General features: G+C 38.1%; 5 protein-coding genes and 1 long non-coding RNA gene across 8 annotated transcripts in view; 3 read left to right on the top strand and 3 right to left on the bottom strand.

Annotated features, from left to right (window-relative positions):
* The window catches only part of clptm1l (CLPTM1 like), a 16,249-nt gene extending 5,285 nt beyond the window's left edge, over positions 1-10,964 (bottom strand). The window contains exons 1-13 of one of the 2 annotated variants that reach the window (XM_083523688.1): positions 10,392-10,964; positions 10,202-10,296; positions 8,557-8,746; positions 8,310-8,458; positions 7,135-7,213; positions 6,934-7,051; positions 5,023-5,117; positions 4,834-4,918; positions 1,099-1,202; positions 875-940; positions 738-788; positions 564-646; positions 396-430 (exon numbers count right to left, since the gene is read on the bottom strand). In XM_083523688.1, coding sequence (XP_083379814.1) covers positions 396-430; positions 564-646; positions 738-788; positions 875-940; positions 1,099-1,202; positions 4,834-4,918; positions 5,023-5,117; positions 6,934-7,051; positions 7,135-7,213; positions 8,310-8,458; positions 8,557-8,746; positions 10,202-10,296; positions 10,392-10,556 — 1,315 coding nt within the window. In that variant the 5' untranslated portion in view covers positions 10,557-10,964. The remainder of the gene's footprint in view (positions 1-395; positions 431-563; positions 647-737; positions 789-874; positions 941-1,098; positions 1,203-4,833; positions 4,919-5,022; positions 5,118-6,933; positions 7,052-7,134; positions 7,214-8,309; positions 8,459-8,556; positions 8,747-10,201; positions 10,297-10,391) is intronic. The other variant, XM_083523689.1, reaches the window with a different exon arrangement.
* A 351-nt stretch (positions 10,965-11,315) lies between these two features.
* Positions 11,316-13,988, top strand: snrpd1 (small nuclear ribonucleoprotein D1 polypeptide). Its single transcript, XM_083524149.1, has 4 exons — positions 11,316-11,475; positions 12,558-12,634; positions 12,743-12,934; positions 13,692-13,988. The coding sequence occupies exons 1-4, from the start codon at positions 11,462-11,464 to the stop codon at positions 13,766-13,768; spliced, it is 360 nt and encodes a 119-aa protein (XP_083380275.1). The 5' UTR covers positions 11,316-11,461; the 3' UTR covers positions 13,769-13,988.
* A 2,894-nt stretch (positions 13,989-16,882) lies between these two features.
* Positions 16,883-34,143, top strand: ggcta (gamma-glutamylcyclotransferase a). Its single transcript, XM_083523852.1, has 4 exons — positions 16,883-17,155; positions 32,707-32,852; positions 33,133-33,265; positions 33,864-34,143. Exons 1-4 carry the CDS (start codon positions 17,045-17,047, stop codon positions 33,987-33,989), a joined length of 516 nt encoding a protein of 171 aa, XP_083379978.1. The 5' UTR covers positions 16,883-17,044; the 3' UTR covers positions 33,990-34,143.
* Positions 34,144-36,983: 2,840 nt separating this feature from the next.
* Positions 36,984-53,619, bottom strand: znrf2a (zinc and ring finger 2a). 2 transcript variants are annotated; one of them, XM_083523844.1, is made up of 6 exons: positions 52,445-53,231; positions 52,321-52,414; positions 42,993-43,091; positions 38,419-38,524; positions 38,239-38,310; positions 36,984-38,131 (listed from the first exon to the last, which is right to left on the bottom strand). In XM_083523844.1, the coding sequence occupies exons 1-5, from the start codon at positions 52,652-52,654 to the stop codon at positions 38,253-38,255; spliced, it is 567 nt and encodes a 188-aa protein (XP_083379970.1). In that variant the 5' UTR covers positions 52,655-53,231; the 3' UTR covers positions 36,984-38,131; positions 38,239-38,252. The 2 variants fall into 2 exon arrangements, with proteins under 2 accessions (XP_083379970.1, XP_083379969.1); XM_083523843.1 differs by having other exon boundaries at positions 52,321-53,619.
* On the top strand, positions 41,517-42,859 carry LOC310716552. The gene is made up of 2 exons (XR_014530607.1): positions 41,517-42,193; positions 42,266-42,859. It is a non-coding gene; the product is annotated as an uncharacterized lncRNA (long non-coding RNA).
* Positions 53,620-61,797: 8,178 nt separating the features above from the next.
* mturn (maturin, neural progenitor differentiation regulator homolog (Xenopus)) overlaps positions 61,798-72,089 on the bottom strand; it is a 12,055-nt gene continuing 1,763 nt past the window's right edge. Inside the window, exons 2-3 of the mRNA XM_083523860.1 lie at positions 65,768-65,890; positions 61,798-62,924 (exon numbers count right to left, since the gene is read on the bottom strand). Coding sequence (XP_083379986.1) covers positions 62,820-62,924; positions 65,768-65,890 — 228 coding nt within the window. The 3' untranslated portion in view covers positions 61,798-62,819. The remainder of the gene's footprint in view (positions 62,925-65,767; positions 65,891-72,089) is intronic.

Genomic DNA, 72,089 nt, shown 5'->3' with positions numbered 1-72,089 from the left:
AGATCCCTTTCTGAAAGATTGCTTTGCTACTTTGTCTTTTTTTTTTTGGACCCACTTGTTTGAGCTTTGCTTTATATACTGAGAAATACAATTTGATTTAAATTGTAGGAAATAAAACCTCACAAATCAACTGTTTCGGGTTTTTCATTAACATCAACTGCATCTCTGAGCCTACGTTAAAAATATCAGTCAAATACTTAAGTACTGTTCAAATTAGGGACTTGAAGATTTTTACTCGTCATATTGGAATTGGTGACTTGTAATGGAGTAAGTTTGGCAGAAAGGTATCTATACTTTTACTCAAGTCTGATTTTCAGCTATTTTTTACTCGTCTATATCGCATGTATTAAAGCTCTTATAAGCATGTAATGAGGTGCAGGATTATTTTAACGTACCATTAACTAAACTGTTGATCAGCCAGGAGTACCAACTGTTAAGAGGACAAAACATTGAGTTAACCGCAAGTGAAAGAACTGATGACTGTTCAGAATACAGAAGAGGCAATCAGTCCTAGCAAACAAACAAACAAAAAAAGAGAAAAAAATTTAATTTGAGCACTATACCTTTTATACTTTACAAATACCAGTGCATAAATGGCTCCACCTAGACACAGTGGATACAGCAGGTAGGACAGATATTTCATCGCCTGTAAAGGACAACAAATAAATACCATGAGCTCTAAAACTTACATAACATCTACATACATCACACCTACATTTCTGAGAAAAGTCTCTCACCAAACTGTCATATTCCTCCGTCCTCCTCTCGGATTCGTCAGATTTGCCGAACTGAAATACATTTTTGAAATCAAAAAATCTGAAAAAGGAGGTTATTTTTTTAACAAACAGGATGCAGGTGTATCAGAGACTCTCACCATGAAAGTTGGAGTAAAGCCCTTCCAGAAAATGTAGATTTTGAATGCTTTTTTCACTTTCCACACCTGTGTAAGAAAACCACAGTGATGTTTCCTGTATTAGAAAAGCTTCATGCCTGATCGTGCATGTGGTTTAGTATCATCAATGCATGTTATTAGGGATAAAACATTTCAGTGCATTCCAGTACATCAGCAACTATCAGATACAAAGGATGCGGTTCTACCTCAATAAGAGATCCTATTCCAGCAGGGATGAGCACCAGCAGACTCGTCTGTTCATCGAGGAGGTAAAGAAAAATCACAAGTGTGCTGAAACACCGCCACAGCACTGAAGAATAAACATACAAACACAGACACACACTAATGTTAGTGCTAATAAAGCTGCATTCACCAAAGCTTAATTAATCAACTTTAGTTAAAAAAGGAAGAAGGTAACTGAGTGGGCAGAAATCAAAAAGTAGTACCTGTGTGGTGGGAAAAATATAATTTTGCCAGGAAAAAGAATATAGTAACTGTGTGAGGGGTGAAGAAAGTGGCTGTGTGGGGGTGTAAAGAAGGAACTAGCTGTGTGAGGGGGTAAAGAAAGTAGCTGTGTGGGGGGTACAGAAAGTAGCTGTGTGGGGGGTAAAGAAAGGAGCTGTGTGAGGGGGTAAAGAAAGGAGCTGTGTGAGGGGGTAAAGAGAGGAGCTGTGTGAGGGGGTAAAGAGAGGAGCTGTGTGAGGGGGTAAAGAAAGGAGCTGTGTGAGGGGGTAAAGAAAGGAGCTGTGTGAGGGGGTAAAGAAAGGAGCTGTGTGAGGGGTACAGAAAGGAGCTGTGTGAGGGGGTAAAGAAAGGAGCTGTGTGGGGGGTACAGAAAGGAGCTGTGTGAGGGGGTACAGAAAGGAGCTGTGTGAGGGGGTAAAGAAAGGAGCTGTGTGAGGGGGTACAGAAAGGAGCTGTGTGAGGGGGTACAGAAAGGAGCTGTGTGAGGGGTACAGAAAGGAGCTGTGTGAGGGGTACAGAAAGGAGCTGTGTGAGGGGTACAGAAAGGAGCTGTGTGAGGGGGTAAAGAAAGGAGCTGTGTGAGGGGTAAAGAAAGGAGCTGTGTGAGGGTTAAAGAAGGAAGTAGCTATGTGAGGGGTAAAGAAGGAAGTAGCTCTGTGAGGGGTAAAGGAAGTAGCTCTGTGAGGGGTAAAGAAAAGAGCTGTGTGAGGGGTAAAGAAAAGAGCTGTGTGAGGTGTAAAGAAAAGAGCTGTGTGAGGGGTAAAGAAAAGAGCTGTGTGAGGGGTAAAGAAAAGAGCTGTGTGAGAGGTAAAGAAAAGAGCTGTGTGAGAGGTAAAGAAAAGAGCTGTGTGAGGGGGTAAAGAAGGAAGTAGCTATGTGAGGGGTAAAGAAGGAAGTAGCTCTGTGAGGGGTAAAGGAAGTAGCTCTGTGAGGGGTAAAGAAAAGAGCTGTGTGAGGGGTAAAGAAAAGAGCTGTGTGAGGTGTAAAGAAAAGAGCTGTGTGAGGGGTAAAGAAAAGAGCTGTGTGAGGGGTAAAGAAAAGAGCTGTGTGACAGGTAAAGAAAGGAGCTGTGTGAGGGGGTAAAGAAAGGAGCTGTGTGGGGGGTAAAAGAGGAGCTGTGTGGGGGTAAACAAAGGAGCTGTGTGGGGGTAAACAAAGGAGCTGTGTGGGGGTAAACAAAGGAGCTGTGTGGGGGTAAACAAAGGAGCTGTGTGGGGGTAAACAAAGGAGCTGTGTGGGGGTAAACAAAGGAGCTGTGTGAGGGGTAAAGAAGGAAGTAGCTGTGTGAGGGGTAAAGAAGGAAGTAGCTGTGTGAGGGGTAAAGAAGGAAGTAGCTGTGTGAGGGGTAAAGAAGGAAGTAGCTGTGTGAGGTGTAAAGAAAGTAGCTGTGTGAGGTGTAAAGAAAGTAGCTGTGTGAGGGGTAAAGAAAAGAGCTGTGTGAGGGTTACAGAAAGTAGCTGTGTGAGGGGGCAAAGAAAGGAGCTGTGTGAGGGGGCAAAGAAAGGAGCTGTGTGAGGGGGTAAAGAAAGGAGCTGTGTGAGGGGGTAAAGAAAGGAGCTGTGTGAGGGGGTAAAGAAAGGAGCTGTGTGAGGGGGTAAAGAAAGGAGCTGTGTGAGGGGGTAAAGAAAGGAGCTGTGTGAGGGGGTAAAGAAAGGAGCTGTGTGAGGGGGTAAAGAAAGGAGCTGTGTGAGGGGGTAAAGAAAGGAGCTGTGTGAGGGGGTAAAGAAAGGAGCTGTGTGAGGGGGTAAAGAAAGGAGCTGTGTGGGGGGGTAAAGAAAGGAGCTGTGTGGGGGGTAAAGAAAGGAGCTGTGTGAGGGGTAAAGAAAGGAGCTGTGTGTGGGTAAAGAAAGGAGCTGTGTAAAGGGTAAAGAAAGGAGCTGTGTAAAGGGTAAAGAAAGGAGCTGTGTAAGAGGTAAAGAAAGGAGCTGTGTAAGAGGTAAAGAAAGGAGCTGTGTAAGAGGTAAAGAAAGGAGCTGTGTGAGGGGTAAACAAAGGAGCTGTGTGAGGGGTAAAGAAAGGAGCTGTGTGAGGGGTAAAGAAAGGAGCTGTGTAAAGGGTAAAGAAAGGAGCTGTGTAAGAGGTAAAGAAAGGAGCTGTGTAAGAGGTAAAGAAAGGAGCTGTGTAAGAGGTAAAGAAAGGAGCTGTGTAAAGGGTAAACAAAGGAGCTGTGTGTGGGTAAACAAAGGAGCTGTGTGTGGGTAAACAAAGGAGCTGTGTAAGAGGTAAAGAAAGGAGCTGTGTAAAGGGTAAAGAAAGCAGCTGTGTGAGAGTACAGAAAGGAGCTGTGTGAGGGTAAAGAAAAGAGCTATGTGGGGGGTACAGAAAGGAGCTGTGTGAGGGGTACAGAAAGGAGCTGTGTGAGGGGTACAGAAAGGAGCTGTGTGAGGGGTACAGAAAGGAGCTGTGTGAGGGGTACAGAAAGGAGCTGGGTGAGGGGTACAGAAAGGAGCTGGGTGAGGGGTACAGAAAGGAGCTGGGTGAGGGGTACAGAAAGGAGCTGGGTGAGGGGTACAGAAAGGAGCTGGGTGAGGGGTACAGAAAGGAGCTGGGTGAGGGGTACAGAAAGGAGCTGGGTGAGGGGTACAGAAAGGAGCTGGGTGAGGGGTACAGAAAGGAGCTGGGTGAGGGGTACAGAAAGGAGCTGTGTGAGGGGGTACAGAAAGGAGCTGTGTGAGGGGGTACAGAAAGGAGCTGGGTGAGGGGTACAGAAAGGAGCTGTGTGAGGGGGTAAAGAAAGGAGCTGGGTGAGGGGTACAGAAAGGAGCTGTGTGAGGGGTACAGAAAGGAGCTGTGTGAGGGGGTACAGAAAGGAGCTGTGTGAGGGGGTACAGAAAGGAGCTGTGTGAGGGGGTACAGAAAGGAGCTGTGTGAGGGGTACAGAAAGGAGCTGTGTGAGGGGTACAGAAAGGAGCTGGGTGAGGGGGTACAGAAAGGAGCTGGGTGAGGGGGTACAGAAAGGAGCTGGGTAAGGGGGTACAGAAAGGAGCTGGGTGAGGGGGTACAGAAAGGAGCTGTGTGAGGGGTACAGAAAGGAGCTGTGTGAGGGGTACAGAAAGGAGCTGTGTGAGGGGTACAGAAAGGAGCTGTGTGAGGGGGTAAAGAAAGGAGCTGTGTGAGGGGTAAAGAAAGGAGCTGTGTGAGGGGGTAAAGAAAGGAGCTGTGTGAGGGGGTACAGAAAGGAGCTGTGTGAGGGGGTACAGAAAGGAGCTGGGTGAGGGGGTACAGAAAGGAGCTGGGTGAGGGGGTACAGAAAGGAGCTGTGTGAGGGGTACAGAAAGGAGCTGTGTGAGGGGTACAGAAAGGAGCTGTGTGAGGGGTACAGAAAGGAGCTGTGTGAGGGGTACAGAAAGGAGCTGTGTGAGGGGTAAAGAAAGGAGCTGTGTGAGGGGTAAAGAAAGGAGCTGTGTGAGGGGGTAAAGAAAGGAGCTGTGTGAGAAAAGGAGGTAAATGTGTGTAGGGGGGTGTAACTGCGTCACCTGCTTTGCTGGACATTCCCACCATGCTCTTCTTCTGTTTCCAAAAGCTGATATCGTTTTTAAACGCCAGGAAGTCAAATAGGAGCTGAGAAGTACATCGACGTTTCAGTACATGACAGGAAAGCAACATCTTTCTTTCCAATGACTTCAAACTGACCCTCAAATCGAAGATGCTATAAATCTACTTACATGAAAAGCAGCGACGAAGAAGGTCAGGGCGAGGAAATAGAGATTGGTGTCTACAAATATGCCCTTGATTTCATCTGCATCCTTTTCAGTGAAGCCTGCAACAGCAAAATAGTCAAATAACTGCAAACCCCCCCCGCCCCCTTTTTTTTTTTATAAAATCCTGCTGACATTATTACATTTGTTATTACAGGAATCTCATCTACCGCGGTTATATAGTTTTAATGATCATTATAACAGTCCGGAGTCTCTGGATGACTGTGTGAGACAGGAATACAGTCTGGATTAAATGCCAGTGCATTAGAGAACCGTGCGCACACACACACACACACACACACACACACACACACACACACACAGGTATCTGTATGTACAGAGGCATCTTAGGTAACATCAATGGTAATCAGGATAGATTTACAAACAGCATTTTTATTTTAAAACGTTCTCCTCTTGTACAGACGTTTTGAAACATTTCTTTGAGAAAACATAGCTTTGAGGAAGGGGTAGCTCAGGGGTCTTCTGACAAGATTTTGGACTTCTTACCAGAAGGTCATGAGTTCCAATCCAGCCACTATCAAGCCGCCACTGCCGGGGGTGATGCATCGATTAGAAAAAAAGTGTGCATCTGATACATTTTTATCGCGATGCATCATTTTTAAAATGTCGGGTAATAAAATGTATTTATATATAATTTTTACCGTATTTTCCGGACTATAAGCTGCTACTTTTTTCCACGTTTTGCACCCCGCAGCTTAAACAATGAATCGGCTAATTTATGGATTTTTCCTGTTTTTTTTTCCGGTTTCACAAGATTCAAGCAAAAAAACTGAACCCCAAAACATTAGACCAATATAATTGCGGAACGGGTTCAGGTGAACCAATGAAACTCTTTATATTAAATCAGATGCGCTCCCACTAAATCGGGCCGCACCACATCATAAATATGGATGATGTTCCTCTGACGTTTGACCTGCTGCTCACTCGGACTGTCTACAGGAAATGTAAATCATTCGTCACGCTAAAAACAACCGGGCATGAAAACACACTTCACCTGTGTTCTGAGCTGCACGGCATCGGGAGATAAGATTCACCGATGGTGATTTTTAAACACACGACGATGACAAGAGAAAAACTCTCAAAAGAGAAATAGTTGTGAAAGGAAGAAGGAAGACAGTGAACAATGACTTTCTTGGTAGGCTACTGTTTAGATACAAGCCGTGTAACAGACACTGTCTTTCATTAAAGCCTGTGTAAAGTTCATTAGTTTCAGTGTAGACACCTGCGGCTCATAGACAGGTGCAGCTTATAGACAGGTGCGGCTTATAGACAGGTGCGGCTTATTTATGTTAAAAAAAAATATTTGTAAAATTCAGTGGGTGCGGCTTATATTTGGGTGCGCTTAATAGTCCGGAAATTACGGTAGTAGATTAGTAGCGCTATACTTAAATTATTTAGAAAGTGGCCAATAATTTGTGACCAATATTTTATATGTAGATTGATGTTTCCCCTCGCTAAAGCACGTCCTGTCCTGTGAGTCACATAGAATACAGATTAACATGGCAGAGGTAGAGCTGCGTCTTTCTGAAAACAGAACGTCTTGTTTTACTGAAATCTCAGAAGGCACTTAAGTAAATTGATGATTTGCTGTCTGTCTGAACTGAAGAACTAAACGTGAACTCTGCACCATGTTGAATAGTATCGCATCATATTTTTTCCATTGACTCGTATTGCATTTTGTTGAATTGAAATCGGTTCGCACTGCATCGTAATAGGGGGCGAATCGCGTCGCGTCGGTAGCTGCTTCACATGGATCTTTAACGTATCGTATTTCTAATACAAAACTAAGCATTGAAAACGACGCTGACCCGATCGTCGTATCACTGCACACAAGTAAGAACGTGTCTGGTTACTCACCGAACTGCTGCAGCGAGTACACGGCATCCTGCATGTGGATCCAGAAGCGTAGCTTTCCCAGAGTGATGGTGTCATATGAAATAGTCAGAGGCAGCTCAGTGGTGCTGCTGTTGATCTCCTGCAAGAAAAAAATGATACACTGTATTGAAAGACACACTGGAAATCTGCAAACACACAAATGAGGATCGGTGGAACACATACCACTAAATCTTTCACTCGGTTACTCAGCTCATCTATAAACAGCAGAGGGAGGTACACAAACTTCTTCCCACTCTGATACCTAAAAAACAAAAAATAAATACAAACAGGAAGTAAAGGAACGTTGAATAAAAGACATCAGATCTTCAGCGGGTCATTTCCTGTTCTCATTTCTTGATTGGTTCATATTTTTTTGGTTTAAGTGGAAAAAGGCAAAACGCACACTAAAAGGTGAATGAGTGGAAGAAAGGTCTGTAGATCCAATTTTCAGCTCTGACAGAAGAACTTCTGAAAGACGGAGAACAGAAGGTTGGTTTTGGAGCAGGGAAGGTTGGAACTTATTTTGGAAAGTGAAAGGAATCCTCAACCAACATGGCAACCATTCCATACTTCACCATTACGCCATGCAATTCCGTTTAGACTGCGGCTCATTGGAAACATCAAGACGATGAGCCGAAGCGTACGTCCGAGCTCTAAGAGTATCTATCATGGAATGACCTGCTCAGTCACTGCACCTAAATCCTATTGAACTACTCTGGGATGAACTCGATCGTAAAGGATTTTAGCTGAATGTTTGGAGAAATGAACTGTCTACATCTTTCTTTTGGATAATAGTAAAAAAAAAAAAAAAAAAAGCAATAAGCCTCACTTATAAAACTGCATATGAACAGTGCAATCTAAATGACGATCTTCATTGGTGAAAAAGTGATAAAATGTTACATGATACTGTCACATTTTAGACACAGAGATAAGTAACCAATCTGGTATGTCTCAACCTACAAGGAGAAGAATTTTTCTATTGTGCTGCATACCATCATTGGGCGTGTTCTCGAATACACCAGAGCACATTCCGCCTTAGCGTTTCTGAAAAAAGGCTGTACATCCGGAGGTTTTATAGACTTTATAGAGTTTGGCTGATGCCAATGGTCCCAATGATAAAGGGCCTGTTTTATGACTCTTATAGTATAAAAACTAAATGATGTGCTGCTAAAAAAGGAAGAAAGATGACAATAAAGCAAGAATGAGACAGAAACAAAACAGAAAGCGAACAAGTCGAATGAAAGCAAGCCACATTTCAGCATCCCTGAAGCAGGCAAGTGCAGGTTGGCAGTGCCGGGGTTTGAATTTAGGACTAAACCAGACCATCTCGTTTTCAAAAGGTACATGAGGAAGCTCACACTCTCATATAGCGGTGCACGTCACTCGGTATGGCCTCTCGGTCAAACAGGAAGTTCTCCTCCACGATGTTCAGCGTGAGACGGGAGCGCCAGTGAGACACGGGCCGGTCCACCTCTCCATCGCCCCCTGTTGTTCTCTGCTCCTGCTGCTGGGTGACAAGAGTCACAATTCGTTTTTTAATTTACGCTGGTGAAACGAAATGAAATGAAAAATATTCCGAACGCATACAAACGTCATCCTTCGTACCCGAGGCAGCTCCTGGCCGGTGATCAGGCTGACCTCCGGAGGTTTGGGCAACATGTACGTGGTGAGCTGCGTAACCAGATGCACTTGGCGTGGGTCCTGCCAGGGTGACGTCCCCGCCTGATGGACAAACACCATGCCGTAGAGCGTCCCATTGTTCCGCGTCTTCTTCGGCAGGGAGACGTTTATTAGCCTGGTAAAAGGAACGAGCGATAAGATTGCAGTTGTGGTGAAAATCCATACATTTGTCATTCGGATGTATGATTACTTTGATTGGTTTTACAGTTTTTGATTGGTTTCACACTACATTACATTTGATGGCATTTATCAGACGCTCTTATCCACTTACATCTTATTTCATTCATACAACTGAGTAGCTACGGGGGTTAAGAGCCTTGCTCAGGGGCATAGGAGTGGCAGCTTGGTGTGGCTGGTATTTGAACTCACAACCTTCAAATCCAAAGTCCAATGCCTTAACCACTAAGCTACCTAAATATACTTGATGGTAAAAAAAAACCTGGATGTAACCAAGAGCTCCACTGGATAATTCCTGGAGTGGTGAACATGTTACAAGCTGCAGAACCCAAACTGATGCAGGGCGGACCTTCTGGTCAGAAAACATCTCATGTGGTCATGGAAAAAAGATGTTCCTCGGGGTCAATTTATTGGCCTGCAAAATAAACAACTAATGAGATAGCTTAACCTTCTAAACACCTGGAAGGATAGTGGTGAAGCATCATCTTTGTGGTCGGAAAAAGTCTTGAACGATGATCATGATTAAAGATTACTTCATTGTAAAGAAAACCACAGTAGACCTCGGATGTTTCTTAGTGAAAATAAGAGCATTTCCACCTGCACAGTGTGAAAAGAACTCGAAGGATTGGGACTAAACAGGTGTATAGTCTTAAGAAAAGCACCAATCAGTGAAGATCATCATAAAAAACAAAAGCTTCAATTTGCTAGAGAGCATAAAGATTAGACTCCGGAGAGAACGTGGAAATTGTCATGTGGTTTAGTGAGACCAGATTTACCCAGTTCCAGAGTAATGGGTGCATCAGGGTAAGAAGAGAAGAGGATGAAATGATGCCTATCATGCCTAATACCTATTGTAAAAAAAAATGGTGGGGGCGGTATTATGATCCGAGGTCGCTTCAGTTGGTCAGGTCTAGCTTCAGGAATGTTATGTGGCCAACATATTGAAATCAGCTGACTACCTGAATGTTCTTCATGTCCAGGTTTTTAAATCAAAGGATATTCCAAGAAACAATGCCAAGATTCACTGGGTTTAAATTGTGAACGAGTGGTCATGAAGCATGAGACAGCATTTTTATACATGGATCGGCCTCCACAGAAGCTAGACTTTAACAAACCCCTTGAGAATGTTTGACCAGAAAGTGTATGTTATAACAACTATAAGATCAATGGAAAAACATTTATAACACCTGGTTTCTCCGAAACATGAGTTCTGCAGAAACGAGGAAACGAAAGCAGAGAGTCACAATTTGGTAACATCGATCACAAGAGGAACATAAATAAAAATTCTATGAGACCTGTTCGGTTCAGCCCATTCACAAATACCTTAAACATGGTGCGCTCATGACCAGGGTGTCTCCTGAATCATCTGGCACTACTTAATAAAAAAATTTACCTCTCAAATTTGGTGTGCACATCAAAATCCTCCTCTCTGTGGATGAGCGTGTGTCCACCTTCAGCGTTGGAGCGGAGAGCCGTGTAGATGCTTATCTGTATGGGCCATATGTGAGAATGGAAACTCCTGAGTATAACTTGATCATGAGAATAATCATCAGACATGGAAGGACATGGTGCGTGATGCTCACCTGCAGGCGAGGTTTCCCTGCAAGGAAAGGACTAATGCAGGTGTCACTCCTGGGATTGTCACATGGTTTGGTGTAGACGATGCCGTACATCACCCAGCACGTGTGCAGCACGTAGACCGTGAAGACCCCCACGATGATGGTGGTCAGAGACGTCTTTTGAAACATGCTGCCTCTTTTACTCGGTCAATATCAGACTGGATGAACAATACTGATCTGTGCACCTACACAAACATCATGATCATGATGATGAGGATGAAGATGACGGGAATACCTCAGCTGTGTTACCCGACATGTCAGCGTTGCTTAGGACACGTAATGATGTCCTACAAGTCCTGAACCTTCAACCTTCTCCCACACATCACCGGTTTAAACCCTCAACATCACCCGAACTCACCTCTGGAGATAAAAAAAAAAAAAACCCACACAGAGCGACAGGATCCGTGTTTCTAGCCGCGCTTTAGAGCAATTCTTGAAGCTTCTTCTCGGTTCAGGTTCAGAAGCAGAACCGCACTTCCGTGTTGAAGTTCTTTCCGTGTTGCCAGATTGTTCTTCACAAATCCCTCCCAAACGACAAATCCCTCTCAAACAAGTTAGATTTTTCGCTCTTCATAGAAAAAGTTTCTCTGATTTAGTGGTTATTAGCTTTTAGGAAGAAAATATTAGGGGACATTTCAAAAGAGAGGTGAATTATTATTATTATTATTATTATTATTGTGAAAAGAATGGTAAATTATTATTGTTATTATTAATATTAAGGTATATTATTCAATTGTTATAATGTTTTGTTAAATTGATTTTTTTGTTAAAGAAATTAACATTTAGATTAACATTTAAACCAATCTCTAAAAATAATTAACTAATAATATTAAAAAAAAAAACATATATATTGTTTTTATGCAGGCGCTCACAAGCCAGGAAACAGGCAATGAGAGAGACGTAACAGAAAGTTGTTCCGGTTTACACCGGAAGTGGTTCACTGTGTTTCTGTAGCTACTGACGAGTTTCTGTCGTTTGTGCGACAGGCTTTTTTTTTTCTTCACGTCGGCGGCGGTTTTTCTTCCACTAAAATCATGAAACTCGTTCGGTGAGTAGATTTCAGAGTTTTACTATAATAATATCCGGAGATAAAACGCGCGATGGGGTGAATGTTTGAGGCGGATGGAGGGCGATTGTAATTAGCGGCTAAGATGCTAAAGGCGCCATTGGGGCTGTGTATTGAAGGCGGGAGGAATGAATGAGAACGAGGGAAATGTTTTATGGAAATGTCCTGTTTTTATTATACTAAAAGTTAAAAGTTGAAGTGAATGCGGGTGTTTTATAAAGCAGAATATTAATATTGTATATTATTCGGAACACTATGGCGGCTTGGCTGCTTTGATCTCATTTAGATGTTGATTGTATTTGAAGGCCTCAAGTGTCTCTGACTCACCACAAGATCAAATCCTGAAAATAGCAGAAATAAACAGGACTGCTGCTTCAAAATAAACCCATTTAAGTGCTCTATTTACCTTCCAACCCACCAATCAGTAACAATTATACCAGTTTAGTGCATGACACAAACGAATATTTAATGGTGTGTGTGTGTGTGTGTGTGTGTGTGGATGGAGAGAGAGAGATGTGTTGAGAGGATTGTACATGTAGATTTTAGTAACAATTGGTACATTTTTCATCTCTGATCTTCAGTGTGACGTTTTTACTCCTGGAGAACCTAATTTGTGTACTCGGGGAAAACATCTCCATTCCAGGATGTTCCTGAAGAACCCTAGTGTCCTGCATGTTTGAGTGTTTCCTTACTTTAATGGCATTTAAAAAGTCTGGTACTGAGGGTGATTAGATGAAGCAGGAGTGTTTGGGATCTTCAGGACCATTAGGACAGGGAAGGAGAACTCCAGGACCATAAGGGCAGAGAGGGAGAAGTTTAGGACCATTAGGAAAGAGAGGGGAACGGTGAACTTCAGGACTTTTGGAACAGGAAGAGAAGGAGAGCTCTTCAAGGTAATCGGGAGATGGAAGGTGAACTTCAGGACCATTAGGACAGTGAAGGAGATCTTCGTGACCATTGGGACAATTAGAGATAAAGAACTTTTGGGCCATAAGGACAGGGAGGGAGAACTCCAAGTCCATGGTTAGGAGACTGATTTTGTTTATTATGTCTCCATTCGGCAGGTTTTTGATGAAATTGAGCCACGAGACGGTGACCATCGAGCTGAAGAACGGTACTCAGGTTCATGGCACAATCACAGGTATCGCACGCGTGAACTTCCTATCGCTTTAACGCCGTAGGGCCGTAAAAATGTCCCATGATCATAAACGCATGTTGAATTTTTGTTTCCCTCCCTTTTGTAAATCAGGTGTGGATGTGAGTATGAACACTCACCTGAAAGCCGTGAAGATGACCCTGAAGAACAGGGAACCCACCCAGCTGGAGTCTCTGAGCATCCGCGGCAACAACATCCGCTACTTCATCCTGCCCGACAGTCTTCCCCTCGACACCCTGCTGGTGGACATCGAGCCCAAAATCAAGTCCAAGAAGAGGGAAGCGGGTAAGTGGGGAGACGGGTCGCCACGGTTACAGTTGAGAGTTTGGTGTCGGATGCGATAGTGATGGAGTAGATTTATAAACAGCATCATTTCTTACAGTGTATTATATATCTGAAAGAGGTCTCAAAAAATATAACGTTCACCCGCGTCCATCAGGAACCATGTGGAGTGTCCTGTATTAGTGATGGGGCCGAGCTACAGGGAGGGACAGAGACATTATAATGTTAAACCATATATAATCATATAATATATAATACATTTTTTATTAAGTGCATCTCTGCTTTGATTAATCTCCTCATGGGGTCTTTGTAAGTGTTCTATAGAAAATAAACCTTTTATGTATTAATTTAAAACTAAGGCTTTGAACAAATATTTAATTTAAAAAAAGTCGTTATAAAATTAGATACTAAACATCATTGTATTTTTTTTATTATTATTATTATCTTAAAGGGCTTGAATGTATTTTTTAGTACAATCAGTCTGTAAACTGTAGGCTCACGTGACCGTGCATTCCAGAGCTCAAACATTCAAATCCGCCTTTGTGAAACGTGTAAAACATTCTCTCTGTGATTAGAAAATAAAAAGTACGAGATTTGGAATAAGAATATAGAATAATTATCAATGGAAATCATTTGCATACGAAGCAGCTTTTACTTTCTGGAAGATAAAAGTATCAAATATTTACTTGTGGATGCAGTCGGTGTTGGATTTAAATGTTCAGCTCATATCCTGTACTAATCCGAACTCTCGCTGTCCCAGTGGCCGGTCGTGGACGAGGCAGAGGTCGAGGACGTGGCAGAGGAAGGGGACGTGGACGAGGCGGGCCGAGGAGATGAATCGTTTGTAATGCTCTGCTTTTTTTTTTTCCAGTGTACAGGATTTTTCTTTTTTCTTTTTTCATTTGGAAATATTGATCCATTTCTTTTGTACATTAAACTCAGTTTTTTTTGGAAACCGTTCTGTTCAGCACTGATTTGACTGAAGCCTCATGGTGATGTGCTTGTGTCTGGGAGAACGTGGCACGGTTTGACATTAAAGGATTATCGTTCGATTTGAGTTTGACCTGAAAAGGAAGAGTTTTGTTTTTGTTTTTTGTGTTTCCGGCCGCTGGGTAAATGAGTGTAGCTGCACTGGGATTATAATAGGAAGAAGTGATATAAAGGTGAGAGTATGTACATAACAAAGGTAAATAAAGAGGTGCTGATTGGAGCTGTAACTGGATACAAAACCTTGTACATACAAATCAATTTTAAAATATCTATAAGTAGGTATGTACACACAAAGGGTCCGATTGTTCAGGGTGTGTGTTTGTGTGTGACTAAAAAAGAGATGAAACATCTGCAGAAACATTGTCTACAAATATGTAGAATAGTGATAAACTTTAAATATATATGTATATAAAGATGTATATATGAAACATGTTAAAGATGGAGGCACATTAATTATACACACACACACACACACACACACACACACACACCTTTGACCCTGACAGTTGAAATCTGATTGGATAGAAAATCCAACCTGAACTTTCACACCTTGAAGAAGTAAAACTGAGAGAAACGCTCTGAAATTATAATAGATTATTAGATTAATAATTTAATACATATTAATGGGCTAAAATACATGAACATGTAAGTCAGTGATTTAAATGAGGCCTTGACGACCCGGTGTGTGTGTGTGTGTGTGTGTGTGTGTGTGTGTGTGTGTGTGTGTGTGTGTGTGTGTGTGTGTGTGTGTGTGTGTGTGTGTGTGTGTGTTGCTCCTGGTGATACTTTGCAGTTTCTTTGAAAAGATTTTAAAACAATTTAATTATTAAATAAACCCTTGAGAAAGAAACGGTTATAAATGGTGAATTTGAATAAAAAGTCATGTATCTGACATTTATTCAAATTCACCATTTATAACTGCTGGGTAAAAGATTACCATGTTATAGAGTTTATTTTAGCAATTAAAACTATATACACTGCTCAAAAAAAGGTAGCACTTAAACACAATGTAACTCCAAGTCAATCTCACTTCTGTGAAATCAAACTGTCCACTTAGGAAGCAACACTGATAATCAATTTCACATGCTGTTGTGCAAATGGAATAGACAACAGGTGGAAATTGTAGGCAATTAGCAAGACACCCCCAATAAAGGAGTGGCTCTGCAGGTGGTGACCACAGACCACTTCTCAGTTCCTATACGGGATGGCACATCAATGCGAGCTGTGGCAAGAAGGTTTGCTGTGTCTTGTCAGTGTAGTGTCCAGAGCATGCAGGCGCTACCAGGAGAGAGGCCAGTACATCAGGAGACGTAACCCAGCAGCAGAACCACTACCTCCGCCTTTGTACAGGGAGCAACAGAAGGTGCACTGCCAGAGCCCTGCAAAATTACCTCCAGCAGGCCACAAATGTGCATGTCTCTTCTCAAATGGTCATCTCCATAAGGGTGGGATGAGGGCCTGATGTCCACAGGTGGGGGTTGTGCTTACAGCCCAACACCGTGCAGGATGTTTGGCATTTGCCAGAGAACACCAAGATTGGCAAATTCGCCACTGGTACCCTGCACTCTTCACAGATGAAAGAACGTTCTGCTGCCTGCAAAATCCTCCAGCATGACCGGTTTGGCAGTGGGTCAGTAATGGTGTGGGGTGGCATTTCTTTGGAGGGCCGCACAGCCCTCCATGTGCTCACCAGAGGTAGCCTGACTGCCATTAGGTACCGAGATGAGATCCTCAGACCCCTTGTGAGACCATATGCCGGTGTGGTTGGCCCTGGGTTCCTCCTAATGCAAGACAATGCTAGACCTCATGTGGCTGGAGTGTGTCAGCAGTTCCTGGAAGACGAAGGCATTGATGCTATGGACTGGTCCGCTCGTTCCCCAGACCTGAATCCAACTGAGCACAACTGGGACATCATGTCTCGCTCCATCCACCAAAGAGACCTCATCAGGAGCATGCCCAGGTGTTGTAGGGAGGTCATACAGGCACATGGAGGCCACACACACTACTGAGACTTGTTTTAAGGACATTACATCAAAGTTGGATCAGCCTGTAGTGTGTTTTTCCCCTTCAATTTTGAGTGTGACTCCAAATGCAGACCTCCATGGGTTAATTAATTTTGATTTTCATTTATAATTTTTGTGATAGTCGAATGTGCTAACAACAAAAATGTAAAGAACAAAGTATTTAATAATAATATTTTATTCATTTAGATCTAGGATGTGTTGTTTAAGTGTCCCCTTTGTTTTTTTGAGCAGTGTATATTTGTAAGTTGGTCAGAGGTTGTTCATTGTGGTTAAATGTTCACTCAAACTTTTTCCTGCCTAAATAAATGTGTAAATGATTTAATGTCCTGAAAACACCTTCTTTTGGGGCAATTTTATACCAACATTTAAAAAAAAGTGGACTGTCATCCTGAAGAGTTTTTACCTTTATTGTGTTTTTTTTTATAAAAGCAGTGTTGCAATTACTCTATGACTTTAATGCTCTATGGACAAAAGTATTGAGACACCTGACCTGTCCAGTTAAACCATAGGCACACAGTTGTCTCTTACTTGAGCTAGGAGACCCAAACCTGTTCCAGCACGACAAAGCCAGCTCCATGAAGATCTGCTTCATCTGGGTGGGATCTCCTGCTACAGAGCTCCTGAACATCTTTGGGATGAATTGTAAAGCAGACTGTGCCCCAGACCTCCTCATCTCACCTACATCATATTGATCCAAACAGCATTTGTGACTTATTTACACTACATTTGTATTTTCCCCTTAGCGATTTATTTAACTCAATTAAATTCATTTCTATTTGTATAGCGCTTTAAACATGATCTCAAAGCGGCTTCACACAGATAATGTGGTAATCAACACCTTCATATTTATTATTGTCCTTTATTTGTCACGTCACGTTAAAAAAAAAAGACTTCTATTTTGACAATTCAAAAGGACGTGAAACCGCTTCCAATACACGTGCGTGTGTGTGTGTGTGTGTGTGTGTGTGTGTGTGTGAGAGAGTGTGCGCGCGCGTGTGTTATAATGCCTGGGAGACACATGACACACTGCAGGGAATATGTACCGCTGTAAGAGCAGCTGTGTTGATGTTGAGCTGTAGATCTGTATGAATCCGGAGTGATGGCAGGAGCTGAGTGTTTCCTCTACTTCGCTTTTGGGAGTAATTTACTGAAAGAGAGATTACAGCTGCAAAATCCATCAGCGACCTTCTACTGCGTCGGGAGACTCGAGGTAATCACTGTATTACACTATATAATCTTTAATATACTATACTAATCTACACTATACAAATCTACACTATACTATACCAATCTACACTATACCAATCTACACTATACCAATCTACACTATACCAATATACACTATACCAATCTACACTATACTATACCAATCTACACTATACCAATCTATACTATACTATACCAATCTACACTATACCAATCTATACTATACTATACCAATCTACACTATACCAATCTACACTATACTATACCAATCTACACTATACCAATCTACACTATACCAATCTACACTATACTATACCAATCTACACTATACCAATCTATACTATACTATACCAATCTACACTATACCAATCTACACTATACTATACCAATCTACACTATACCAATCTACACTATACCAATCTACACTATACTATACCAATCTACACTATACCAATCTACACTATACCAATCTACACTATACTATACCAATCTACACTATACCAATCTACACTATACCAATCTATACTATACTATACCAATCTACACTATACCAATCTATACTATACTATACCAATCTACACTATACCAATCTACACTATACTATACCAATATACACTATACCTATACTATACTATACCAATCTATACTATACCAATTTACACTATACCAATATACACTATACCAATCTACACTATACTATACCAATCTACACTATACCAATCTACACTATACTATACCAATCTACACTATACCAATCTACACTATACCAATCTATACTATACTATACCAATCTACACTATACTATACCAATCTACACTATACCAATCTACACTATACCAATCTACACTATACTATACCAATCTACACTATACCAATCTACACTATACCAATCTACACTATACTATACCAATCTACACTATACCAATCTACACTATACCAATCTACACTATACTATACCAATCTACACTATACCAATCTATACTATACTATACCAATCTACACTATACCAATCTACACTATACTATACCAATCTACACTATACCAATATACACTATACCTATACTATACTATACCAATCTATACTATACCAATCTACACTATACCAATATACACTATACCAATCTACACTATACTATACCAATCTACACTATACCAATCTACACTATACTATACCAATCTACACTATACCAATCTACACTATACCAATCTACACTATACCAATATACACTATACCAATCTATACTATACTATACCAATCTACACTATACCAATCTACACTATACTATACCAATCTACACTATACCAATCTACACTATACCAATCTACACTATACCAATCTACACTATACCAATATACACTATACCAATCTACACTATACTATACCAATCTACACTATACCAATCTATACTATACTATACCAATCTACACTATACCAATCTATACTATACTATACCAATCTACACTATACCAATATACACTATACTATACCAATCTACACTATACCAATATACACTATACCAATCTACACTACACCAATCTATACTATACTATACCAATCTACACTATACCAATCTATACTATACTATACCAATCTACACTATACCAATCTACACTATACTATACCAATCTACACTATACCAATCTATACTATACTATACCAATCTACACTATACCAATCTATACTATACTATACTATACCAATCTACACTATACCAATCTACACTATACTATACCAATCTACACTATACCAATATACACTATACCAATCTACACTATACTATACCAATCTACACTATACCAATCTATACTATACTATACCAATCTACACTATACCAATCTACACTATACTATACCAATCTACACTATACCAATCTACACTATACCAATCTACACTATACTATACCAATCTACACTATACCAATCTACACTATACCAATCTACACTATACTATACCAATCTACACTATACCAATCTACACTATACCAATCTATACTATACTATACCAATCTACACTATACCAATCTATACTATACTATACCAATCTACACTATACCAATCTACACTATACTATACCAATCTACACTATACCAATATACACTATACCTATACTATACTATACCAATCTATACTATACCAATCTACACTATACCAATATACACTATACCAATCTACACTATACTATACCAATCTACACTATACCAATCTACACTATACTATACCAATCTACACTATACCAATCTACACTATACTATACCAATCTACACTATACCAATCTACACTATACCAATCTATACTATACTATACCAATCTACACTATACCAATCTATACTATACTATACTAATCTACACTATACTAATCTATACTATACTATACCAATCTACACTATACCAATCTATACTATACTATACTAATTTACACTATACTAATCTATACTATACTATACCAATCTACACTATACCAATCTACACTATACTATACCAATCTACACTATACCAATCTACACTATACTATACCAATCTACACTATACCAATCTACACTATACTATACCAATCTACACTATACCAATATACACTATACTATACCAATCTACACTATACCAATCTATACTATACTATACTAATCTACACTATACTAATCTATACTATACTATACCAATCTACACTATACCAATCTATACTATACTATACTAATTTACACTATACTAATCTATACTATACTATACCAATCTACACTATACCAATCTATACTATACTATACCAATCTACACTATACCAATCTACACTATACTATACCAATCTACACTATACCAATCTACACTATACTATACCAATCTACACTATACCAATCTACACTATACTATACCAATCTACACTATACCAATATACACTATACCAATCTACACTATACTATACCAATCTACACTATACCACTATACACTATACCAATCTATACTATACTATACCAATCTACACTATACCAATCTATACTATACTATACTAATCTACACTATACTAATCTATACTATACTATACCAATCTACACTATACCAATCTACACTATACCAATCTACACTATACCAATCTATACTATACTATACTAATCTACACTATACTAATCTATACTATACTATACCAATCTACACTATACTATACCAATCTACACTATACCACTATACACTATACCAATCTACACTATACCACTATACACTATACCAATCTATACTATACTATACTAATCTACACTATACTAATCTATACTATACTATACCAATCTACACTATACCAATCTACACTATACTATACCAATCTACACTATACCACTATACACTATACCAATCTATACTATACTATACCAATCTACACTATACCAATCTATACTATACTAATCTACACTATACTAATCTATACTATACTATACCAATCTACACTATACCAATATACACTATACCAATCTACACTATACTATACCAATCTACACTATACCAATCTACACTATACCAATCTACACTATACTATATCAATCTACACTATACCAATCTACACTATACTATACCAATCTACACTATACCAATCTACACTATACCAATCTATACTATACTATACCAATCTACACTATACCAATCTATACTATACTATACTAATCTACACTATACTAATCTATACTATACTATACCAATCTACACTATACCAATCTATACTATACTATACTAATTTACACTATACTAATCTATACTATACTATACCAATCTACACTATACCAATATACACTATACCAATCTACACTATACTATACCAATCTACACTATACCAATATACACTATACCAATCTACACTATACTATACCAATCTACACTATACCACTATACACTATACCAATCTATACTATACTATACCAATCTACACTATACCAATCTATACTATACTATACTAATCTACACTATACTAATCTATACTATACTATACCAATCTACACTATACCAATATACACTATACCAATATACACTATACCAATCTATACTATACTAATCTACACTATACTAATCTATACTATACTATACCAATCTACACTATACCAATCTACACTATACTATACCAATCTACACTATACCACTATACACTATACCAATCTACACTATACTATACCAATCTACACTATACCACTATACACTATACCAATCTATACTATACTATACTAATCTACACTATACTAATCTATACTATACTATACCAATCTACACTATACCAATCTACACTATACTATACCAATCTACACTATACCACTATACACTATACCAATCTATACTATACTATACTAATCTACACTATACTAATCTATACTATACTATACCAATCTACACTATACCAATCTACACTATACCAATCTATACTATACTATACTAATTTACACTATACTAATCTATACTATACTATACTAATCTACACTATACCAATCTACACTATACCAATCTACACTATACCAATCTATACTATACTATACTAATCTACACTATACTAATCTATACTATACTATACCAATCTACACTATACCAATCTACACTATACTATACCAATCTACACTATACCACTATACACTATACCAATCTACACTATACTATACCAATCTACACTATACCACTATACACTATACCAATCTATACTATACTATACTAATCTACACTATACTAATCTATACTATACTATACCAATCTACACTATACCAATCTACACTATACTATACCAATCTACACTATACCACTATACACTATACCAATCTATACTATACTATACCAATCTACACTATACCAATCTATACTATACTATACTAATCTACACTATACTAATCTATACTATACTATACGAATCTACACTCTACCAATCTACACTATACCAATCTACACTATACTATACCAATCTACACTATACCAATCTACACTATACCAATCTACACTATACTATATCAATCTACACTATACCAATCTACACTATACTATACCAATCTACACTATACCAATCTACACTATACCAATCTATACTATACTATACCAATCTACACTATACCAATCTATACTATACTATACTAATCTACACTATACTAATCTATACTATACTATACCAATCTACACTATACCAATCTATACTATACTATACTAATTTACACTATACTAATCTATACTATACTATACCAATCTACACTATACCAATATACACTATACCAATCTACACTATACTATACCAATCTACACTATACCAATATACACTATACCAATCTACACTATACTATACCAATCTACACTATACCACTATACACTATACCAATCTATACTATACTATACCAATCTACACTATACCAATCTATACTATACTATTCTAATCTACACTATACTAATCTATACTATACTATACCAATCTACACTATACCAATATACACTATACCAATCTACACTATACCAATCTATACTATACTAATCTACACTATACTAATCTATACTATACTATACCAATCTACACTATACCAATCTACACTATACTATACCAATCTACACTATACCACTATACACTATACCAATCTACACTATACTATACCAATCTACACTATACCACTATACACTATACCAATCTATACTATACTATACTAATCTACACTATACTAATCTATACTATACTATACCAATCTACACTATACCAATCTACACTATACTATACCAATCTACACTATACCACTATACACTATACCAATCTATACTATACTATACCAATCTACACTATACCAATCTATACTATACTATACTATACTAATCTACACTATACTAATCTATACTATACTATACCAATCTACACTATACCAATATACACTATACCAATCTACACTATACCAATCTACACTATACCAATATACACTATACCAATCTACACTATACCAATATACACTATACCAATCTACACTATACCAATCTATACTATACTATACTAATCTACACTATACTAATCTATACTATACCAATCTACACTATACCAATATACACTATACCAATCTACACTATACCAATCTATACTATACTATACCAATCTACACTATACCAATCTATACTAAACTATACTAATCTACACTATACTAATCTATACTATACTATACCAATCTACACTATACCAATCTATACTATACCAATCTATACTATACCATACCAATCTACACTATACCAATCTATACTATACTATACTAATCTACACTATACTAATCTATACTATACTATACCAATCTACACTATACCAATCTATACTATACTATACTATACTAATCTACACTATACTAATCTACACTATACCAATCTATACTATACTATACTAATCTACACTATACCAATCTACACTATACTAATCTACACTATACCAATCTATACTATACTATACCAATCTATACAATACCAATCTACACTATACCAATCTACACTATACCAATGTATACTATACCAATCTACACTATACCAATCTATACTATACCAATCTATACTATACTATACCAATCTACACTATATTATACTAATCTACACTATACCAATCTATACTATACTAATCTACACTATACCAATCTACACTATATTATACTAATCTACACTATACCAATCTATACTATACTATACCAATCTACACTATACCAATCTATACTATACTTTACCAATCTATACTATACTAATCTACACTATACCAATCTATACCATACTATACCAATCTACACTATACCAATCTATACTATAATATGCCAATCTACACTATACTAATCTATACTATACTATACCAATCTACACTATACCAATCTACACTATACCAATCTACACTATACCAATCTATACTATACTATACCAATCTACAATACCAATCTACACTATACTATACCAATCTACACGATACCAATATACACTATACCAATCTACACTATACCAATCTATACTATACTATACCAATCTATACAATACCAATCTACATTATACCAATCTACACTATACCAATCTACACTATACCAATCTACACTCTACCAATCTACACTCTACCAATCTACACTATACCTATACTATACTATACCAATCTATACTATAGTAATCTACACTAAACCAATCTACACTATACCAATCTATACTATACTATACCACTCTACACTATACCAACACTATACTATACCAATTTATACTATACTAATCTACACTATACCAATCTATACTATACCTATACTATACTATGCCAATCTATACTATACTAATCTACACTAAACCAATCTACACTATACCAATCTATACAATACTATACCAATCTACACTATACCAATCTATACTATACTATACCAATCTACACTATACCAATCTATACTATACTATACCAATCTACACTATACCAATCTATACTATACTATACCAATCTACACTTTACCAATCTACACTATACTATACCAATCTACACTATACCAATCTATACTATACTATACGAATCTACACTATACCAATCTATACTATACTATACTATACCAATCTACACTATACCAATCTACACTATACTATACCAATCTACACTATACCTATACTATACTATACCATTCTATACTATACTAATCTACACTGTACCAATCTATACTATACTAATCTACACTATACCAATCTATACTATACTATACCACTCTACACTATACCAATACTATACTATACTATACCAATTTATACTATACTAATCTACACTATACCAATCTATACTATACCTATACTATACTATACCAATCTATACTAATCTACACTAAACCAATCTACACTATACCAATCTATACTATACTATACCCCTCTACACTATACCAATACTATACTATACTATACCAATTGATACTATACTAATCTACACTATACCAATCTATACTATACCTATACTATACTATACCAATCTATACTATACTAATCTACACTAAACCAATCTACACTATACCAATCTATACTATACTATACTAATCTACACTATACCAATCTATACTATACTATACCAATCTACACTATACCAATCTATACTATACTATACTATACCAATCTACACTATACCAATCTATACTATACTATACGAATCTACACTATACCAATCTATACTATACTATACCAATCTACACTATACCAATCTATACTATACTATACGAATCTACACTATACCAATCTATGCTATACTATACCAATCTAAACTATACCAATCTACACTATACCTATACTATTCTATACCAATCTATACTATACTAATCTACACTGTACCAATCTATACTATACTAATCTACACTATACCAATCTATACTATACTATACCACTCTACACTATATCAATACTATACTATACTATACCAATTTATACTATACTAATCTACACTATACCAATCTATACTATACCTATACTATATTATACCAATCTATACTATACTAATCTACACTAAACCAATCTACACTATACCAATCTACACTATACTATACCAATCTACACTATACCAATCTATACTATACTATACGAATCTACACTATACCAATCTACACTATACCAATCTACACTAAACTATACCAATCTACACTATACTATACTATACTATACCAATCTATACTATACCAATCTATACTATACTATACGAATCTACACTCTACCAATCTACACTATACCAATCTACACTATACTATACCAATCTATACTATATTATACGAATCTACACTCTACCAATCTACACTATACCTATACTATACTATACCAATCTATACTATACTAATCTACACTATACCAATCTATACTATACTATACCAATCTACACTATACCAATCTATACTATACTATATCAATCTACACTATACCAATCTATACTATACTATACGAATCTACACTCTACCAATCTACACTATACCTATACTATACTATACTATACCAATCTATACTATACTAATCTACACTATACCAATCTATACTATACTATACCAATCTACACTATACCAATCTATACTATACTATACCAATCTACACTATACCAATCTATACTATACTATACCAATCTACACTATACCAATCTATACTATACTATACTAATTTACACTATACTAATCTATACTATACTATACCAATCTACACTATACCAATATACACTATACCAATCTACACTATACTATACCAATCTACACTATACCAATATACACTATACCAATCTACACTATACTATACCAATCTACACTATACCACTATACACTATACCAATCTATACTATACTATACCAATCTACACTATACCAATCTATACTATACTATTCTAATCTACACTATACTAATCTATACTATACTATACCAATCTACACTATACCAATATACACTATACCAATCTACACTATACCAATCTATACTATACTAATCTACACTATACTAATCTATACTATACTATACCAATCTACACTATACCAATCTACACTATACTATACCAATCTACACTATACCACTATACACTATACCAATCTACACTATACTATACCAATCTACACTATACCACTATACACTATACCAATCTATACTATACTATACTAATCTACACTATACTAATCTATACTATACTATACCAATCTACACTATACCAATCTACACTATACTATACCAATCTACACTATACCACTATACACTATACCAATCTATACTATACTATACCAATCTACACTATACCAATCTATACTATACTATACTATACTAATCTACACTATACTAATCTATACTATACTATACCAATCTACACTATACCAATATACACTATACCAATCTACACTATACCAATCTACACTATACCAATATACACTATACCAATCTACACTATACCAATATACACTATACCAATCTACACTATACCAATCTATACTATACTATACTAATCTACACTATACTAATCTATACTATACCAATCTACACTATACCAATATACACTATACCAATCTACACTATACCAATCTATACTATACTATACCAATCTACACTATACCAATCTATACTAAACTATACTAATCTACACTATACTAATCTATACTATACTATACCAATCTACACTATACCAATCTATACTATACCAATCTATACTATACCATACCAATCTACACTATACCAATCTATACTATACTATACTAATCTACACTATACTAATCTATACTATACTATACCAATCTACACTATACCAATCTATACTATACTATACTATACTAATCTACACTATACTAATCTACACTATACCAATCTATACTATACTATACTAATCTACACTATACCAATCTACACTATACTAATCTACACTATACCAATCTATACTATACTATACCAATCTATACAATACCAATCTACACTATACCAATCTACACTATACCAATGTATACTATACCAATCTACACTATACCAATCTATACTATACCAATCTATACTATACTATACCAATCTACACTATATTATACTAATCTACACTATACCAATCTATACTATACTAATCTACACTATACCAATCTACACTATATTATACTAATCTACACTATACCAATCTATACTATACTATACCAATCTACACTATACCAATCTATACTATACTTTACCAATCTATACTATACTAATCTACACTATACCAATCTATACCATACTATACCAATCTACACTATACCAATCTATACTATAATATGCCAATCTACACTATACTAATCTATACTATACTATACCAATCTACACTATACCAATCTACACTATACCAATCTACACTATACCAATCTATACTATACTATACCAATCTACAATACCAATCTACACTATACTATACCAATCTACACGATACCAATATACACTATACCAATCTACACTATACCAATCTATACTATACAATACCAATCTACATTATACCAATCTACACTATACCAATCTACACTATACCAATCTACACTCTACCAATCTACACTCTACCAATCTACACTATACCTATACTATACTATACCAATCTATACTATAGTAATCTACACTAAACCAATCTACACTATACCAATCTATACTATACTATACCACTCTACACTATACCAACACTATACTATACCAATTTATACTATACTAATCTACACTATACCAATCTATACTATACCTATACTATACTATGCCAATCTATACTATACTAATCTACACTAAACCAATCTACACTATACCAATCTATACAATACTATACCAATCTACACTATACCAATCTATACTATACTATACCAATCTACACTATACCAATCTATACTATACTATACCAATCTACACTATACCAATCTATACTATACTATACCAATCTACACTTTACCAATCTACACTATACTATACCAATCTACACTATACCAATCTATACTATACTATACGAATCTACACTATACCAATCTATACTATACTATACTATACTATACCAATCTACACTATACCAATCTACACTATACTATACCAATCTACACTATACCTATACTATACTATACCATTCTATACTATACTAATCTACACTGTACCAATCTATACTATACTAATCTACACTATACCAATCTATACTATACTATACCACTCTACACTATACCAATACTATACTATACTATACCAATTTATACTATACTAATCTACACTATACCAATCTATACTATACCTATACTATACTATACCAATCTATACTAATCTACACTAAACCAATCTACACTATACCAATCTATACTATACTATACCCCTCTACACTATACCAATACTATACTATACTATACCAATTGATACTATACTAATCTACACTATACCAATCTATACTATACCTATACTATACTATACCAATCTATACTATACTAATCTACACTAAACCAATCTACACTATACCAATCTATACTATACTATACGAATCTACACTATACCAATCTATACTATACTATACCAATCTACACTATACCAATCTATACTATACTATACTATACCAATCTACACTATACCAATCTATACTATACTATACGAATCTACACTATACCAATCTATACTATACTATACCAATCTACACTATACCAATCTATACTATACTATACGAATCTACACTATACCAATCTATGCTATACTATACCAATCTAAACTATACCAATCTACACTATACCTATACTATTCTATACCAATCTATACTATACTAATCTACACTGTACCAATCTATACTATACTAATCTACACTATACCAATCTATACTATACTATACCACTCTACACTATATCAATACTATACTATACTATACTATACCAATTTATACTATACTAATCTACACTATACCAATCTATACTATACCTATACTATATTATACCAATCTATACTATACTAATCTACACTAAACCAATCTACACTATACCAATCTACACTATACTATACCAATCTACACTATACCAATCTATACTATACTATACGAATCTACACTATACCAATCTACACTATACCAATCTACACTAAACTATACCAATCTACACTATACTATACTATACTATACCAATCTATACTATACCAATCTATACTATACTATACGAATCTACACTCTACCAATCTACACTATACCAATCTACACTATACTATACCAATCTATACTATATTATACGAATCTACACTCTACCAATCTACACTATACCTATACTATACTATACCAATCTATACTATACTAATCTACACTATACCAATCTATACTATACTATACCAATCTACACTATACCAATCTATACTATACTATATCAATCTACACTATACCAATCTATACTATACTATACGAATCTACACTCTACCAATCTACACTATACCTATACTATACTATACCAATCTATACTATACTAATCTACACTATACCAATCTATACTATACTATACCAATCTACACTATACCAATCTATACTATACTATACCAATCTACACTATACCAATCTATACTATACTATACGAATCTACACTATACCAATCTATACTATACTATACCAATCTACACTATACCAATCTATACTATACTATACCAATCTACACTATACCAATCTATGCTATACTATACCAATCTAAACTATACCAATGTACACTATACCTATACTATACCAATCTATACTATACTAATCTACACTGTACCAATCTATACTATACTTATCTACACTATACCAATCTATACTATACTATACCACTCTACACAATATCAATACTATACTATACTATACCAATTTATACTATACTAATCTACACTATACCAATCTATACTATACCTATACTATATTATACCAATCTATACTATACTAATCTACACTAAACCAATCTACACTATACCAATCTACACTATACTATACCAATCTACACTATACCAATCTATACTATACTATACGAATCTACACTATACCAATCTACACTATACCAATCTACACTACACTATACCAATCTACACTATACTATACTATACTATACTATACCAATCTATACTATACCAATCTATACTATACTATACGAATCTACACTCTACCAATCTACACTATACCAATCTACACTATACTATACCAATCTACACTATACCAATCTATACTATATTATACGAATCTACACTCTACCAATCTACACTCTACCAATCTACACTATACCTATACTTTACTATACCAATCTATACTATACTAATCTACACTATACCAATCTATACTATACTATACCAATCTACACTATACCAATCTATACTATACTATACCAATCTACACTATACCAATCTATACTATACTATACGAATCTACACTATACCAATCTATACTATACTATACCAATCTACACTATACCAATCTATACTATACTATACCAATCTACACTATACCAATCTATGCTATACTATACCAATCTAAACTATACCAATGTACACTATACCTATACTATACCAATCTATACTATACTAATCTACACTGTACCAATCTATACTATACTTATCTACACTATACCAATCTATACTATACTATACCACTCTACACTATATCAATACTATACTATACTATACCAATTTATACTATACTAATCTACACTATACCAATCTATACTATACCTATACTATATTATACCAATCTATACTATACTAATCTACACTAAACCAATCTACACTATACCAATCTACACTATACTATACCAATCTACACTATACCAATCTATACTATACTATACGAATCTACACTATACCAATCTACACTATACCAATCTACACTACACTATACCAATCTACACTATACTATACTATACTATACTATACCAATCTATACTATACCAATCTATACTATACTATACGAATCTACACTCTACCAATCTACACTATACCAATCTACACTATACCAAACTACACTACACTATACCAATCTACACTATACTATACTATACTATACTATACCAATCTATACTATACCAATCTATACTATACTATACGAATCTACACTATACCAATCTACACTATACTATACCAATCTACACTATACCAATCTATACTATATTATACGAATCTACACTCTACCAATCTACACTCTACCAATCTACACTATACCTATACTTTACTATACCAATCTATACTATACTAATCTACACTATACCAATCTATACTATACTATACTATTGTCAGGAATCCACCTGCCACGCCCCCTTCAGTGGCTGTCATTGCCCCCGCGTGCTTCCAAGCTCGCAGCGCAAATCATGCACAGCTGAAGCGCGTTACTCACTCACTCCCGGCTCCCATATAAACCGCTCACCCACCCACATTCACTGTCCGTTATTGCACGTTCATGTGGTATGTTTCGTCGCGTAAACGTAATCCCGCCACGTACCTGTTGTAACCGGACTCCTTTTTCTGTTCGGGACTTAGTGGGCCGCGCTTCCGCAGCGCACCATCCGATATTCCCTGCGAACGCAGGTATTTTGTGTTGGCTCTGCCTTTTCTCTGTATCTGTAAATAAACCTCTGTTTTGCTGCTACGTCGGCTTCCGCCTCCCTTCCACGCATAACTATCCAAATCTATACTATACTATACTAAGATACACTATCCAACTCTATACTATACTATACTAATCTACACTATACCAATCTACCCTATACTATTCTTTACTAATCTACACTATACTAATGTATACTATACCAATCAACACAATGCTGTACTAGACTACACTAATCTACACTACTATAGCAATCTATATTATACTAATTTACACTAAACTATACCAATCTACACTATACTGCACTATTCTAAATTAATCTACACTATACTAATGTATACTATACCAATCAACACAATGCTGTGCTATACTACACTATACTATACCAATCTACACTATACTGTACTGTACTATACCAATCTATACTATTCTAATCTACACTATACTATAATAATTTAATTCACTGGAAGTTCCACACACAACAGTCTCTATAGTTTGCACAGTATGGTAAAACACTCCCTTTTCGACACTTTTCAATCTTTTCGTGACAGCACTGTACTATACAGCCTGTATCCTGTCACAAACATTTAATTCAATAAAACCTTATCTTCTCAGGGTTTTGTGCTACGGTTTGGTCTATGGGGAGAAAACATAGTCAGCAGGTGGAACGGTGGAGTGGCCACGATTGAGGAATGTCCAGATGAGGATGTCTGGGGTGTAGTGTGGAGAATGGCAACTGAGGACATCACATCTTTAGATAAGTATGACAAGCTGCTCCAGTTTACACAGTTTTATATCATGCAGGCAAAAAAAGGCAATTTGTTGTTTTCTGTTAGTAATTTTTGTGACATCTGATTGGTTTTCACATTGTTCGTGATTTAACATGCGGTCGTGGATGCTCTTGTCAAACAAGCCCACTGTTCTCATGTTCCTTAATGGTTGCTTGACCATTTTTTTGCAAATAAATTACCCGTTTTAAAGACTTACTGCACTGATTCCTTGCTAAATCTATTAATTTCCGTTTGGTTTTTATTAAACCAGACAGGAAAGTGTAGACAAGGGTGTCTACAGCCCCATGGAGGTGACTGTGCAAACAGAAACCGGGCCGCTTCTCTGTAGAACATATAAGATGAACAACTTCAGACCCTGTTTTCCATCACCACAATACAAAGAGGTAATTTTTTACATCTGTTTTTTTTTATTTTTTATATCATTATCAGAGCTGCCCAAAAACAGAAATAAAAGTACGCAAAGCATGTGTATTGTATGTGTAGTGTCTAAAATGAACAGTTTGTTAAAAAAAATTAATTAATTAATTAATGCATTGTGTCTATTAATGATAGACTACATAAATGCACTCATGTAATAAAGTAAACATCAAAGCAGTTGCTTTTAGTTTGGCTTTGTAATGATTCAAACGGTCTCCTGCACCTTCTAATAGCTCTAGCTAATGTTTTCTCACGTCACTGCCTCTGGCTTAATGAGATATAAAAAAAAAAAAAAAAAATACAAATTCAAACAATAAATTAAGTATTGGCACCCACCATTGACCTAGACAACTTAGAGCATTCTAATGTAAACTAACCCATAATACAGTGCCGTGTAATGCAAATCATGTCTATTAGTCACTGGTTTCGAACCCACAACCTCCAGACAGCTGTCTGCGTTTAGGTCCATGTTAGCAACCATACCATGCTGTACCACTCTGCCCAGTGATACATAATTATAAATCTGATTGCAGTGTAAAAATCTCGCTCTCTGTCCAACTGCAGGTAGTGTGTTTAGGAGCCCAACAGAATGGATTACCTGAAGATTACATAAAGAAGCTCCAGGCTGTGGAGACCAACAACTACACCGGACCTTCAATATTAGATGATATTAAAAAGCATAAGCACTGAGTGTGTGGTGGGAGGAAGGAAACGAAAACGAAAGCTCCCAGCACTAAGAATTTTACTTGATGCAAATTAATTTTCTATAAACTTCATTGGTTTACGCTATGGATCGTTTATAATTAGACAACTTGAATAAACCTTGTTCACAGTTGCTTGAAAACGCCATCTGTCTTTCTGACATGTATGTATGTTCGTCTGTGTATCTGTCTATATAGATGAGATGATGATTATGATGGGACCTTTATTTTTTTTGCACAACCTTTAGGGGCAATTGCAGCAAACAAGCGATTTCTGTAGCTCTGTCCACAGGTAATCTGACCCACACTTTATGAGCTCCATCTGTCTCAGGCTTGGAGGCTGCCTTCCCCAGTTTCAGCTCTTTCTATAGGTACTGGATAGGATTTAGATCTAATTAGAGCTAATTGAAGGCCACTTTATTATAGTCCAAAGCTTTGGTCTTAGTGGTTCCTTTTGGAGGACCTAGTAGCTCTGACTGACCGAATGGCTTAAAAATCTTGAGATTTCATTGGGTCCTGCACAGATTCCAGACTCCGCTTTGCCAGATGCAGCAAAAACATAATAGAGAATCCTCCACGCTTTACAGTAGCTTTCATCTGTGTTTCTTAGAAAGCTTCATTTCTGGTTCTGGAAACGTACTGCTGATGTGCCACACCATAAAAAGCTCCAGTTTTGTCTCCTCTGTCTAAAGGGCATCGTCCAAAAAAGCAGGTTTGTTAATATGCATTTAAGAACATTTTGAAGAAGGGAAATCATTTGAAACCTTGATGGAACCAAGTTATTTCTGGTTGGGGAAACAGAGAAATCCAAAAGGCAAAAACTTTTGTACTTTTACTCAACTGAAACTTTAAATGGACACTTACTGGAGTTATATTTTACAAAGTACATCTCTATTTTAATTAAGTACATGGGTTGTGTGCTTCATCCACTTCTGGCCTGAACCAAGGCTCATACCAGAGACGTGTAACCCACAAAGCAATGAACGCTGTTAAGACTTTTATTTTTGGTGGTCTTTCATTAGAGAGGGAAATTATTCTTTAAAAAAAGATACAGTTACAGAAGCATCATCTTAGCCATGAGTGAGACCTTGCATACTCTCAGAGAGGAACTGGCTACAACAATATGCTGGTTTTATGTGTTTGTGTGTTTGAAATGAGGGGTTTGTTTTTCATTTTACACCACCTGCTATTGGATATAACACAAAATCTGTAAAGACCTGGACGCTGAACACACTCGCATGGAGCCCACTGAGCCACCACATCTTTATCTTACATTTAGGAGTTTAAAATCATGGAAAATCACTTCATGAGCTACCTTTGCTACATCTTTTTCCCTTTGGTGAATCATCTTTTATTTTACATCCCAAACACCTAACGTCATTTAATTGGTGAGGGTCCAGAGACCAAATTGAAACTCGACACACACTTTATAATTCAGGTTAAACATTAGGAACGCACTAAGAAGTGAAAAAGCATTTTTAGGGCTAAGCACACAGACATTGTGAGCCACACATTCATAGACACTCTATTGTTGTACAACTATAAAAGGACAGGTCTAGATCAGGGGTGTCCAATCTTTTTCACAAAGGGCCAGTGTGAGTGCAGGTTTTCATTCCAAACAAGCAAGTTAACACCAGGTTGGAAATCCTGCATTCACACCGGCCCTTTGTGGAAAAGAATAGACAGCCCTGGTATAGATCATAGGGAAATGGACAACAGGCTGTCAAGATAATTGAGCCAAATTTGGTGAAGATTGGACAAGATTTTGTATGAGGACTAACAATAATGTTAAACATAAACATTCACAGCATGTGAATGAATCTTTTGGTGGCACCACCATGAAATCCGTTTCAGGCTTACTCTGAAGATGATGTGTTCCAAATTTGGTGCAGTTTGGACTACAGTAGGAGTGACAAAATAACACAGGAAGGACCAGAGCCACCTTTTTTTTTTTTTGAGGAGGAGGAGGATGAGGTCCTTCAACATCTCAGGACGATGCTTAGGATCGTTATTAAGACTGTTGTGATCAATGCTCTACTTTATGCTGCGGCATGCTGGGAAGCAGGCTAAGAGAGGCAAATACACTATATTGCCAAATGTTTACAGACTTGCATAAGCATTGTATTTGATTATGAAGCATTGCATTCCACATTTAGTCCCAATTTGATATTATAATTCGTTCCACTCTTTTTGAAAGATGTTCCACTAGACTTTGGAGTGTGCTTGTGTACATTTGTGCTCATCAGCCACAAGGGTGTTTTTTAGGCACTGATGTAGGTGAGGTGAGAAGGTCTGGGGTGCAGTGATTCAGTAGGGATGAGATCAGAGAGCAGGCCAATCAAGATCGTCCCCTGATTATTATACCACATCTAAAGTTGACCTGCAGAATTGTGTGCCTCCAACTTTGTGGTAACTGTTTGGAGAAGAATCGCATATGGCAGGAAAGTTCAGGTGTCCCGATACTTTTGTCTATATAGTGTACAAACAGTCTCGACAGACTGATTCACAGGACCAGCGATGTTGTTGGGAAGAAGCTGGACTCTCTGGCGATAGTGTGTAAAAAGAGGAAGTTGTCCAGAGTACATTCCTTCTTGGACTCCTCCCACCCAATACATAAAACGATGATGCACCACAGAGCGCCATCGGAGATCATTTCTACCTGTGGCCATCAAACACTATAACTCCCCCCTCTCAAAATTTGGCCTTACTGTGAGCAACTGCAACCCATTTCGCTGTAGGGTCGATAAAGTACTGATTCTAAATTAGGCCTAAATTTGCCCTGATAGGGGCACTAGAGTATTTGCAGAAATTGGGCCAAAGTTGGTCAGAATGTTCCTTAGACCACAGCTAATCAGTCGACCAAATTTCACAACCTTTCATGAGCTGGTTCTTGTGCAATCAAAGAAAATTAATTAATAAAAGAAAAGTAAAAATGGTGCTTGGCCCCCTAATTAATGAACACACACAGACACAGCAGACGACGTTAACAGTTTCCCAGTGCTTTATTCTTATATTTTGATACAAATTGATAAACCAAATACAGATTGGCAATAATTAAATATTAAAATGTTTTGATGAATATTTATCATTTTTATAAATTGCACTTGTTAGACATATTTTCAATGCAGTCGCAGTGGTATTTCCTTATGAAATGTCATATAACCGAAAACTGATGATAAAATTTATGAAATTCATCATGTGGATTTTTTCTACATATAAGTCTATTATACTATATGAGTGCAATGTATTGGTTTGGTGGCATTACCCCAAAAAAAAAAAAAAAAAAAAAATCACCCCATAACATTTCTACAAATTCTTTTTTTCAGAGAGAAAAAAATAAATAAATGTACAATTGAGTAAGTAAATTTGAGTTGGTTTGTGTAATAAGCCTACCTACTGTACACACCTTATATAAGCATGGGATAGTCTTATGTAAAGTGTCAAATCCACTAATGAACTTGAAATAACGACTCGCCGCGTGAATTTCAAAAAAGCTGTGCCGTCATACTGTGGCGCTGTACACGTCAAGCATCGACAATAAGTGATCGGGTTACAGTCAGCTTTTGGTTCTGTGTTCACCTTTTAACAGTGTGTTCCTGTGAAATTTGGAACCCAAACTCATACAAAAAAAAAGAAAAGAAAAAAAAAATCCAATTTCATTTACGACTATTGCCTGTGAAACATAGCAGCACAATGTAGCAAAAAAAAAAAAGACAAAAAGAACAAATGAACCGTTTCTTTTAAACGGAGAGGTGAAATTTAGTTGCTACTCCAGATGTACAGAAAAATCCTCCCGAAATTCCCCAGCATCCGTGGCCATGAAGCTCGTTCTCCTAAACTGCGTTTCCTACTCAGAAGGAATAAAATGTGTCCGGTGTAGATAAAGTGAAGCTACACCCAGAAGCCCAGATGGTGCAACACAGTGGTGCGTTCTTCACTCTTGCTGTCCTTTGGTGTTAAAAAGGAAATGGGAGGATGGAAAATAATAAATCACATATGGGCAGGATCCCTGAGTCAGTATTAATCGTCTTTTGGCACAGGTGTGAATTTTGAGGTGATGACAGGTCTTCGTGAAATCACTGAATCTCCGGATCACATGCTGTGTGGTCTTCAGTGACGACATATAAGAACCTAAATAAAGAAAGGGAAAATAAGCGATCAAACACAACAACACTATTGTTCTTGTCCAGGACAGAATGAATTCGCTGTAAAAGGAAAGGCATCAGCGTGGACAATACCTGTGAGCAATTGTTTAATCGGTAGGGTGTTCTGGGCACGATCTATTCACCTCAAACCATTCATCAATACACCTGTTTAAAAGAAAAAGAATAAAAGAAAGTAAGACAGATTAGTAACCAGAGCCTTACATAGGCCTTGGATCAGGTTTGTCTTGAAATGTGTGTTTGTATTGTCTATACCCTTTGTGGTAGATACAGAGGCAGGGCAGTCTGCCAATGGTGTCTCCCTGGACCATGTCATCCAAGCATATTGCACACTCCCCTGAGTCCTTCATCAAGACGTCCTCTGAGGTCATGAAAGGGACAGATTTTTTGTGGGTTATTTGGTGTCAGCATTAGTCACAGTGGATGGATACATGGTTACAAAACAAAGTTCCAAATATTACCACCTACACGTTCAAGTCCCTCAACTCTAATGCTTCTTTAATTCAATTAAACTCATTCATTTCATTTTGAATTGTAGAGCGCTTTCAACAATGGAAATCGTCCCACAGCAGCTTTACAGAGGTATAGCGGCAATAAAATAATTGATAAGTTTCTTATATGTATAACATCAACAGACTGTTGATGTTTCATCACAAATCCATCCTCTCGCATGTCCTCTTATTCTTTAACAACCCGACAGTAGAATACAGGACTTTATAACCTTCTCCCTCTGGACTCTAAATCATATGCCACATTTTACTAATTGTGGAAGTGGGAAGTCGGTGCTCTGATTGACGTCATCTTCAGTTCGAAATACTAAATGGTGGAAACACTCAGACACCTCCATCTTATCTAGAGTTGATTCTAAAAAGGTAATTACTGTCCATTATTATAATACATTATAATAATATAATATAATATAATAATATATTACATTTACAATATTATATCAATATAATTTATTATTGATATTTACACATTATAATACTATAATATTATATTAATATAATATATTTATAATTAGAATATTATATAAATAAAAATAATTATAATATATACATTATAATTATAAGGTTAAGTTTCTTTCGGCTTCTCCCGTTAGGGGTCGCCACAGCGGATCCTCCACACGTTTGATTTGGCACATGTTTTTACGCTGGATGCCCTTCCTAACGCAACCCTCCCCAATTTATCCGGGCTTGGGACCGGCACTGAGAGTGGCTGGGGATGGTTCCCTGACCGGGAAACGAACCCGGGTCGCAGCGGTGAGAGTGCTGCATCTTAACCACTAGACCACCAGGTGACCTATACATTATAATTATAATATATTAAAATAAATTATATAACATTTTACATTTTATACAATTTAAACGTTTTCCCCTCTGGGATTAATAAAGTATGCAGATTCCAATGATTCATGTTTGTTCGATTGCTAGCAAGCTAACAGTCCTGAGTGCTGTCTGTTTACCTCCTAAAACCAGAAACCATTTAGTCAATATTATAGCTTTACCACGTCTGCATGTCGATTGACCTAAAACATGTTTATACACAGCGAATGTTATTTAATAGGGGAAAAAAGCTTTGAGGGAACACCTTCCTAAAATTGCAGCTAGCTTCGGGTTTTTTTTTCCCTGCGTCATAAATTTAGAGCTTTATTTGAACACAGCAAGCTCGGTCTCTTTGCACAGGGGACACGAGTGTGTTGAGTGTGTTGAGTGTGTTGAAAAGACTCTGGCTGTGTAATCAGTTACTGCTGTAAACACATTACATCACTACTTCCATGCGCTTAACGGTCTGTAATGCATCCTTACATTGCTAGCTGGCGTTGTAGTGTTTTTATTGCTACTGTACATTTTATACGGTCACCTGGAAACGTAGATCAAACCACAAAGAAGTAAGGTATACATTACAATAACCATAGACTGTAATTACCTTTCAGAGTGAAGCTTTACACTGTTTACTACATGCAACACTCTAGATAAGAGATAGGAAAGGTATAAAAGGTGTACATTTACCCTAGATATAAGGCTGGTACAGTAAAGAAGCTTTCATATTTTTAGACTATATGATGATACTGTGTACATTTCAAAGTCTCCAAGACTCCTACTTGTTTGCGATAACAGTGAGTAAGTGTGTGTCATCTGTGAGCCAGGGGAATTGGAATGGCTCAAGCCATGGTTAGATGATGGTGTGATCGCACCTCTGAAGTAATTGCTGAATATAATAAACATAACAAAAACAGGTGATGTGAAAGTGTTCAAAACAAAGTGTTCTGCAGAGTCATCCCTCCGTGGATCTTCCCACTTCGTCCAGGCCTGCCTCTGGATAGTGTTCTCTTCGACTGAAGGCCACTCTGTGCAGCTTGGGACGGTTTCTCATCAACGCATTGGGTTGTTCCATGAAATTACGGAGTAAGAACAGAAGCTTTGAGGATGGATTTGGACTGTAGTTAATGTCAGTCTCCTACACTGACTCAGGACTACAGTTTGCTTCTGATCACCATCACTGAACACCGCAACATCGTATATCTGCAATAAATGGACATTCGGTGCAACCCAGATTAGGATGGGTTTCCTCTTGATTCTGGTTCCTCTCAAGGTTTCTTCCTTATGCCATCTCGGGGAGTTTTTCCTTGCCACAGTCTTCACCGGCTCACTCATCAGGGACAAACTTACACTTATAAAGAACATATACATTTTTTTTATCACCACATTATCTGTGTAAAGCTGCTATGAGACAATGTCCATTGTTAAAAGCGCTATACAAATAAAAATCAATTGAATTGAACTTATTTGGGGATTAGTTTATCCTAATTAGGTCCACAGTAAAGTCCTGGGAAATCTAGATGCAAAGCAGGATACATACTGGATTGGACTCGCAATTAAATGGCATCATGTACTTTGAGGAACTAATCGTGTTTTATGATTGCAGGAGGAATCTTAAATACCAGGAAACCTGAACACAGGGAGAATGTGTGACACTTCACATCGTGGATCTCAGGACAAAATTGGGGAACCTGGAACTGAGGCAGGAACACGAACTGTGTAGTCACGTCATTTAATTTGAAAAGTGAATGTAGAATATACAAAGATTTTGGCAGTTGGCAACTCAAGAGCTTTTGACTTTTTGAGTGGGAATTAAGGGAGCCAAGTGGATCTTTTAGAGCATCTTTTAGTACTCAAATGCTGGAAATGTGTCAGTTTTACATTGTCATTAACCCAGGATTACACCAGCACACGTAAATCTTTGACTAGTCTTAGGAATCTTAAGGCTCAGCACCAGTCAAGGAATAAAATACATAAGAACATCCAAAGCAACAGAGTTACTTTTACCACCACATAACAGCAATTTATGGCAGAATGTGACCTTCAAATTTAGAGTCCAACACTTTAAACAATGAGATACCACCTCCAGCATATGCTATAGTGTTTTATTCCTCTTACACCACAACAAATTACTGATTGGAAGGTCGGGGGTTCAAGCCCCATTAACATCAAGTTGCCACTGTTTAGCCCTTGAGCAAGGCCCCTAACCTTCTCTGCTCTACGGGTGCTTCATCATGGCCGACCCTGGGCTTTGACCCCAGCTTATATCCAAACTGGGATATGTGAAAAAAGAATTTCACTGTCCTGTAATGTGGATGTGAAAGTTTTTTTCTTAAAAAAGTTTGAAAACTGGTTCTGTTTACAAAAAAGTATTTATTTACATTTACACACGATATACAGCGCTCCCAGTGTTCCTGGCACTTCTAGAACGTGTCCTGGGAGTCTTCATTTCGAAGAGTCTCAAACACCTTCTGTGATTCGTGCCAGATCTCTGCAACGTTGTCAAAACGGCGACCTTTGAGCTGATCTTCATCTTTGGGAAGAGGGCGAAGTCCGCACGAGCCAAATCTGGCGAGTAGGGTGGGTGTTGACAAAAGGTTTCGACATTTTTAGTGGTTGAGCTCGGTGTTCCTAAACTCTTATTGTCTTCCGGGTGACATTCTTCCGAGCTTGAAGCGCTCGTGCCGCCCAAAACATGTCAAACGTACGTCACGTCAAATGTCTCTGTGGCAGATTTGCCCAGTTTCACTTAGAATTTTGCTCAATTTTTACAATCGCAGAGGTTGGAACGCACGTGGTCAGAATAGCACCAGTTATGCACGCTGTTCTTAAAACCTTTTGATCCCACTTTGTAATTACTTTTACATTATGACACATCTTTAAGACAAATCTCTTTTCTTGAAAACTTAAATCTATACTGTTTTTTTCCCCTCTGTCTTAAAGATAATAATAAAAAATGCAGAATCTTTCCAGAACTTGTATCCTATCCTGAGACTTGTCTCATATGTCAAAATGTCCTGACCGTTACATATAATATTATAGCTGACACTGGAGACTCCTTCGCTACAAATCTCATTACAGAAAATGTCACAACATAAGCGTAGTTGTTTGTCTGTGCGTATCCCGTAGTAGATTTGAAATGCAGCCAGCCAATCAGAATCCAGAATTCAAAACCACACGGGTATAAGCGGTAATAATCTACGCCTTCCCTTCAAACGAGAATGTTCTAACCCCAGGAATCATCTCCTGAATGCGATGTGCTGGTCAAAACGTTCTGGTTTTACACCGTGTACAAACAAAACATGCTGAATTCTTGAAACAGGTAATAACATACGACCGAAGCTCTAATCATCACCACATGAAAATTATCTACACACTGAGGGCAAAAAAAGGCCCCACTTCTGAGAAGAGCAGTGTCAGGGCTTCGTGTTAATGTTTAGGAAACGATGATGTGGGCTGCTGAAGCGGAACAGCGTCAAACAATGAATAAGTGGTGGGTGGTCTTACCGTTATAAGTGAGCCTTGGTTTGGTGAGACACATGACGAGGTGAAGGTCAATTTCGTCAGACGCAACAAACTTTGAACACACAGGACAGTTGAATCCAGCTATAACACGAGAAAAAAAAAAGAAAAGTTAAGTGTGAACACTCTTTTGGTAATACATTTAGAAAACACCGTATCGCATGTTTGCATTTACATTGAAGGCATTTGGCAGATGCACTTATCCAGAACGACTTATACCCGAGCAGTTGAGGGTTGAGAGCCTTGTTTAAAGGCACAGCACTGGTAGTATGGTGGTGCTGGGATTTGAACTTAAAACCTTCTGAGTCCAATGCCTTCACCACTGAGCTACCACAGCAATCAGGGAGTATTCATTTGTCTCAATGCAAAACGAATACTGTATAATATGGAAAAATAAATAATAATTCTATGTTCAAATCTGTCTAGACAAAGTCCACTGTCCACTTAATCATATATTTATAACACAAAAAAATCTCAAACTTTACAGTATCAGTTTTACTTTGTATAAAGCAAAAATACAATTTATACAATCTTGTCCATTCAAAACCTACATACACTTAATGGACAAAAGTATTGGGACAGCCGACACTTTTTTCAGCCATATGTGGGTCCGTGCCAAACTGTTACCAGTATAGTAAAGGGTATTATAAGAGAAAATGCAAACTGAATGTGTAATGGGATGTTCAGAAAGAAGTACATACTAATGTTATGGTTAGGTGTCCACAAACCATACAGTTTGTTTATACAGTGTTTTTTACACATGATGCTGCATTTCATGACCATAAAATTACCGATCTAAGCTTGTATTTGGGGATATTTTAAATGAAGGAATATGTTACGAAGACACACATAACTCTGGTGTGATTGTGTGATGCACGGGCTTACAGCATTTAAATGTATGCATATAAAAATGCTACCACCCAGAGATAACAGTGTACACTAAAACCCTATGGTACGAGCAACTACTCTACTTTCCGGACTATAAGCCCCAACTTTTTTCCCACGCTTTGAATGCGGCTTAAACAACGAAGCGGCTTATTTATGGATTTTTCCTGGGTTTTTCCCGGTTTCACAAGATTTAAGCCAAAACACTGAGCCCCATAACATTAGACCAATGAAATTGCGGAACGGGTTCAGGTGAACCAATAAAACTCTTTATATTAAATCAGATGTGCTCCCACTGAATCGGGCCGCACCACATCATAAATATGGATGATGTTCCTCTGACATTTGACCTGCCGCTCACTCGGACTGTCTACAGGAAATGTGAATCATTCATCACGCTGAAAACAACCGGGCATGAAAACACACTTTACCTGTGTTCTGAGCTGCACGGCATCGGGAGAAAAGATTCACCGATGGTGATTTTTAACGACGATGCCAAAAGAAAAACTCTCAAGAGAAATAGTTGTGAAAGGAAGAAGGAAGACAGTGAACAATGACTTTCTTGGTAGGCTACTGTTTAGATACAAGCCGTGTAACAGACACTGTCTTTCAGTAAAGCCGTGTAAAGTTCATTAGTTTCAGTGTAGACACCTGCGGCTTATAGACAGGTGCGGCTTATAGACAAGTGCTGGGCTTATGTTCAAAATAAAAATCTTTGTAAAATTCAGTGGGTGCGGCTTATATTTGGGTGCGTTTAATAGTCCGGAAATTACGGTAATTGTACAAGCAAACGAAGATACGAGCGACCAGCCATGTGGGTTTGCTTGTGCCTTCGAAATTTGCTCGCAAAATAGGCTGGATTTTTGCGAGCAAATTTCGAAGGCACAAGCAAACCCATGCTGCCGGTTCCCCGCTTTCGGCTGAAGGTAGCATCAGTCGCTTAGTTTATATCGTGTAAATCGGTCGCTCTCGTTGTTCAGTGCAGCAAAAACTAAACTTTTTTTAGTGTTATATTTTTATTTCAGTAGAAATCTTCAAAAATGTCTCCCAAGAAAATCAGTGATGGTGCTGGGAAAAAGAAAGTAAATAGAATTACCTTCGAAACCAAGAAGGAAATAGTGAAAAAGTACGAGTGTGTTGCGCGTCTCACACTCGCAATCAACCACTACCACATGGGTAAGTGTTAAATTATGTTTACCGTATGGTAATTTGCGGTGTATTTGTTTGTTAAAATAGGCTACAAATACTTTTTAAGTGCAGAAATAAGCGATCGAATGAGATCTCGGAACGGATTAAATTGCCTTTACATTAATTCTTATGGGGAAAATCAGTTCGAACATACGAGCAAATGGACCTACAAGCAATTTCCAAGAACGAATTATGCTCGTCCAATGGGGTTTTACTATATAGCTGTGTTTAATGCTGTGGAATGTTAACAAGACACGTTTCTCACCCGTTGCTGAGCTATAATCAACACTTCATGCACCATACTCTCTTTATATTCATGAGACAAATTGTCATGTGACTGAGAACTCCCCGTCCTGAAGACTTCCAAGCATAAGGAATGCCAATCATCTCGTTCCTTACATGATAAAAAAACATCTATGAGTAAGATTGTCTCGATTTTTTTAATCCCTTTATTACTTTTAGATGGTGTAGATTACATGCTTGTTGAAGCATTAGCTCAGTGGTTAAGGCTCTGGGTTACTGATTGAAGGTTTAAGCCCCAGAATTGGCAAGCTGCCACTCTTGGGCCCTTGAGTAAGGCCCTTAACCTTATGTGCTCCAGGGATACTTTTTCAGGGCTGATCCTGCACTCTGACTTTAGCTTCCTAACATCACTAGCATATACGAAGACGGAATTTTACTGGGCTGTTATAAAAAAAAAAAAAAGCACCTTCACCTTATTTGCCATAGTTGTCAGTGCTGGTGTTATACAAAATGTATACAATGACTTAAAACCAATTGAATTTGATTGTATATGTAGAGCCTGTCTAATAGACACATTGACAACACAGATTTACAGAAATCTGGATGTAGGGATATAAATAGATCCCTAAAAGACCACACCATGGACAACAAAACCACACAACTACTTTTTCACGTCTCGGTCTCCGTAGTGTTGTGATACGTCATATTCACGTAGCAGCAGTGGGGCTGAGAGAACGTGCTCGAAAAACAGTTTAGCCACGAGAAATCCATCTACATATCAAATATTGGTCACAAATTATTGGTCACTTTTTATAAATAATCAAAGTATAGTTCTACTAATAATTATATATAAATAAATCTGGTTTTACCGATCGCGTCACAAATGCCGACTTGTATCCGTTTGTATCACACCGGAAACTTTGATGCCGATGCACAGATGCGAATCGCTGAATCTTGCCATCGATACTGTACATAAAGCAGGGTCTTCACCTTTAAACAAATATGTGTGAGCTGTCTAGTGAACACTGCTTGATCAAGTTTAAAAAATATCTATAATTTTGCTAATAAAAAACAACTATTCAATAATAATGTTTCGATCATAAAACTTAATGTCAAAGGTATTACATATATAATATAGTTCTATGGATTCTGATACGATAAGCTTTTTAGCTGGAACCTACTGTCATTATGACATTGTTAAATTTTTTTGGTATCGGTTTGCTGGTCCTACTATTTTCTTGTTGGATTCACATTTTACATTCATTGCATTTGGCAGATTTCCTTATAAAACATCATTTATCTTAATCTCATTCATACAACTAAGCAGCTATGGGGTTAATGGCCTTGCCCAAGGGCCCAGAAGTAAGCTGGGTGTGGATGGGATATGAACACACGACCTTCGGATTTCAGGAACGATATTCATCAACATGGAATTTTGCAAAGGTTGACTGAAAGAACATGGCAGAACTGGAATTTGGCATGAAGGCCTGGACCGATGTGGAACTGATTGCTTCAGGGTTAAGTATTACTATCTGTGTGCACCATTAGCAGAAAATGTTATTTGTTTAAAAAAAAACAAAAAAACTTGTGTTGTCTTTTGGCCAATTAAAAACCAATGAGAAATTGAAATCAAACAGAGAGAAGGAGAATACAGCACATGGAGTTGTATAAAATGTTTTAGATTTAGATATGAGAAAAATTTGAAGACTTTTTCTGGTGATATCTCAACATCATCAACATGTGGTGAATAGGTTCAGGTTCATGGAGGCATGGTTTTTCCACCACTGCTTACTTTTCCCATTTCAGGCTCCAAATGCGATTCTGCATTTATTATAGCCACATGCATCAAAATGGAGCACTACCTTCTCTCAGTTCCTCGTAGCACATCCTCTCTGTGCGCTTATAGCGCTAAAGGTTTTTTAATGCCGTGCCTCAAAAGGACACGTCACAAAAGGAGCAGGAGATGTTTAAATGTGTTTCTTTCTTATTATAATTATAAATAAATCAAATGTGCTAACAAGAATGTGTAAAGCAAGCTCAGTGACACAAAAGAAAACATTTAAAAAAACAAAAAATAAAGAAAAACAACATTACAACCAGAAATCCATTAGCAAATAATAAAAATAAAAACAACAGCACAGATGAAAGCATACTTTAGGTTCATGCTTTAATAGGAAACATTGCACAATACCACCATAATTATGCAATAATTCAGTGTCAATACAATCAATTATACAATCAATCTAATACAATCAATATGTGGCCACGGCTAAAGGAACTCAATATTATAGAGAAACGCAGTATAACAGACAGGAATCTCATACAGCAAAAACAGATGTTATTACTAAAGCAAGAAACCCAATAAACACAATTCAACACGTCTCCTTTTCAGTGCAGCCACAACTGCACTGCCCACATACATCATTTCTAGCAGAAGCATCGATATTAACCGTATAAAATTTTCTTGTGTTTTCCCTGAATTTTTTTGCCTTTTTTCAGTGCATTGCATTTTTTGGGGGGGATTTGAAATGAAGGGAAATTGTGAGTTTTTGTGCAAATTCTTCAGGAAAGAAAACGCAAAAAATCATAACAATAAAAAATCTTAACAACTGTGGCGAAGTGTTTGGGCAGACCTGTTTTGGGCAGACCTCACGATGTCCAGTTTTTCTTACAAAGTCCGTTTTGTAAATGTCCTTGTAAGTGTATCTGCGAGCATATCAAATTCTTCTCAGCCAATGTGGAATGAAAAAACAGGTATTTAATCCACACGAATAGATTTGAGCTTGTGCAGTTTGCTACAGATGCAGTTTGCGAGCTCTGATTTATGCGTTCTCTGACCATCCAAACAAAAAACGTAAAAAAAAAAAAATGACAACATGACTGGATGCCTGCTAGGGGGTATTGGAGTGACCAAATTGCAGTATGATTGGTTAGAGCTACAGCTTCAAGCAACATGGAGTTTATAATTAAAAAACAAACAAACAAACAAACAAAACTGATGGTGCTGACTCTGCTGGCCTTATACCTTTTACCCCAGCAACACGTAATGAAATCTAATTGGATAGAAACTCCAAACTAAAAAAACAATCGATGGCCGAGAGAAATGCTATAAAATGAATAAAATAGACTATTGGTAATAATTCAATACATATTCATGGACAAAAAAATATTAAAACATAAATCAATTCTAATAGAGCTTATGGCAGCAGAGAAAAACCTTGTTCGTCCTTTTATTTTATATATATTTTTTATTTATTTTTTTCTTAACGCTATGCCAGGTTTAGGTATAAATATTAAAGTTACAAATATAAAACTAAATGTTTAAATTTTTTTCTAAAACATTACATTTGGATTAACTTGATTAAAACCATTTTTAAAAGTATCAGGTATTACAGTCTAAAATATGTTTTTTGGACATTGGAATTTGATGGACATTTTGGGGAATTTTCTCCTGATAATAAAAAATGTGTTCGTTTTAAGTGTCCTCTCTGGCATCGTGTGTAAATAATTCGATCCCAGAGATTATTACAATAAAAAATGTTGAAGATGAGAAGAAGATTTATATAATGTAATTTGTTTAAGCACTGGTGCCACTTTTAATAATTACTGTAATAGGGTTATATGCTTTTTTGCCTCATGCTAGTCAGCCTCATGCCTCATGCTAGTCAGCCTCATGCCTCATGCTAGTCAGCCTCATGCCTCATGCCTCATGCTAGTCAGCCTCATGCCTCATGCCTCATGCTAGTCAGCCTCATGCCTCATGCCTCATGCTAGTCAGCCTCATGCCTTATGCTAGTCAGCCTCATGCCTTATGCTAGTCAGCCTCATGCCTCATGCTAGTCAGCCTCATGCCTCATGCTAGTCAGCCTCATGCCTCATGCTAGTCAGCCTCATGCCTCATGCTAGCCAGCTACAGTGAATTGTTTAATCACAGCTCTGAGCTGTATCTACTTTCAATAAACAGCTGTGAGCTGAAACATACCTGAATATCATGTTCAGTTCAATCCAATCCCATTGATATATATTTGTAGAGCGCTTTTAACAATGCGCATTGTCCCGAAGCGGCTTTACAGTTAGATTGCATTAAATGACAAACAAATATGAGCAAAATGAGATAACTAGTCAAGACTGTAGTACACACAAATACACATTAGTCAATATATATAGTTATACATTCAATAGTCTCTCATACATTTAGCAGAAAATTGGCATCATTCAATAAAAGAGGCCACACCGACCGGCCTTCTTTAACTACATCAAGCGTCTGGTTAGCAACTCTTTCATGTATCTCACTAACCAAAGAGAGACCGCAATGTGCTCTTTTAGCACAAGCCTCATGCATCTACAGGTCAAACTTCACCAGTACTAAGCTGGCGTGAAGTGAGCAAAGGCACGTCTTTTACACATAAGTAAATTGCCTTTTCTGTTAGACAAATCGGATTTGCATTTGCTATCGTGTTGCTACAGGCAAAAAAAAAAGAGAAGTGTAGCCCTACAGGGTCACTGGTATTGCCATAGCAACTGGTCAAAGAGTATAAATGGTGAAGATAACATACATTTTGCAGCATGCCCCTGCTAATCCAAATGCAAAAAATATCATTGATACCTTGTGTTTTACCCCAATTTTCAAGGTATTTAATGCATATTCTATCTGCAAATGTGCGTGCAGACTTGGGATCAAAACTGAAATATAGATTGTGTTAAGGAAATGAAACTATCACCTACAATGAACACATAATAATGATACTTACTCACTTGCCTAAAAAAAAGTTATAATGCGGCCACTTTGCTGCGACTAAACTGCATTTAAATATATTTGTTACTTGTAAATGCACCAAATCCAAAAATTGTAGATAGAATTTTCCAGATTTCAGATCACCCCAAATCAGATGTTAAATGTGTCACACACTTGTCACACACTTGTTGAGCTTGTTGATTAGCATTAGTTACTAGCCTTCAGAAACTGGTGAGGTACACTGCTCAGGAACCACATCAACGATTTCAGCAGCCCCTGAAAGTGAATGGGTTTAGTATCGAAACAAAGCAAGCTCTAAAAACACACTGTGCATTTCTGCAAAACATGTGACTTAGAGGAAGTCGCTAGTCAGAGTCCCTTTCCTCTGCTGCACTCCTGGGCATGCTCCCCTTTCCAATCTGCATGGCAAGTCAGCTCAGGTGTTATCTCGCTCCTATCTGTTTTTGTTGAAGGTTTTACGGTAACCCCCCCTGCTGCAAATAGCCAGTGGTGAATGTACAGTAAAAACAGAGGGAAGAATCTCCAGCTGCTTCCTGGTTGTTTTGGGGAAAGTGAGCTGTTGCGAATGTAGCGAATGTTAAAGATACCTGCTTTGCACGACTAACAATACGTTCGATAAAAACGTTTTATGTAGGACTGATACATTTTTTTTACATCTTGTTGTAAGAATGTACAAAGTGAGTGATTGTGATATACGTAGCTCTCCAACACTTATGTACATAGATCAGGCATAACAATATGACTAATATTGTGTATATTTTGCTGCTAAAACAGTTCTGACCTGTCAAGCATCAACAGCATCACCTTCTACAGCAGTTTGAACTACAGGAGTTCGTCTTTTGGATCGAACCACACGAGCCAGCCTTCACTCCTCACGTGTATCATTAAGCCTCGGCCGCCCACGACCCTGTCGTTGGTTCACCACTGTTCCTTCCTTGGAGCACTTTTGATAGATACTGACCACTGCAGACCAGGAACTGCAGTTTTGGAGATGCTCTGACCCAGACGTCTAGACGTCACAATTTGGCCCTCGTCAAACTCACTCAAGTCCTTACACTCACCCATTTTTTCTGCTTTTAACATGTTCACTTTGAGGATAAAATGTTCACTTGCTGCCTAATAAATCCCACCCACAGGTGCCATGATGAAGAGATCATCAGTGTTAATTTACTTCACCGCTCGTAATGTTATAATGTTTTAATTTCGAGGTAAATCAGAGGCTATGGGATTAAATTTTATTTAAAAACATAATCCAATTTAGAAATATGCATGAGCTAAATACCAATACCATTTATTACAATTTACTACGATTATTCATATACATAGCAAGAGTGAACAACTGAGTGAACTTTGATCCAGGAAATGCATCTCCATACGTCCATGATGCAGCTGTGCAGCTCCACATCTGGCAATAATACACCTATGCTTTATCCTTGTTTCTACTTGTGACTACTGTTGTAATCATAAACACCATTATAACACAATTAATGTTTTACAGTTAATCAAGAGTAAAGATTTATAATCACAGAAGAAGAAAGGTTACTTTCTGAGTCCAAGAACTCTCAAGGTTTCTTCCTCAACTTGGTTGCATCATTAAGGGTCAAAATCTACATCCTATCTGCTGTTAGTGATATATAAATGCTTCTGATTTGACCTGAAGGAGCGTCAGAGCCTAATAAAGGGTCAGTGGGAGGGTTTTGATCCAGAGCTGTAATGATTTCTAGTTGACTGTGTTCTTCTAGATACACATCTGCTGCTCTAGCTTTCAAGTTCTTCAGACTTCTCACAAAACACACAATACGGCTGCTTTTCCAATTTACCCAAAATAAACTCTATGTAAGTCCTAACTCTCACCAATAAAATTAATTGGAGTGGAGAGCTTTTCAAGATCATATCTGCTAATGTATGTCGTCTTATGGAGCAACTCGATCCTGGAGGAACTGGGTTTTGTTTTCGCTGTGTACTGTACTGTATATGGATCCTTGACTTGCATCCCCTGAGGACCCTAAATACTTCTGCTCACATACACGTTGGTGTCTGTGAGATGTTTGGTGTTGTGATCATCTGATTGCTTGAGTAATATCCTGAACCGAAAATCTTTCAACATCCATACTGAGACAAATCAATACAATGGGATGACCTTTGATATACTGTATCAAAGTGTAATAAGTAACCCTGTGGTGATTGCAGGGTGTTAAGGTGAAGAGGCTGAGCTGTAGGTGCTAGGTCACACGGGCTTACCTCCGAGCAGGTGAGGGGACAGGTGGGCTGGTAATGATCCTATCAGGAGTCTCGGGCCGGACTGACTTCGCTCTCCGTGGGGGTCCTCGTCGCTCCGAGGGCCGCCACCTTGCGCAATGATGCTGGTGGGCTGGAAAAGCGAGTTGGGTCTCGCACTGTCTGCGGGGTACCGCCTGTTGGCACCGACCTGCTGCTGGTTTCCTGTGTAGTACCGAATCGCGGTTGCGGACGCGCTCCCGGAGCCGGCGGCGGTGCTGGTGGGAGAGGGCACATCCGAGCCCGAGTAAGCCCTGAGACGAGCACTGGCCGCCGGACTGCTCTGTTTGGGGCCCATGTGTTTATTTGTTTTGTTTTTTTGGGTAGGACGCACTGTTCGGGGGTCTCCCAAATAAACAAACAAAACAAAACAAACAAAAAACAACGATCTCTAAAGAACCGAGTTGGACAGTCTGATGTGGATGAGATCCGACTTAAACTCCAGATGTGGAACTCATCCAAAACGGCGCTAAACACAAGGTCATGACTTCACACTAGTTGCTCTTCTGTTTCCGAAGTTTTGCGACCGTGTCCAAAGTGTCCTCGGGCCTCTGGACTGTCAGCGCGATGTCATTCCGGATTATCAGAACACACACACACTCACGCGATCACACTTCAAAAGAAACCGGACACGTGTGAAGCGGGAGGTCTGAACGCTACATTGTAACGAATCCGATCAAAACAAACAAACAAACAAAAAAAATCAAATTAAAGCCGACGCGTCCGGTGCGCAAGAAGACGATACGAGTCGAAGGTTATTATGGGGTGTGTGTGTGTGTGTGTGTGTGTGTGTGAAAAGCACGGATTGCCCTCCTCCTTGATGTGCGTCAGGTGACGTCAACGCGGAAGTGCAGCCTCAACAAGAAAAACAAACACAATAACGGGACACGCTGTACAAATATATGTATAAATATAAATAATCCAGGGTTCCTATAAAAGCTAAAAGGACTGTGTATTACTCTAAGGGTTATCATCTGCTCTCCTCTATAACCAAAAACCTACCACTAACAGATGGGAAGTAGTGGCGCAGGGCTTTGCTATAAATCAAAAGGTTGTGAGGTTAAATCCCACCTTCTTCTTTTTTCGGCGTCTCCCATTAGGGGGCGCCACAGCGGATCATCCGTCTACATACCAACCTGTCCTCTACATCTACATCTTCACCCCAACTAGTTGCATGTCTTCCCTCACCACATCCATAAACCTCCTCCTTGGTCTTCCTCTTTTCCTCCTTCCTGGTGGCTCCATCCTCAGCATTCTCCTACTGATATACCCCATGTCCCTCCTCCAAACAATCTCAATCTCGCCTCCCTCACCTTGTCTCCAAAACGTCCTACATGCGCTGTCCCTCTAATAAACTCATCCCACCTACAGCATTTTATTTGGAGATGTGGCAGACATTACATTGAATTCAATTCAGAATTATTTGTAGAACAACAATTAACATTGTCCCAAAGCAGATTTACAGAAATAAAGATGCTAGAAAATGTGAATTTATAAGTGTCTATAAATGTATCCCTAATGACTGTGGCAAGAAAAAAACTCCACGAGACTTCATTTGAAGTCGTATGAACGTGAACGTATGAAAGTGGGGAGATGACAGCATCCAAACACAAAGTTCTCCAAAACAATCGAAATTGTTTTGTTATTCAGTTTTATTATTCAGCCACACACATTGTGCTTATTTTCGGACTGGTGTTTACCGTAATGTAAGATTAGACCTTGTGATTTCCAATGATGCAAATCCTTCCGATTAAAACTTAATGTGAACCGTTGGCTCCAGCCCACAGCTGTTTCTTATAATCAACACCTACATCCAACCGTGGGCATTTAGTATGAATTTTGTGTACCCATGACTGTTGTACCTGTCCATCTATAATAATTCTTCACGAACAAAAAGTCTTCCAATCAGCCAATTCTGATTGTCAAACTTTTATTCAGATATCTCTTTATATCCCTTGACATCCTGATCATTTGCTCTCCACTTCAGCCAGATTTCACATTATAACTAAATAAAAACATTTTTTATCACTCTTGACTCATTACTTCCATTACTTGTGTTTACATTATAAATCTTGACACGTCATGCATCTTCATCACTAATTTGCAGGAGTAATTCTGATCTTATCTCCAATAACAGACATTATTTTGATGCTTGTGCCAAACACATTTTTGGCACCGCTACAGATATTTGTGTTTCCCAAGGATTTGTCCATGGTCTGCTTTCTTTTTATTTATTAATGCCAACCCTACTTATATCACATCACCACAGTCTCTGTTTTGATCGTTATCATTATTTAATGCATAGATTTAATGCATAGATATAAAAAAAATATATACAGTATCTCACAAAAGTGAGTACACCCCTCACATTACAGCCATCATTGTATTATATCTTTTAAAGGGACAACACTAAAGACATGAAAATTAGATATATTTTAGACTAGTCAATGTGCAGCTTGTATAGCAGTCCAGATTTAAAGGCCTCTGATAATAACTTAGATACAGCCATTATTGTCAAAATAGCTGGTATCTTAAGTGAGTACACCCTATGATAACAGCTGTATGTCATAACCATGCAAAGCCACAGGTCCTATTCATCATGTTCATGTTTTTGTCTGCTTGACAGGACTATATTTGTATAGGACAGATATGTGTATCTTCTATTAGAGCAGTTAACATTTCCAGGTTTTTATAGTATTGTCCCTTTAAAAGATATACTAAAATGATTGCTGAAATGTGAGGGGTGTACTCACTTTTGTGAAATACTATACATATTTTTTTTTTTGGTAAATCTCCCATTATATTTTCTCGCTTTCTATATTTTCTAAAAAATTGCTTTTATATATATTTTTTCAACCTCCATCCATATATGTTCATAACCCAGCCATTAGGGGGGCACAAGCCAGTGCACTCTTAGTGCCGGTCCCAAGCCCGGGTAAATGGGGAGGGTTGCGTTAGGAAGGTCATCCAGCGTAAAACATGTGCCAAATCAAATATGTGGATCACAAATGAGAATTTCATACCCGATCGGTCGAGGCCCGGGTTAACAACGACCGCCACAGGTATCATTAGCCGACAGGGTACCGGTGGAAATTGGGCTACTGTTGGCCGAAGGAGGAGAAGGAGAGGAGGAAGACGTCTACAGAGACGGCAGGGAAAGGAGAAGTGTAGGTTCGGGTTGGGACTTTAAATGTTGGTACTATGACGGGTAAAGGGAGAGAGATAGCTGATATGATGGAGAGGAGAAAGGTAGATATGCTGTGTGTTCAGGAGACCAAGTGGAAAGGGAGTAAGGCCAGGAACATTGGAGGTGGATTTAAACTGTTTTATCATGGTGTGGATGGAAAGAGAAATGGTGTAGGGGTGATTCTGAAGGAAGAGTACAGTAGGAGTGTAGTGGAGGTGAAGAGAGTTTCTGATAGGGTGATGATCGTGAAGGTGAAATTTGAAGGGATGATGATAAATGTCATCAGTGCCCATGCTCCACAAGTTGGCTGTGAGATGGAGGAGAAGGAAAGATTCTGGAGGGAATTAGATAAAGTGGTAGATGGTGTACCTAGAAAAGAACGATTGGTGATTGGGGCAGACTTTAATGGGCATGTAGGTGAAGGGAACAGAGGTGATGAGGAGGTGATGGGTAGGTATGGTTTTAAGGAGAGGAATGTGGAAGGGCAGATGGTGGTAGATTTTGCTAAAAGGATGGAAATGGCAGTGGTGAACACGTATTTTAAGAAGAAGGAGGATCATAGGGTGACGTATAAGAGTGGAGGATGGTGCACACAGGTGGATTATCTTCTGTGTGGGAGATGCAACCTGAAGGAGATTGGAGACTGTAAGGTGTTGGCAGGGGACAGTGTAGCTAGACAGCATCGGATGGTGGTCTGTAGGATGGTTTTGGAGGCGAAGAAGAAGAGGAGGAAAGTAAGGGTTGAAAGAAGAATAAGATGGTGGAAACTGAAGGAGGAAGAGTGTAGTGTGAGGTTCAGGGAAGAGGTCAGACAGGGGCTTGGTGGTGGTGAAGAGGTGCCGGATGATTGGGCAACTACTGCAGGAGTGATGAGGGAGGCAGCTAGAAAAGTACTTGGTGTGACATCTGGAAATAGAAAGCAAGACAAGGAGACGTGGTGGTGGAATGAGGAGTGCAGGAGAGCATTAGGGGAAAGAGGTTGGCAAAACAGAAGTGGAATCGACAGAGTGATGAGAAAAGTAGGCAGGAGTACAAAGAGATGCGGCAGCAGGTAAAAAGGGATGTGGCGAAAGCCAAGGAAAAGGCATATGAGGAACTGTATAAGAGGTTGGACACTAAGGAAGGAGAAAAGGATTTATACCGATTGGCCAAGCAGAGGGACCGAGCTGGGAAGGATGTACTGCAAGTTAGAGCAATAAAGGATGGAGAGGGAAATGTGTTGACTAGTGAGGAGAGTGTGTTGAGAAGATGGAGGGAGTATTTTGAGCAGCTGATGAATGAGGAAAATCAGAGAGAGAGAAGGTTGGAGGATGTGGAGTTGGTGAAGCAGGATGTAGATAGGATTAGTAAGGAGGAAGTGAGAGCAGCGATTAAGAGGATGAAGAATGGAAAGTCGGTTGGACCGGATGACATACCGGTAGAAGCGTGGAGATGTTTAGGAGAGATGGCAGTGGAGTTTTTAACCAGATTGTTTAACAGGATTCTGGAAGGGGAGAGGATGCCTGAGGAATGGAAAAGGAGTGTGCTGGTACCGATCTTTAAGCATAAGGGAGATGTGCAGACCTGCAGTAACTACAGGGGAATTAAGTTGATCAGTCACACCATGAAGTTATGGGAAAGAGTAGTGGAAGCCAGGCTGAGAGAAGAGGTGACCATCTGTGAGCAACAGTATGGTTTCATGCCGAGGAAGAGCACCACAGATGCCTTATTTGCTTTGAGGATGTTGATGGAGAAGTATAGAGAAGGTCAGAAGGAGTTGCATTGTGTATTTGTGGATTTAGAGAAAGCGTACGACAGGGTGCCGAGAGAGGAGTTGTGGTATTGTATGAGGAAGTCAGGTGTGTCAGAGAAGTATGTAAGGGTGGTGCAGGACATGTATGAGGACAGTGTGACGGCAGTGAAGTATGCAGTAGGTACGACAGACTGGTTCAGGGTAAAGGTTGGACTGCATCAAGGATCGGCCCTGAGCCCTTTCCTGTTTGCAGTGGTGATGGACAGGTTGACGGACGAGGTCAGACAGGAGTCTCCCTGGACTATGATGTTTGCAGATGATATTGTGATTTGTGGTGAGAGTAGAGAGCAGGTTGAGAAGAGCCTGGAGAGGTGGAGATATGCGCTGGAGAGAAGGGGAATGAAAGTCAGTAGGAGTAAGACAGAGTACATGTGTGTGAATGAGAGGCAGGGCAGTGGAGTGATGCGGTTGCAGGGAGAAGAGGTGGAGAAGGTGGAGGAGTTCAGGTACCTGGGGTCAACAGTGCAAAGTAATGGAGAGTGTGTTAGGGAAGTAAAGAAAAGAGTGCAGGCAGGGTGGAGTGGGTGGAGAAGAGTGACAGGAGTGATTTGTGATAGTAGGGTATCTGCAAGAATAAAAGGGAAAGTTTATAGGACTGTGGTGAGACCTGCGATGTTGTATGGATTAGAGACAGTGGCATTGAGTAAAAGACAGGAGGTGGAGCTGGAGGTAGCAGAGCTGAAGATGTTAAGGTTTTCGTTGGGAGTGACGAGGATGGACAGGATTAGAAATGAGTTTATTAGAGGGACAGCACATGTAGGATGTTTTGGTGACAAGGTGAGGGAGGCGAGATTGAGATGGTTTGGACATGTGCAGAGAAGGGACATGAATTATATTGGTAGAAAAATGCTGAAGATGGAGCCACCAGGTAGGAGGAAAAGAGAAAGGCCAAGGAGGAGGTTCATGGATGTGGTGAGGAAAGACATGCAGGTAGTTGGTGTGAAAGAGGCAGATGTAGAGGACAGGGGGGTATGGAGACGGATGATCCGCTGTGGCGACCCCTAATGGGAGCAGCCGAAAGAAGAAGAAGATCCATATATGTTCATGTTGTCTAGTGCCAAGTCTCCACATGACCTGGAACACATTGTCTTTATCATTCAGAGCATTATTGTACTTTTCCTCTTATAAAATGTTCTGATTCCTCATTTTGGGAATATTGTAGTATTTTTTCCATTTGTGTCATTTTCAATTAAAAAGAGATAAAAAAAGATTTGCTTGATTTGCTTCTAAAAACTATATGTACATTAGTAATATATATACTTTGCTTTAGTAAAGAATCACACATGAATGTTTGTGTGTGATGCTCTAAATGTTGTATGCACAGTTTCTCAGAGCTGCTACCAGCTCAGTGGTTAAGACTCTGGTTTACTGATCAGAAGGTTGTGGTTTCAAAACCCTGGTTATCACCAAGCTGCCACTGTTGGGACAACTGAGCAAAGCCCTTAACCCTCTGTGCTCAAGCTGTAACTTGGCTTTGTCTTCTACAAATACTGTCTATACTTTACTGGTTACATTTCAGTATTTGGCAGATGCCCTTGTCCAGAGCAACTTACAATTATCTCATATATATATATATATTCAAATCCCAGCACAATCAAAGTTCTACTGCACTGTATAAATGAAATTATTGTAAGTCGTTCTGGTCGTCCCGACACTGATCCGGCATAAACATTTTTCCCACCTGCCTAATATTGTGTTGGTCCCCCTTTTTCTGCCAAAACAGTTCTGACCCATGAAGCATTAACAGCATTAACTCGAGAGCTCGTCTGTTGGTTCAGACCACACGAACCAGCCTTCGCTCCCCACATGCATCAATGATCCTCGGACTTCCACGACCCTGTCGCCGGTTCACCACTGTTCCTTCCTTGGAGCACTTTTGATAGATTCTGACCACTGCAGACCAGGAACATTCCACAGGAGCTGCAGTTTTGGAGATGCTCTAACCCAGTCGTCTAGACATCACCATTTGTCAAACAAATCCATACGCTCGCACATTTTTCCTGCTTCTAACATCAACTTTGAGGACAAAATGTTCACTTGCTGCCTAATAAATAAATCCACCCACTAACAGGTGCCATGATGATGTAATCAGTGTTCTTCACTTCAGCGCTCAGAATGCTATAATGTCATAATGATTGGTGTTATGCATTTTTATTACATTTTATAGCTGCATAGTTGAATCAGTTTTTATTTTTTGACTTGAAAGACTCAGTAATGAAAAAGGCCAAGCTGAAAAAGCGTCACCTCCACATGGTTTTAATTGAGGAACATACACAAACTTGAGGACGAAACAAATCAGATAACAAAGCATGGGATAAAACAGAACAAATTATAAAATGACATATTTAAGCAAACTCTTAGTTCCAACTTAAAGGCATTAAAATAGTGCTTTAATGGGGTAAATACCCAGTGGTTTGGACTGGGGGGGGGGGGTTGGGGGGGGGGGGGGGGGGTTGGAAATATACAAAAGCTTGCAGTGCTAAAGCTGGACAACCAAATAAATATTCATATCAAAGAGTAGATTAATTTGCTCTGACACCAGACTTCAGTATATGTTAATGTAGAGGAAGACGGTATGGAAGCAGTGAGTGTGTGTGGGAGATACAGGGCTTGGATGTCAGTATTCTGTGGGCACTAAACCTATAAAGTCAGCAGGAACTTATCAGCTTTCTTTGTATCCTGGCACAACATGTGACATTCCCCTGCTAGTCCTGCTAACCTATTTACGTTGGTTTAGCGATCCGGAAAAAATTTGCTGTGGGGTGTGTCAGACTTCAGTCAGTTCGGTGCCTTTGAATCATGAAAACTGAGTGCTGGTTCCTCAGTCAGCACCAGAGGATGAAAAAAAAAAACCAATGAAGCTGCTTGAGATCAACATGTTTTGCGCTTTTTGTACTTCATACATTAAAGCTCAACTCAGGCTTTTACATTCAGGGAGGAAAAAAATCATGGAGTAAGTTTATAATTAGCCATGATTTGTGTGAAAACATGCCTGAAGTAGGCTAGAGATTAATACAATCAAAGACTATCGAAGACAGAAAATGGACAAAGGAACCACGATGCATTAAGTGCAAAAACAAAAGCTGGTCTTTTGCAGAAAACTGAAAACGCAATCACGCTATCTCTGGTCTAGAGCTAAGTATCGCAGGTGGAGAGCTTCACTGGGATCGCTATTCCTATTCAATCCCTGGCTGTATAATCGAGGATATCGAGATACAAAGGACAAAGCGGATGAGGAGAATTTTAAAGAGTTTGAGAGATCACCTCTGACTTCTGAGATCACTGACGGCCAATCATGATCTGTCAACCTCATTCAAATTCTCCTCGCAGCATTACAACACCTCTTCACCTATTTAAAATCAATCACGACTTTCTAAGTACAGACATTCAGAAAGACAAGCTCTATTTGAGCCTAGTCTAGTCAATTTTGGGAATATTTAGCAATTTTATACAAATGTCTCACATTTAGGAGTGTATTTATGAATGGATTTGTGTTAAATGCTAATAACAGGATGGTTACAAAGGGCGTTCAAGTCAAACCTTTTAATTCTACAGGTATAAAAATGGATGTTAGCGTGATGGTACTACACACAGTAATAAGTGGCTAGTGTGTAGTATCACTGATAGGCAATGCACATGTCCAAAAACTGTTAATCAAGATGGCAGACAACAGTGTTAGTGCACTGAGCTGTGTGTGATGCTGAAGTTTCTTGTGAACGACAGCGTGCAACCTGTGGATATCTACAGACTTCAAGCGCAGTGCGGTGATGAGACTCTCAGGCGCAGTAAAACATTTGAAACGTGTCAAATGTAAACGTTTCAAAAATGTCCGCCAGTGACGATCCTGGTAGTGGTGGTTCCCTGATGATAAGTTGTTTTAATTGTTGTGTTTTAATGCTTATTTTATTTCTCTTCTGTTTTAAGTTTTTACTTCTTTTTTTAATATTATATATTTTACTACTTTTATGTTCATTAAAATTGTATTACTATTTCGCATGTTGCCTCTTGCACTTTGTTCAGCACCTAGGTTTTACCTGGTAGATGTTAGGTGCTATATAAATAAATAAATATGGATTGATTGATTGATTGATTGATTGATTGATTGATTGATTGATTGATTGATTGATTGATGTAGCAGGCGAGTATGTCGAAAAATAAATGCAGTTTTCACTCCTTAAAATCTGTTCTTTTATTTAAAAGTCCTATTTTGACATGAACGCCCTGTGTATTTCATATATATATATATATATATATATATATATATATATATATATATATATATATATATATATATATATATATATATATAAGGAATATATTTCTTAGAGATGGCACTGATCTGATACTGGGGGATCGTATATTTGAGAAAACTCGAATTATAAATATAATTATATTACATTATAAAATATTCTTTGGAAACATTAAATGTTTATATATAACCAGATTAAACTGTATTTCCTTGTTTAGGACTGATTTCATATTTAGCATATTTATGCTTTTTATTTAGTTATTACACTCTAAAATAATGTTCAATTATATTTCTAGTGTATGTGATTTTGTTTGAAAAAGTCAAGCCGAGCTGTGGTTTTAATCAACAAAAAATAAAATGGGTATCCATGTCAGCTAATACTCAAGATTTCAGCATCAGTATTAGGCCATGTCTACACTAATACGTTTCCGTTTAAAAACCTATATTTGTATGTTTATTTGTCGTTTCGTCCACACTTTCGAAACGTTCTCCAAACTGGATAAATTTAAGAACGCCGTTTTCACGTCGCAGTGTGTACTGTGAAAACGGAGGCTTTCGAAAAAACTACGGCGTATTTGTAGTCGTCGAAGCAATGTTTCAAAGAGCTGTAAACAGACCGCGGGTGTAAATGATGCAGGTCGAAGCGTCTTATGTTTTGCTCATGCGCAGTACAGGAATGAGAGCGTTTCAGACACTCAGTGTGGAGGAGCAACAATTAATTTAATTGGGAAACAAGTAAAAACGGATGTCTGGATGCAGAGCGTTTTTTTAACGGGAAAAAATAACGCCGTTTTCAAATTGATCTTGATTAGTGTAGATGTAGCCTTAGTATCTGTTAAGAAAAAGACGTGTCATGCCATCTCCTTATATTTGTATTAATTTCAACTATAGAGTCTACTAGGTCCATTAAATCACAAATGATCCACATCTTCTTACAATAATGTAACCATCTAAGACCATTAGCCTTTTGAATCCTTTAAAACCACTGCACAAGAGCCGATGGAAATGCTTTCTTTTTTTCAGCAAGATCTCACTTAATAAAAACACAGGACATGGGAGGTCTGCTGAGAATCGGTGGTATCGTGCATTAGCAAGCTATGGTCTGTGTGTGTGTGAGTGTGTAAAACAGAGGGACAGTGCATATCATAAAACAGTAGAAATGTGAAGGTGGCTCGGAAGAAGGAAAAACGAGAGGGAATGAAGCAACGCTCTGGCGATCCACCTCAGTGAGCAAATTATTGGCTAACTCCCATCTGCTGATGGTCCGTCTCGGCTTCCTCCTCCACGTCTCCATGGTACTGCTCGTACGTGTCGTCATCGATGTCTGGAAGACCCAGGAGCTGGAAAACAACATCATGGTCATTCCAGTGTTCATGCAAAACCAGGTTTTAAGGTGCCTGTCAGAAATTTGGAGACAACAACAAATTGAAAGATTTCAACACTGTTGAAAGATTTATGACCAAACTTTTGATGTCACCCATATGAGGATGGGTTCCCCTTTGAGTCTGGTTCCTCTCAAGGTTTCTTCCTCATATCATCTAAGGGAGTTTTTCCTTGCCACTGTCGCCACGGCTGCTCATCAGGGACAAACGCACACCATTCACCTTCACTGTTGTTTTCTGTAAAGCTGCTTTGAGACAATGTCTGTTGTGAAAAGCGCTATACAAATAAACTTGACTTGACTTGACTTAACAACACTGGACACATGCATGTTCCCTCGTGTTTCTATGCAACAAACTCAGTAATGTAACATTGTGCTGATCGACTTTGACCAAACAAATATCCAGATGTTCCACATTATTTTCATTGAATAATCCCTCCTTAGCATAAAGAACAGCTTTACACACTCTTGGAATTCGAACAATTAGTTTCTCCTAATGTTCAGCTAAAATACTTTGCCGTGCCTCAAAGGTGTTCTTCACTAGTTTAGGATTTCTTTGCGATCCAGTTCATCCCAGAGTAATTCAATACGATTTAGGTGCAGTGAGTGGGCAGGTCATTCCAGATGACTGTATACTTTTGAAATAACGCTTACACAGCTTGGTAGTACACTTCGTTTTATTGTCTTGTTGAATTGCAATGGTGTAATGGTATGGAATGGAAGCCATGTTGGTTCAGGATTTATTTTACTTTTCAGCATAAGTCTCCAACATTCCCTGCTCCAGAACAACCCCAAAAATGTAAGCTTTCACCTCCAGTTTGACTGTGGGGGTGAGGCAGTCTGATCACAGCTTCTCTCCTGTTCCCATCTTTAAGAATTTTTGTTATTTTTGGAATCCACAGAACTTTTTTTCAGTCATTTACTGTCCAATTCTTATGTGTTGTTGCCTTTTTCTGAGTTTGTTGCATGGGAACAAACTTTTAAAGACTAGCTGTATATACAGTATATATATATATACACATATAAAATGCGGTTGCAGGAAGAAGAGGTGGAGAAGGTGGAGGAGTTCAGGTACTTGGGGTCAACAGTGCAAATTAATGGAGAGTGTGTTAGAGAAGTGAAGAAAAGAGTGCAGGCAGGGTGGAGTGGGTGGAGAAGAGTGATAGCAGTGATTTGTGATAGAAGGGTAAGAGTGTTTATAGGACTGTGGTGAGACCTGAGATGTTGTATGGTTTAGAGACAGTGGCATTGAGTAAAAGACAGGAGGTGGAGCTGGAGGTAGCAGAGCTGAATATGTTGAGGTTTTTAACTGGAGTGACGAGGATGGACAAGATTAGAAATTAGTTTATTAGAGGGACAGCGCATGTAGGACGTTTTTTGAGACAAGGTGAGAGATGTGTGATTAAGATGGTTTGGACATGTTCAGAGGAGGGACATGGGGTATATCAGTAGGAGAATGCTGAGGATGGAGCCACCAGGAAGAAGGAAAAAAAGAAGGCCAAGGAGGAGGTTTATGGATGTGTTGAAGGAAGACATGCAGGTAGGTAATTTGAAAGAGGCAGATGTAGAGGACAGGGGGGTATGGAGATGCATGATCCGCTGTGGCGACCCCTAATGGGAGCAGCTGAAAGAAGAAGAAGAATCACCTATATATAATAAATTATATATAAATGATACAATAAAGCAACTGATTACATCACATAACTATATAGGGACCACAATCCCTTTTTAATAATAAAGCGCAAATATAATTTGTAACATTCCGTAGTCTTCATTAAAGTCTTCATGATAGAGAACAAAAAAGAAAAAAAAAACGAGAGTGGTGGAGAAAAGACTGTTTAACATACCTCGGGGACATTCTAAAAGCGCTTAACGTGGCTTAATGCGAATAAGCAGCATTTCTAAAAGACCAAACTTCAGTTAACAGCATTTTTAAAAGAACAAACTCTTATTACTTAATATTCATGTGTTTACTGGGTTTGGTCTTTTAAAAACGCTATAAATAATTAAATAATTAAAGGTACATGTCGTTCATTAATTACAAAACTGTAATATAAAAATTGTTGTGGTGTAAGAGGAGTCAAAAAGTTCAGCATGTCCTGTTATAGATGTTATAGATATGCTAATTAAGTTATAATAATGAAGTTCTGTGCCTACCCCATCTGGCCATGTTCAGGAGACCAGACCTAGAGATCTGAAATCAACTCAGACTGTAAATTTCTTCACAACACCACTGAAAAGTGTTTCTTACACACATCCTAGACTTTATACTCCTCCTATGGCCTTCAGCTTGTTAAGAGAATATTCATGTCCTTTTCTCATCACCCGTCACTGTACACACACAGGAAACCTTTGCGTCACATGTTTCAGAACGTCGCCGAATGTCAGTAATCGCTATTAAAAAAAATGCTCTGGCACTGTCCTCCTTTCACCTTCTCATCCTAAGTTAACGAATAAGCTTCAGCTGACCCCAAAAAACAAGACATGTGCTGTTAAGCTGTTTATGTCACCACTCCTGTACACAGAATTGTCCCAAATATACAAACATGCATTTTGGTGCATTCTCGTTGTTGTTTATAATGCAGGTGCATCACGCATATGATGTTATTTATTGGCAAAGTGCTTATAATGGAACTAAAGGACATTTGGTGCCACCCAGATGAGGATGGGTTTCCTTTGGAGTCTGGTGCCTCTCAAGGTTTCTTTATAAACAAGATTTTAATGATTTGTGTGTGTGTGTGTGTGTGTGTGTGTGTGTGTGTGTGTGTGTGTGTGTGTGTGTATGTAATGAAGAGAACTTACAGGTCTAAAAGATCTGAAGACTTTATCAAGGACCTCCAGCAGAGTTTTGTGTCCACAGGAGGAGATGTAGTCCTGTGCCAGCTGCAGGAACGGCAGGCAGTCCTCGCTCTCGCTCCACACGTGCTACACACAGACGAAACAGACGTCCCATTACTCAGCACATACACACACACACACACACACACACACTGCATTTTCACCACTGATCGTTTTGCCATGCACATAAAGAACTCGATGTTTTCTGTGGAAACATGACGGTGTTTTTATCTTATTAACAGCACACCACATTCTGCAGATGAAAACCCGGTAATCAGTGCTGTCGAGAAAACACACCATATCAGAAATTATTATAAACCACCGACATGTAAATATTATTCCCAGTTTGCCCTGTGAAAAGATAACGAGTTATAAACAGATGTAGATTGCATTCAAAGGCTTGCTCATTAGGGATAAAATTATAATCACTAACATATCACATTTATATTTTATAAGCTATTTGTCACTGGAAATGTTATTTGGGACAATGTCTGTTCTTAAAAGCGATCTACAAAATAAAACTGAATAGAATTCATAGAATAGATCCATGTAGATCTCTAGTTTTTCATTTAGGCCACGCCCACTTTAAATCGGAAGCTACTGACCCAGATACAGATAAAATCACTGTAATACACCTTAATATAAAATATAAATCATGTATGTGAATATTATAATATTGCAAAATTTTGTAGAAACCTCACCATAAGATAAAGTGCTGTTTTGAACATCCCATTACACATTAAGTTCCCATTTGCTCTTATAACAACCTCCACTCTTCTAGAGAGATGTTTTACTAGATTTTGGAGTGTGCTTGTGGAGATTTGTGGAGATTCGTTTAACCACAAGGGTGTTAGTAAAGTCAGGTACTGATGGAGAAGAGGCCAGGAGGCCTGGGGTGGAGTCAGTGTTCACTTTTATTGATCAATTGCGTTGGAGTTCTATAGTAGGAGATCCTCCCATATAAAGCATATCTTCATGGAGCTGGCTTTGTGCACTGGGGCATTGTCATGCTGGAACAGGTTTGTCATGCGATTTGTGTGCCTCCAATTTTGTGGTGAAAGTTTGGAGTAGATCAGATATGGCCCCAAAAAATGTGGAAACTCGACCATCACACCCCTTTGTGGGTCTTCCTTTAAAAGAGTGGCTAAAAAAGTTTGCAACAACCAATTTTGTAGAATAACTCTACATTAGGGATGGTAAGATTCGGCGATTGGCATCTGTGCAGCGGCATAAAAGTTAACGATGTGATGCATCGTATTAAAAAACTGTGAATCGGAAAGTTAGCATTTGTATCGCAATGCATCGTTTTTAACATATATTGTATTTGCATCAGTAAAAAAAGATTTATTTAAATATAATTATAAGTAGATCCGCTATACTTTTATTATATAGAAAGCGAATTAGTGACCATATGTAGATTGATTTCTCCTCGCTGTTTCAGCACCACTGCTGCTACGTGAATATGAAAACATTACGGAGACCGAGGCGTGTCCTGAGAGTCACATAGCATTCAGTAAGAAGGCTACAGGATTCGGTTGGAACTAATCAGAATGTTATTAGACCCACTCATAGTGGTGGAAACACTCTTGATTTAATACGTTGGGATTCGATATAAAAAATAGTCATAATTCCACAGTCTGAAGCTATTTCTAAACATTATTTTATCTCCTTTATAATCTTGCTCAGTCATAGCGTAAGTACCTCCCCACGTTACCGTGTTAAGTGTACATTCACGCCAACTACAGTAGCGAGTTTTAGCAATAAACTTTCAGAGTTATCGACATGAATTTGATCTCCGTCTGACCCCACAGAGCTCCACTGGGCCACTGAATGCCTAGAATCAACTTTTCGTTACACTCTTGTTGATGAAGCTCCCCCTTAAAAACAATAAGGTATAACGATCATATGCGCACCTTAAGACAGACCAACAGAAATTAGAACGTAAATGGCGTCAAACCAAATTGTCGGCATTTCAAATAGCATGGAAGTAGAATCTCCTGAGATCTAGATAAGCTCGATCAGCATATTTCTCTACAATCATAGAAGATAACTAGCATAATCCTAGATTAGTGTTCAGTACTATAGCAAAATGAACAGGGAATAAAAGCACTGCACTCACATGCAAACCATCAGTAGATAGTAATGATTCCAACCAATGATTTCAACTTTTTCAATAATAACATTTCAAATATCAGTCAAAAAATCCTAAAACTATTTCAAAAGTAATCCTGTAGATAGCACTATCCTTATAACAGATAATCAATTACAAAGTTTTACTCCTATTTAAAGGAATGACTTAATTTCATTTATTTCCTCATCACAATCAACTTGTGTTCTTGATCTCTTACCTACAAGATTCTTCAAACAGATAATTCCAGAAGTACTATTATAAACTCTTCCATCAGCACTGGTTATGTACCTAAATCCTTCAAACTGCAATAATCAACCCCCTAATTAAGAAACTCAACCTTTACCCTGTCAGGTGTCCAACTACAGGCCAATATCAAATCTCCATGATTCTAGAAAAGGTTGTAGCACAGCAGTTCTGCTCACATCTACTGAGGAATAACCTTTTTAAGTATCAGTCGGGATTTCATCATAGCACAGAGACGGCGCTGGTGAAGGTGGTAAACAACCTGCTATTGACCTCTGATCAGGGTTTTGTCTCTTTACTTGTTTTACTCGACCTTAGTGCAGCTTTTGACACCATTGATCATAACATCCTCCTTGCTAGACTAGAAAATGCTGTTAAAATAAAGAGAACAGTTTCTGAGGTAAAGGAGCAGATCTGGAGGGATGATGGATATCGAGTGTTCAGTGAACTGGGATATTTATATGCTGTCGTCCCCTCACTCTCACACGTTCACTCAGCTTTGTATCTTATCCTAGAGATCGGTCTATTTCGGTCGATTTAAACATGCTCCTAAGATACCAGTGACCACTGTTCCTGCCCCTCTCCTCTCTTTGGATGAGGTTCTCTTCGAGGTTCTCTTCGATTGGAAGCCACTCTGTGCAGCCGGGTATGATGTCCATGAAATTAAAGAGTAACACAGGAGCTTTGCGGATGGATTTGGACTGTAGTTAATGTCAACAGTCTGCTATATTGACTCAGGACTACAGTTTGCATCCGTGATTGCACCATCACTGCCCAACTCAACATCATGAAGATGCATATCCCTACTCTGTAAGCTGTAGCATTACAATTCCAGGTCATAAGTGCTAAAAAGCTACCTTTTGTAGGAGAAAAAATGAAACCCTGACCCTGAACAAAAGAAAACCCCTAGTGGTTTAGTGTGGTATGGCAGGAGAATAGCTTCATATATCCAAATTGTATTTAAATATACAGTATGTCTACATAGCATCTTGCATGCTTACAGATGTAGATAAATATCCCTTGCTTTATGGATGAATAATATCAGCACCTGCAGAGCTCTTGTACCTGTCATGTTTCTTATCTTGACCCCTGAGGCTTACTCCTTACTCTAGCACTGAATAATTCATACTATTTATTGCAATATACTTTTAGATAAAAACCTCAATCATAAACCGAGTTTAAGGGGTTACCATACAGAGACTTATTCTTATATTTATTGTTTAACTTTTGTTCTGATGTCCTAAGCATATTAGAGCAATATAAGTAATAGGTTTCATCTGGCTCGGAAAATGGACAAAGTCACAACTCACAGCAGCCAACTGCAGAGATAAAACCTCTATTTCGTGCCAGCTCAGCTATCCAGACTATATTTTTATGCACTCTCTCTCTTACAGTGCCTCTTGTTGGCGAAGCAGGAAAAGAGCGCTGAGTAAAGCAAAAGAAAAGCCAAAACACTCCTTTCTGGAGCCGCTCACTGATATCACATGGCTCGATGCCTCAGCATTGGCATTAATTTAATTGTGTGAGCAGCCTGCCAGCATTCACAGATCAAGTGCTGTCATTTACAGTATACAGCTATGAATGGATAATGCTGATTTTGTTTATACCAGGAATATCAAATCGGTTTATTCAGGAGGCCGTAGTTAATCTTCTACAACCACAGCAGTGGCGGTAGTGCAGCTGCAAACCACGAGTGTATACATCGTTCTAAATTGTATGTATATATTTTCCCTTGTAACTTTCATTTCATTCCATCTTCTCCCGCTTATCCGTAATTCGGGTCGCGGGGGCAGCAGTCTAAGCAGATTCCCCAGACACTTCTCTGTGTCCAGGGATCGGGCTGTCAAGGCCCCCGCCTTCGACTGCTGCCCAATCCTCTCAGCACCGGTCCCTTACGGTCCCTCCTGCAGGTGGTGAGCCCACGGGAAGTCCCTTGTAACTTGACAAGCTCTAAATTTCAATGTATTACATCAAGAATGAGAAAAAATGGACTGTATAACCTCCAAGAAATCGACGGTTCCTATATCTTCTCTATAGCTTTTAGACAAGCCTAGAGAGTGTTATAATCAGAGAAAGAAACTAAATGTAAGCTTGAATATCAGGTACCAGATTTAACTTTATAAACTCCCAGGACCTGCTGATGGGCACGCACCTGAATTTCTAACTTCATAACTATAGATATGTCCCACTTTAGATAGTTACTGAAACTACTGAAATCATTGCTCTTTAGGGGTTAAACCCTACTGCAGGGTAGTAGCTCAGTGGTTAACGCCCTGGGTTACTGATAAGACGGTTGTGGGTTCAAGCCCTGGTATTGCCAAGTTGACACTCTTGGGCCCTTGAGCAAGAACTTAAATCTCTGTGCACGAGGGGCGCTGTAACATGGTTGACCCTGCACTCTGGCAAGAGCTTCCTAACCATATGGATATTTCACTGTAATCTAAAGTACATGTGAGAAGCATAAAGCACCTGACCTCTTGTACTATAAAGCCGTAATGATGTAATAAGTGTAGGATAGGGTTTAGCATTGTCTTGCTGAAAAATTGTCCTGGTTCCCTGCAAAAGACATCATCTGGATGGAAGCATTTTTTTGCTCTAAAAACTTTATATGCTTTTCAGAATTGATGGTACGCAATCCAGATGTACAGATGGCCTATTCCATAGGAGGTAATGTACTCCTGTACTATTAGAGATGGTCCCTCTCCTCTTTAGTCTGAAGAACATAGCATACATGGTTTTCCAAAAAGAATTTTAAATTCGATTCATCTGACCACAGATGAATCGATGAAACAGTTAAGTGTGTTTTAGCCAAGAGAAAATGCCAGCATTTGGATCATGTTCACATGTGGCTTCTTCTTTGCATGATAGAGCTTAAACGTGCATTTGTGGATGGCAAGGTGAACTGTTCACAAACAATGATTTCTGAAGATGTTTCCATGTAGTGATTTCCATTACAGAATCATGACTGTTTCTAATGAAGTGCTACCTGAGAGCCTGATGATCACGGGCATCCAATATTGATTTTTGTCCTCGTCCTTTTGCACACAGACATTTATCCAGCTTATTTTGAAACTGTTGCACAGTTTGTAGACGCAGTTTTTCACCGATTGGTGAACCTCTGCCTATGGTTATTTCTAAGAGACTCTGACTCGCTATGATACAATATTTATACCCAATCATATTAATGACCTGTCGCCAATTAACCTTATTAGTTGCTTAATGTTCCTCAATCTCTCTCTTTTTACAAATATTTATTTATATACTCTATAATATTATTTTTCAGCCTTTTGCTGTAGATTTTAAATAAAAAATGTAAACTGAAAAGTGTACATTTTCTCAGTTTTAACATTTTGTATGTTTTATATGCAACATTGTGAATAAAATATTCGGTTTATGAGATTTTCAAATCATTGCATTCTGGTTTTATTTACATTTTACACAGCGTCCCAAATGTTTTTGGAATTGGGGTTGTAAATTAACCCTGAATAATATAATTGAAATATATACATATTACTGCCCCAATTCAGGGTTAAACATGTTTATGACAGTCTTGTTCCTGCATAAATATATATTATAAGTATACTGTATAGTGTTATGTATCCTGCAGTCTATCTTTAGTGTGCCCTCCTGATAGAACCTATAAAGGGTCCATGTAACCAGAGGCACAAAAATAGGGTATGCAGTATAACGAGAGCACCACACATAAGAGGCACATAAAAGGCCGTTGCATGTAGTGTACTTATTCTTGTATTTACCCCTCTTTTTGTGAAGGGAAGGAGGGAGCCAACTGTGATCTTGCATACCCCTCATCAAACGTGAAGCTGGGCCCTCTGTATGTAGAGTGTTGTTAAATAAAACATCTGTAAAAAAAAAAAATACGTACCAAAGACAACCTGAGGAATCCTTTCTCTG

The sequence above is a fragment of the Silurus aristotelis genome, assembly GCF_946808225.1.
Source record: "Silurus aristotelis genome assembly, chromosome: 21".
NCBI classification, from domain to species: Eukaryota; Metazoa; Chordata; class Actinopteri; order Siluriformes; family Siluridae; genus Silurus; species Silurus aristotelis.
Note: the sequence above shows the minus strand (reverse complement) of the source record. Positions and strands in the feature narration are given on the sequence as shown.

What these genes read in the sequence shown, in the direction of transcription:
- znrf2a (XM_083523843.1), bottom strand. Translation starts at nt 52,654, where the DNA reads ATGGGCCCCAAACAGAGCAGTCCGGCGGCCAGTGCTCGTCTCAGGGCT. An exon ending in GTCCCCTCACCTGCTCGGAG is followed by an intron (nt 43,092 to 52,320) that starts GTAAGCCCGTGT and finishes CTCGTGTTATAG; the next exon opens with CTGGATTCAACTGTCCTGTG. An exon ending in CTCTGTATCTACCACAAAGG is followed by an intron (nt 38,311 to 38,418) that starts GTATAGACAATA and finishes TCTTTTAAACAG; the next exon opens with GTGTATTGATGAATGGTTTG.
- ggcta (XM_083523852.1), top strand. Translation starts at nt 17,045, where the DNA reads ATGGCAGGAGCTGAGTGTTTCCTCTACTTCGCTTTTGGGAGTAATTTA. An exon ending in ACTGCGTCGGGAGACTCGAG is followed by an intron (nt 17,156 to 32,706) that starts GTAATCACTGTA and finishes TTATCTTCTCAG; the next exon opens with GGTTTTGTGCTACGGTTTGG. An exon ending in GACATCACATCTTTAGATAA is followed by an intron (nt 32,853 to 33,132) that starts GTATGACAAGCT and finishes TTATTAAACCAG; the next exon opens with ACAGGAAAGTGTAGACAAGG.
- snrpd1 (XM_083524149.1), top strand. An exon ending in GGTTCATGGCACAATCACAG is followed by an intron (nt 12,635 to 12,742) that starts GTATCGCACGCG and finishes TTTGTAAATCAG; the next exon opens with GTGTGGATGTGAGTATGAAC. An exon ending in GTCCAAGAAGAGGGAAGCGG is followed by an intron (nt 12,935 to 13,691) that starts GTAAGTGGGGAG and finishes TCGCTGTCCCAG; the next exon opens with TGGCCGGTCGTGGACGAGGC.